Source organism: Diaporthe citri (assembly GCF_014595645.1).
Source record: "Diaporthe citri strain NFHF-8-4 chromosome Unknown scaffold_1, whole genome shotgun sequence".
NCBI lineage: Eukaryota > Fungi > Ascomycota > Sordariomycetes > Diaporthales > Diaporthaceae > Diaporthe > Diaporthe citri.
In genome coordinates this window covers 6617733-6689495 of record NW_025064846.1, presented here as the reverse complement: position 1 = coordinate 6689495, position 71763 = coordinate 6617733, and the positions used below count along the sequence as shown (strand labels likewise).

General features: G+C 40.8%; 12 protein-coding genes across 12 annotated transcripts; 6 read left to right on the top strand and 6 right to left on the bottom strand.

Moving 5' to 3' along the window:
* Positions 1–14062: 14062 nt before the first annotated feature.
* On the top strand, positions 14063–18878 carry INS49_001767 (uncharacterized protein; the record flags this gene model as incomplete). The annotated part of the gene is made up of 4 exons (XM_043162588.1): positions 14063–15342; positions 15394–15437; positions 15656–15730; positions 15811–18878. 4 exons carry the CDS (start codon positions 14063–14065, stop codon positions 18876–18878), a joined length of 4467 nt encoding a protein of 1488 aa, XP_043031094.1.
* Positions 18879–29268: 10390 nt separating this feature from the next.
* Positions 29269–29765, bottom strand: INS49_001766 (uncharacterized protein; the record flags this gene model as incomplete). Its single annotated transcript, XM_043162587.1, has 3 exons — positions 29269–29277; positions 29341–29472; positions 29550–29765. The coding sequence occupies 3 exons, from the start codon at positions 29763–29765 to the stop codon at positions 29269–29271; spliced, it is 357 nt and encodes a 118-aa protein (XP_043031093.1).
* Positions 29766–35238: 5473 nt separating this feature from the next.
* Positions 35239–35578, top strand: INS49_001765 (uncharacterized protein; the record flags this gene model as incomplete). Its single annotated transcript, XM_043162586.1, has 2 exons — positions 35239–35381; positions 35542–35578. The coding sequence occupies 2 exons, from the start codon at positions 35239–35241 to the stop codon at positions 35576–35578; spliced, it is 180 nt and encodes a 59-aa protein (XP_043031092.1).
* Positions 35579–37088: 1510 nt separating this feature from the next.
* On the bottom strand, positions 37089–39423 carry INS49_001764 (uncharacterized protein; the record flags this gene model as incomplete). Its single annotated transcript, XM_043162585.1, has 3 exons — positions 37089–38138; positions 38234–39272; positions 39320–39423. 3 exons carry the CDS (start codon positions 39421–39423, stop codon positions 37089–37091), a joined length of 2193 nt encoding a protein of 730 aa, XP_043031091.1.
* Positions 39424–44964: 5541 nt separating this feature from the next.
* INS49_001763 (uncharacterized protein) lies at positions 44965–46413 on the top strand (the record flags this gene model as incomplete). Its single annotated transcript, XM_043162584.1, has 2 exons — positions 44965–45681; positions 45769–46413. 2 exons carry the CDS (start codon positions 44965–44967, stop codon positions 46411–46413), a joined length of 1362 nt encoding a protein of 453 aa, XP_043031090.1.
* Positions 46414–48825: 2412 nt separating this feature from the next.
* INS49_001762 (uncharacterized protein) lies at positions 48826–49289 on the top strand (the record flags this gene model as incomplete). The annotated part of the gene is made up of 3 exons (XM_043162583.1): positions 48826–48874; positions 48941–49016; positions 49103–49289. The coding sequence occupies 3 exons, from the start codon at positions 48826–48828 to the stop codon at positions 49287–49289; spliced, it is 312 nt and encodes a 103-aa protein (XP_043031089.1).
* A 763-nt stretch (positions 49290–50052) lies between these two features.
* Positions 50053–51393, bottom strand: INS49_001761 (uncharacterized protein; the record flags this gene model as incomplete). Its single annotated transcript, XM_043162582.1, has 1 exon — positions 50053–51393. One exon carries the CDS (start codon positions 51391–51393, stop codon positions 50053–50055), a length of 1341 nt encoding a protein of 446 aa, XP_043031088.1.
* Positions 51394–53551: 2158 nt separating this feature from the next.
* INS49_001760 (uncharacterized protein) lies at positions 53552–54823 on the bottom strand (the record flags this gene model as incomplete). Its single annotated transcript, XM_043162581.1, has 4 exons — positions 53552–53793; positions 53855–54415; positions 54554–54653; positions 54710–54823. 4 exons carry the CDS (start codon positions 54821–54823, stop codon positions 53552–53554), a joined length of 1017 nt encoding a protein of 338 aa, XP_043031087.1.
* A 968-nt stretch (positions 54824–55791) lies between these two features.
* On the top strand, positions 55792–56913 carry INS49_001759 (uncharacterized protein; the record flags this gene model as incomplete). Its single annotated transcript, XM_043162580.1, has 3 exons — positions 55792–55855; positions 55929–56588; positions 56750–56913. 3 exons carry the CDS (start codon positions 55792–55794, stop codon positions 56911–56913), a joined length of 888 nt encoding a protein of 295 aa, XP_043031086.1.
* Positions 56914–60586: 3673 nt separating this feature from the next.
* On the top strand, positions 60587–62606 carry INS49_001758 (uncharacterized protein; the record flags this gene model as incomplete). Its single annotated transcript, XM_043162579.1, has 5 exons — positions 60587–60938; positions 61036–61065; positions 61147–61750; positions 61823–61847; positions 61902–62606. 5 exons carry the CDS (start codon positions 60587–60589, stop codon positions 62604–62606), a joined length of 1716 nt encoding a protein of 571 aa, XP_043031085.1.
* A 2909-nt stretch (positions 62607–65515) lies between these two features.
* On the bottom strand, positions 65516–66616 carry INS49_001757 (uncharacterized protein; the record flags this gene model as incomplete). Its single annotated transcript, XM_043162578.1, has 1 exon — positions 65516–66616. The coding sequence occupies one exon, from the start codon at positions 66614–66616 to the stop codon at positions 65516–65518; it is 1101 nt and encodes a 366-aa protein (XP_043031084.1).
* A 3997-nt stretch (positions 66617–70613) lies between these two features.
* Positions 70614–70955, bottom strand: INS49_001756 (uncharacterized protein; the record flags this gene model as incomplete). Its single annotated transcript, XM_043162577.1, has 1 exon — positions 70614–70955. One exon carries the CDS (start codon positions 70953–70955, stop codon positions 70614–70616), a length of 342 nt encoding a protein of 113 aa, XP_043031083.1.
* Positions 70956–71763: the final 808 nt, after the last annotated feature.

Below are 71763 nucleotides of genomic sequence, written 5' to 3'. Positions count from 1 at the left end.
AAACCCTCGGAATAAAAGAAAGCAAAAGCCAAATATTCCGCGGGGCCAATGGAGGAGGAGAGCACGAGTGTGGTTCGCGATGCGGAAAGATCTTGGGTAGGGCAAAGGTGTTCGGGAACCCTTGGCCGGTTAGACATTAGCCGGGGTCGCATTCTGGTGCCGTTCGATCTTCGACGCGGGGACTTCGGAAGGCCGTTCCCAGAGGGGTGGGACATTCCGGTCCACTACGGTCGAAAGAAGCCTAGGGTGGGCTATGCCCATGTGGGGCCTGGATCTGTGAGATGGCTCGTCGCCCCCAGGGGTGTCACCAGGGGTGTCACCAGGGGTGTTAGGGTGGGAAACTGGCAGCGGCCGGGATTGCCGCAATGTCACCTGGGCACCTGGTATCTAGCGTGTGCTGTACGAGGGCCCGCACAGAGGGAAGGTGAGGTGGCACGCAACACAGCTCCAGCCTCACAGCACACACACACCTTGGGCTGGGTGCCGAACGGTTCGTTGCCCTCCCGAACAGGCCCGGCTTGGGCTGGGAACACCATTCAGAGTCTGGCACGGTCGAGACCTAGTATAGCGGCTGTTCTACCGAGTTTGGGAGTCTCTGGATGAGACGTCGGACTGGAGAAGTGGACCTGCACAGTCCCTAGTACCGGTTCACTGAGCTCTCACTGTCACCGACCAGTCCGACCGTCTTCTCGAATCCGAGGCCTGCTGGAGTGTGCCGGGGAAAGAGAGGGCCGGGGAGGCATGCCAGGCAGTAGCTGGCGCATTGGCAGGTGGATGTGCAGCACATGCATGCACAATGGCCGCGGTAGGGCCAAGCGGGCCTTTTAAGCCAGCGACTCTTCCCAGATCGGAAACCGAGCGCATGGTCAGTCTATGTAGTGAGTGTAGTGCGAAAATGGAGAGACCGGGGGTGTAGACACGGGGCCGGAATGTTGATGGTGATGACCTAAGCATTAGTCCAAAAGGTTCAGACCAAGACGGAGATGGACCTCGACCGAGAGACCCGCAACAGGCTCCTCTTTCTGTCCGGATTGAGCCTGATCGGGTGGCAGACAGGTGGTTGATGACCGGTAGTATGATCAGCGGGGTGTCAGCCTATGCCCAGCCGTTGGGGGCAAGGTTTGTCGACCCGAGGTGCGAAAGCCGCGGGATGTTCTGCCGGGCTGTTAGCTCGGCAAGAATACGCTAAAGCTCGGCCTAGCGTCACCACCTAATTAAGCTTAAACTAATTAAAAGGTTTTTTATAAATACAATTAAATATACATTTCATTAAATACCCTTACATAGCCCTTATATAGCTAATAAAAACCCCTTATTAAGTTAATAAGGTTAGGAATATAAAATATACATTATACATACCTTTAACTTATATAATAAAATTACTTACATTTTACTTACTCTCCCCTTAAATTACCCTTAATATATCATTACATAATTACTTGCCTATTATGCTAATTAGCCACTAGCATATTTAAATTAAGCTTAAACTAAGATTAAGATATTTTGCTTAATAAATTGCAATTTAATAACTTTTAAATTACATTTATATTACATTTATAATATATTTAAAATATAATTATATTATACTTACATTACCTTTAAAAAGCAATTAAAAAATGGCTTGCCTATTATATTAATTAATCACTGCTATATATTTAATTACTTAAACTTATAACTTTTTTATATAATAATTATTAAATAAATACCCCTTTAAGGCCCCTTATTCAACCCCTTAAGTATAATTTAAATAGCATTTAAGTATATATTTATAATTACTGCAATAATAGCTAAAACCATTTTTAATATAAGTTTTAAGTAATAATTAAGAAAAGCCTAAAAGGCATTTACTAACGATTTATATAAATAATTATAAATTGCTTAATACTTAGCTTTTAAGGAAAAACCATATAACTTAAATATTATTTCACTTATTATTGGATTTAATAAATAGGAAATTATTTACATTATTAAAAATATAATTTTCTGCCCTTTTAAGGGATGCGCAACTAAGGTATGGGTTTCCAAGGAATCCCTAAAAGGTAATTAATTAATATTTAATAAACTAAGTTTAAGCAAATTACTTAGCTTTATTGCCAATATATTAAAAAGGCTTATAAAATTAATAATAATAATAATAATAATAATAACCCTTCCTTTATTAAGAAAAAGTTTAATTTTATTAATAAGTATTTAAGGGCATTTTAAGAAGGTAATAAGAGTTAATTAAAAGCAATATAATAATTTTTTATAAGCAAGCTATTAAGACTTATTTCATTATTATAAAAACTGCTAAAAACAAGCTTATAAGCAAAAGAATTACTTTAATTTATATGCTTAAATCCTTTATTACCCCTTATAAATCGCTTATTAAGGTTAATAACACTATAATTACTTTAAAGCTAAGTAAGTAATTAAATAAAAAAGGTTTAAAGAAAGGCTAAAAACTAATTAAGAAATATTTAATAAACCTTTGCAAGCTTTTTTTTAATAAAGTTATAATATAAGAAATAATTAATATTAATAGTAAATAAAACTTTATTTTAAATGAAAAGAATTAGCGCTATGCTTTTAATTAAAAGCATTTTAGCCCTTGCATAATTAAATACCTAATTTAAGTTAAGGACTACTTAAGTTATAAAAAGCAAAATAAGTATATTATTAAATATATTAAAGAACTCCCTTATAAGGTTATTAATATAGCTATAATATATAATAAGTTTTATTAAATTAGCTGTATTAAAAAAGCCTTAATTTATTATAAAAAGTATTTTAATAATATATTTAAGGTATTTAAAGAGTATTTAAGGGTAAATTTATTAATACTTATATATTAGCTAAAAGCTATAATAATATTAACATTTCATGCAAGTTTTATAAAGCTTATAATAATATAAACATTATTATTAATACCTTATATATTATTTTTTAAAAATAAGTAACTAAAGATAAAAAGTAAGATTTTAAAATTAACCCCTATTTAAAGATTATAATTAATAAGTAGCGTAGCATTTTAAAGGCTATTAATAAAAACCTTAATTCCTTTATTAATAACATTAAGAAGGAGTTTAAAAAGGAGTTTAAAAGTAGCAATAAGAATAAGGATAAGTAGTTTTAAGACTTTTATAGGAAGTTTAAGGGGCGTTTAAGGGTCTTTTTAAGGGCAAATTAATAATATATTTGCTATAAAATTCTAATAAGTTAATATTTAAATTAATTAAACTTTTTTTAATATTATTAAGGATATAAGAAAAGTATAATAAATATATAATAAATAATATATTAAAGAATTCTTTTAATAATTTATTTATTATTATTAAAAATTAAATAATATAATTAAAACATTTATTAATTTATATTAATTATTTTATATATAATATAAAATATAACATAAAATATAAATTAATAAATATTTTAATTATATTATTTATAATATATATATATAATTTATTTATTTTTTATTTTTTATTTAATATATAAAATTTATAAAATTTTAAAAATAATCAATTAATTTTATTTATAATAATTATTATTTAATATTAATTAATTTAAATATAAATAAATAAATATAAATTATATTTAAATAATAAATATTATATATTTAATATAAATATATTATAATTATATTTTATTATTTTATTTATATAAAAAAATTAATATTTTATTTTTATTTTAATTATTTTATATTTATTATATATTATTTTATTTATTTTATAATAATAAAATATATATATTTTTATTTAATTAAAATTATTATATTATTTTAAAATATTTATTTTTTTAAATTATATTTTAAAAAATAATTAAAAAAATTTAAATAAAAATATTTTAATATTATTATTATTAATTTATATAAATATAAAAATTATTAAAATTAATAAATTTTATATTAATTTATTTAATATTAAAATAAAATTTTTAATAAAAGAAAATATTATTAAAATATAAAAAAATATAATTATAATTAATTTATAATAAAATATAATAAATTTTTATAATTATATTAAAAATAAAATTTTATATTATTTATTTTAAATATATTTTAAATTATTTTAATAAAAATAAATATATAAATAATTTTAAATATTAAATAATTAAAATAATAATTTTAAAAATTATAATATTATTTTAAAATTATATAAAATATATTATTTTAAATTATATTTAATTTTTATAAATTTTTATTTTTTTAATTATTAAAAATAATTTTAATAAATTTATAAAATTAAATATTTATATTAAATAAAATTTTATATATTTAAAGAATATAAAAAAATTTTAAAATTTTTTAATTAAAATTATTTTTTAATAATAATTATAATTTTTTATTATTTTTATTAATTAATATATATAAATAATAAATAAATATTTTAATTTTATTATTATTATTATTATATTATAAAATAATAATTAATTAATATATAATAAATAATAAAATTTTATATAAATTATAAAATATTTAAAAAATTTTATAAAAATATAATTAAATAATAATTTATTTTTAATAATTATTTATATAATTAAATTATTTTTATTAATATTTATATTATATTTATATAAAAAAAAAAAATATAATTTTTAAATAATTATATTTTAAATATTAAAAAAAATTTTAATTTAATTTTTTTTTATATTTTTAAATAATTAAAAATAAATTTTAAAATTAAATAATTTTAATAAAAAAAATCTTTTTATAATATAAATTTTATTAAAAATTATATTTTAAATATTAAAATTATTATTTTTATTAATATTATTATTAATAAAATTAATATTATTTTAAATATTATTATAAAAATTATTATAAATTTTAATTTTATATTTAATTTATAATTATAAAAATAATTTAATATTTTATTTAATATATAAAAAATTTTATTAAAAAATAAAATATAATTAAAAATAATTTAAATTTTATTTTTTATTATTTTATTTAATATAAATACTTTATAAATATTAATAATATTAATATTATTTTAAAATATTTATTATATATTTAATAATTTATAATTTTATAATATTTAATTAATTTATAATTATATAATTTAATTTTTAAATTTATTATTATTTAAATAAATAATAATAAATAAAATTAATATATTTTTTTAAAAATTAATTTATATTTTTTATTTAATTAAAAATAAATATTATTTATAAATATATATAATTTTAAAATATTTAAATTTTATTATTTTTATTTAATTTAAAAAATTTATAATTTTATATTTTTTTTTTAAATATTTATATTTTTAATTTTATAAAAATAATAATAATATATATAATTATTATATAATAAAGAAAAATTATTTAATTTTTATAATAAAATAAATAATTATATAAAAAATATATAATTTTATAAATATATATTTTTAAATAATATTATTTTATTTTTTAATTATTATATTTAAAAATAAAAAATTATTTTTTTTAATTTTTTATAAAAATTTAATAAAATATTTTTAATATTATAATAAATTTTTATAATTATTTTATTATTATAAATAATATAATTTTAAAATTATGTTAATTTTTAAAAAAATTAATATATTTATAAAGATTTTTAAAAATTATAAAAACTTTTTTAATTAAATTTAATAATTAATTAATATAAAATTAAAATTAAAAAGTTTAAATTAAAAAAAAAGAAAGTATTTAAAAAAAACTTTTAAGAAAATTAAAAAAATTAATAATTTAATAAAATATTAAATTTTATTTATAAATAATTAATAAAATAATTATAATTTAATAAAAATAATTAAAAAATATAATTATAAATTTTTAATAATCTTTATATTTAAAAAAAGAAAAAATAATAATTATAAAAAAAAATAATAAAAATATAATTAAATTAATTATATTTTTAAAAAATATAAAATAATTAATTAAAAATAATTTAATAAAATATTAAATTTTACTTATAAATAATTAATAAAATATTATAATTTAATAAAATAATTAAAAAAAATATAATTATAAATTTTAATAATTTTAATATTTAAAATAAATTAATTTATTTTATAATATAATATAATTTTAAAAATATAAAAAATATTAATAATTTAAATTATAAATATAAAAAAATATAATTATTATTAAAATATATTTAATTTAAAATTATATTATATATATATTTTAATTTATTTTAAATTAATAAAATTATTAAAAATAATTATTAATTAATTATTATATTATTAAATTATTAAATTATTAAATTATTAAATTATTAAATTATTAAATTATTAAATTATTAAATTATTAAATTATTAAATTATTAAATTATTAAATTATTAAATTATTAAATTATTAAATTATTAATTATTATTATTAAATTATTAAATTATTAAATTATTAAATTATTAAATTATTAAATTATTAAATTATTAAATTATTAAATTATTAAATTATTAAATTATTAAATTATTAAATTATTAAATTATTAAATTATTAAATTATTAATTATTAAATTATTAAATTATTAAATTATTAAATTATTAAATTATTAAATTATTAAATTATTAAATTATTAAATTATTAAATTATTAAATTATTAAATTATTAAATTATTAAATTATTAAATTATTAAATTATTAATTATTAAATTAATTTTATTTATTAAATTAATTTAATTTATTTTTCAATGCATTTAAAATATAATTATTATATAATAAAAATGCAATTACTATGTAATAAAAATGCAATTACTATATAATGAAAATGCATAAAGAATATAATAAAGATGCATTAAAAATATATTAAACCATGCTTATTTTTATATACCTTTAAGAATCTTTATATAATGCTATAACTTAATATTTAAAACATTAATGCATAGCTTCTTAAATATGCATACCCTTGCTTAATATATTCCTTATTACTTCTTTTTTTATTCCCTTTATTCCTGCTATAATATTATAAGCTACTTATTATGCCTTAATAAAATATTTAAAATATAATTACTTAATTAATACTTATAAATCCCTTATTTACTTATATTTATTATTTTAATATTTATAAGCTGCTTATTATCATTATATAAGCTTTATATACCAGCTATTCTTATAGCTTATTTAAGATTTTAATATATATTATACTTTATTCTTTATTTTACTTTACTTTAATTTATAATATATAAATTAACAGCCTTATTTAAGTTTAATATAGAAAAATCTTTTATTAATTTAATATTAATCCTTTTAATGCTTTAATTATTTACAGTAAAAAAGCCCCCTTTGCTATAATAATTACCCTACTTGCTTATATATATTGCATATATAAATGCTATATAATGCGCTTAAAAGGCCATTCCTTTTATAATGCATTGCTTAAAGCTTATAATATAAGTATTACTTATACTTCCCTTACACTCCCCTTAAGAATTATTAATAACTTGCTTAAGCAAAATTTTATCTTTATTTCCTTTGTAACCTAAATATATTTAATATTATTTTAATAACCAATATCCTCTCCCTTAATAGGTATAAAGACTCGTTTTTAACTCCCTTAATATACCTCATATTACACCCTTAATAATGCTTATTATAATTAATAGCTTTACCTTAAAAATTAATTAAATTACTTAAAAGCAATCCCATATTAACTTTATAAAAAACTTATAACTTTTTTCTTTTACCTTATAATATATTAAATAACTTAAAAAATAAAAATATAAATATTAAAGAAAGTAATAAAAAAAAGTAAAAGCATATAAATAATAATATTATATAATTATATATTACTGCAAATACTAATGCATTAAAAAATAAAAACTAAAATAAAGCATTAGCTTAATTCATAAAGGAGCTTTTAAAGGAGCTGCTTATAGCCCTTAAGAGCTAAGTAAGTATATTTTAAAAGCAACTTAAAAATAAAATAACATTAAGCCATTAAGTTAAGTTTTATTTATATAAAAAGCTATTATATTTACCCATAACTTTTAAGTATAATTATTATATTTAAAATAAAAAGTATAAGTTAAGATTTATTTTATAAAAGCTATAATTAATATAAATTAAGATATTATTTACTTATAAACTTATAAGCTAAGTATTATATTTAAAAAGTATTAAGGCTTGCTATAAATAAGTTAATAAGTACTTATATAAAATAATTATATATAAAAAAAAAGTAAAAAAGAAGAATAAGGTAATAGCTATATAAAATGCTTATATTTTATCTTTAGGCTTTAAATACATTCCTTATACTATTAATTTACTATATTAAGAAATTTTAAGCACCTTTTAAGTATTATATTAAAAGCGTTATTATTTACTTATATAAAGTTAATAACATTAACATAATTAGCCTCCTTATTATTCGCTAAGGTTGCCCTTAAGTAAAATAAACTTAATATGCTTAAATTATAAGGGCTTATTAAGGGCCTTTTAAAAGCTAACTGTTTATTAAATGTCGCTATTAAGTTTAAGTATTGCTTATTAAAAATGCTAAGAAATTTAATAGCTTAGCCCTTACCTTTATTAATATTTTTTAATAGCAATCTTAATGCTTTCCTTAAGTTTACTTAATATTTATAAAAAACTTAATAAATATAATATAAGTAAATCTTAAGAATATATTTATTATTTAGCTTTACTAACTTATATACTATTTTTAATTAATAATAAGCTAAAAAAAGAGTAATATTTAAACTCTTTAAGAAAAGGATCCTTATTATTTATATTAAGGGCTACCCTTAGGCATTTTTAAGTGTTTTAACTAGTTAGCTAAGTATAATTACTTAATGTTTTATTTATTAAAAAAAGCGTATGCTTTAAGCGTATTAATAATAATTATGTTAACTACCCTCCTTAATATATTAATATTATTAAAAGTATTGCATATTTAATTTATAATCCTTATAAATATTTAATAAAATATTTTAATAATATATAAGGAAAACTTATATTAAAAATCCCTTTAATAATAAAATACATTTATTATAAGTATTCTTTAAGAAATATAAGGACTTAATAGCATTTATATATAAAATAACTATATTTTAAACACTAAGTGAAATATAAAATAAATAATAATTAATACTATATATAATAAGCTTAATATTCTTATGTTTAACTTAATTATAAATAAATAAAGTGTAATTTAAGTAAATTAAAATAAAGTATTAGCATATATAATAAAAGTAATATAAGTATATTTATAATGCAATATAAATGCATAAGTAATAAATTATAAAGGCAAACTTATAAGTAATTAAGTAACATTAATTATAATATAAATCCTTAGTTTTAATTAAAGATAATGCAACCATTTTCTTATAAAAAGGTATATAAGGTTTAATAAGTTTCTTAATACTTTACTTAAAGTAAATTTAATAAAAAATAATAATATATAATATTTATATTTATTATAATCTACCCTAAGGGTTAAGCTTTATAAGATATTTTTTAAAATCTACTTTTAAGTTAATATTAAATAAATAAGGGGTTAATAAATAAAATATATTAATAACTTGCTTTAAATCTATATTTATAATAATTGCTTTTTAAGATTAAAAAGAAATATTATAATAAAAAAACTAATTTAAAGAAAAATTATAAAAACTTTAGGCTTAAAAGATATATTTAAAAAAAAGGTAATAAAAATAAAATATATTAAAATTATTAATATATATATAAGTTATAATAATAATTATATAAAAACATTAATAATATATTAAGGTAAAATAAGGGGAATATATATATCTTTATTAATAATTAAATTAAATAACCTAAATATTAATTCATTTTATTTTATTTTAATAATATATTTAAAAGATAAATTTATCTTAAATATATAATGTTTTTTTAATATATTTAGCTGCTTTAAGAAAAAGGTAATAAAGAGATAATTAGTTTTATTAAAAATAATTTCTTATAAATATTAAAAAAGCCCTTAATTAGCACTTAAGAGGCAGAATAATATAATATAATATATATACTTAACTTAGGGACTTTAAGTTAAAGTACTTATGCTATTATAGCATAACATTAATATTTATTTCCTTTAAAAAGTAAATTTAACGTATTTTATGCATTAAACTATGCAATTTATTTATATTATTCCAGCTCTTATAAATATTTATAAATATTATGCTATTATATTAGCGTAATAATTCCTATATTATAAGATATTAATAAAGCTTTTTTAAAAAAACTCTTAATTAATACTTAAGAAATATTATAAATTTATTAAGGAAGTATATTAAGATTTATTATTAAGTTATTTATTATTAATATAATATTTTATAATTACGTTTCTTTTAACTTAAGTATTTTATTAATAGGGTTAAACTAATGCCTTTAATATATTTTATATATTATTATTACTATTTTAATAATATAATTTTAATCTTTAGGTATAAAGAATTAAAAAAATATGCTTAAATAATTCCTTAAAATTATTTAGCCTTAGCTTTAAGGATAATTAATACTTAGTTATAATTATTAATTATAATGCCCTTAAATTACTCTTAATATTAGCTTACTATACTTAATAATATATCCTTTCTTTTTCTTAACCTAGCTGTAAAAGCTTAATGCAGCATATATATTAACTTTATCTCAACGCCTTAATTATTCTTAAAGAAAGGCAATATTTATATCTTAGCTTGCATTTAAGGTTTTAAAGAAATATTATTTTAGTAAATTTATTCTTTAATTAATATATTAAACGATATTTTGCTTTTATATATGCTATATTTAATTTATAAATAATGTTAATAATATTTTTATATATAATTAAAGGAATTTATATTTACTTTGCTTTTTATAATAATAAGAATTAAATAATATAAGCTATTATAATCTTTATTATAATATTGCTTATATATTTTACCAGCTTTAAATGCTTAATGAATTGCATAATACCAGCTAAATAGCATTAATAAAATATCTTTTATTAAGCCCTTAAATACCATACCTTATAATTACTATATATATTATTAACTTCCTTACTTAATATTAAATTAACTTTTACTTCTCCCTTATTTCCTTTATAATATATATAAAGGTGCCCCTTAAATCTTTATATAAATAAGAATAAATTCTGCTTTTAATATATATAAACTTTTGCATTATATAAATAATCTTTATTAAAAGGCTGTACTTATATTTAACATTATATTTATGCTTAAAGCTAAATTATATTTAATTTATATATTAATACTTAAGTCCTCCTTATATAATAAATAAAACTTATATTATTAAAAAGCTATAATGCTTTATTTTTTATATAATATTATATATTAATAAGCATAGCAATTCCTTACTTATTGTTATTTAAGTAATTAAATATTAATAAAGCATACTTAATTTTACTTATAATAATTAAAATATTATTATTATTATTACCTTTAATAATATAATATATTAGCTTTAATAAAGTAAGATTTAGCCTTAAGCTATTTCTTATATCTTTCTTAAATTATATATATATATTAATTTAAGGCATGCTTAAGAGTTTACTTAAACGTTAAATATATACCTTATTGCTTATCTTTATTATTTCCTACTCTTTATCTTAATTCTTATTTAAGTTTGCATTATTAATTTCTTAAGTTACTTTTTATTAATCTTTATTTTATTAAAATAAACTTTTTATATTAAGTAAAATAAAGTAGTTATTCTTTACTTAAATTAATAATAATAAATAAATAAAAGGCATAGTAAAATAATAATAAAAAGTTAATATAAATAATATATAAGTATATTTATAAAAATATTTTAAAAAGCTAGTTTTTAAATCTTATATAATATAAATAATCTTTAAGGTTTATATTATAATTTCTTTTAAGTAGTTTTAAAAATGCCCTTTATAACTCTTTTAGCCATTTCTTTTTAACCCTTATTTACCTTTTATCTTGCTAATGCATTATTCTTAGCTATTATTATTATAATAACTATTAATTTAAGCAATATTAATATATCTTTATATATTAAGTATTATTTATAATAATATAAATATTACATTATATAATATATTTTACTTTATAATGCTTATTTTATAATATATATATAAAATGCATTAAAAGCATTATTTTAAATATATTATATTATAAATACATTTCCTTATAATCTTTTTAGCTATTTCTTAATAATTTCCTTTTTATATTAAATTTATTTTATATATTTTTTTTAAAACTATTTTTAAATATATTTTATTTAAGTGCTTAATTCTTATTTTATATTACTTAATTCTTAATAAATATCTTTTATTATGCTATAAAGGCTATTTTATAATTTTAAATAATAACTTATAAAACTTTATATAATATTTACTTTAATTATATTTAAAATTTATTTAAGCTGCATTTAAAATGCATTTATAATGCACTTTTATTACCTTTTAAAAGCTTTTAAAACTTATTTTAAATAAATTAATCTTTTATTTAAATACTTACTTAATTCTTATTAACTTATTATAAAATACATTATTAAGCTATAATTTTCATTTCCTAAGTATACTTTTTATATATCTTATTTTATATATAAATCCCTATCTTTTTTACACTTAACCTCTTTAGGCTAATGTCATCCTTATAATTCCTGCCGAGCTTTAGCGCATTCTTGCCGAGCTGCATACCGATGTTCTGCCAAAACACCAGGGGCACGAAGCGACGAGTTAATCGCGACCCTTCGGCGACGAGCAAGGCGACTATGCACCGAGTGGGATGGACTGTTTTATTTCCGCGGGAAGGTTGAGCCCAAGGTCAGATCTTGAAGATGAAGACACCGTGCGAGCGCGGGATGGACATGATGTGCTGCTCTGTGCTGGGTAGCTCAAGTCGCATCCTCGCAAAGTCAGTACCAGGGGCAGGGAGGATTATTGCTCCCCTCGGAACATTGCCATTCCACAAGGACAAGGTTCAGCTGATGAGTGGTGCGGCAAGTCGCTGCCCACGAAGGAAGGAAAAAAAAAAAAAAAAAAAAAAAAAAGGCTCGTGAGGAAGCGAGAGGCAGGTTGGGAGACGCATGTCGTCTTTGGTCTGAGACCTGGCGAATCAGACGGGGTGGGAAAGGAGTCGGCGCTCGCAAGATGGCCCAGACGGACAGGCTGGCTGGCTGAGAGAATGGGTGGCTGATTGGCCGGCGAACCGATAGATTGATTGATTGACAGGCTGACTGCTTGATTGCTTGATTAATTGACTCTATCGTGATGGGGTTTGGACGGCCCTCGACTCATGAGACCGGGGCAATGTTCGGCAATCTCGGACCATTTCTGCTCCTGCATCTGCAATCCGCATCCACCTGACTGCTGCTGACTGCTGGGTGCCGGGCCAGCCAGCCAGCCAGTCAGTCAGTAAGTCATCACTAAGTCAGTCAGTGACCCAGCTGGGACAGCGTCAGTTGCCCAGTCGTCAGTCGCCCAGCGAGAGCCCAGAGGGTGTGTGAGTGGTGGTTCGGGTGAGGTTTGGCAGTGAGATCCGTCCATACGGATACTCCCCCCCCCTCCCCCCCGCGCCCGCGAATCAACAAGATCCCGAGCACCCACCGCCCAGGAGGAGCAGCCCTGGAACACCCCAGCCCCAGCTGGTGCAAGTTACCTTGCCAATCCTGGAACTTTGCAGTCGCCATCCGCCGCCCAGGAGGTCCAAACAGCCAACCAGCGCTGTCCGGTGCCAAGCTTACCCAATTTACCCCCATGTAACCTCAGGCCGACGACGACCTGCCAACCTCAGACGACCGAACGGCCGACTGTCTATCGAACTGACCCTCCTGCTGTCTGCTATCTCGAGCTTCACCCTCCTCGCCACACCCGGACCTTCCATCCTGGGACTGCTGCTTGCGTCTTTTCCACCTTCTTTTAATCCTGCGGCTCTGTGCACCACCTCTCGGGCACCAGACCAGCACCTCGCCTCGTCTCGTCCTCGCGATCGCACGCGGCACTTGGCCCCTGGAAGCCTCCTCGAGCACACCGACCACCAGCCCCGGGCCCTACAGGAGACATCCCCACGGTCGTCGTCGTCGCTCCGGTCTCCTCCTCGGGCCACCCTCCCCGAGCCCCCACCCCACCTGGCCCGTCCTCGCCGACCAGACTCCATCTCGATGGCGCACCTACGTCTCTCATAGCGATGTCCTCACGACCCCCGATGGGCGTGCCCCAGCGACAGCCTCCCTCGAGATCCCTCAGCGGTTCGAGCTCCCTGTCGCAACGGCCTGCCCATCAGCGTACTCTGTCATCCCAGTACATACCTTCCTCCCCCATACGCAATAACAACGCCAGCAGCACTAGCAGCAACAACAACATCTCCGCAGACTTTGCCGCAGATGCGAGCAGTCAGAACAGCAATGCCACCCAAACACAGTACGGAACCCCGCGGAGGGGCGGCTCGCGCCTCAGGCTCGAGTTGTCCAACCAGGGCATAGCACACTCCGGCTTCATCGAATCCCCCACCAGCGCCGGCCCCCTCGACCCATTCAAGTCCTTCGCCTCCTCGCGGCCTGCCGCGCCGAGCATGTCCGGCGATGTATCCGACCTGGGCGATATGAGCAGTCCCCAGACCTCCAGGGGTGCTCCGACCGCAGACAACGACAACAACCCGCTGCCCATGCCGAGGCGGCGCACGCGCTTCGTCGTCCCCGATGCGAGGAAGGACGTTGCCGCCCCGGCCCCCGCTCCGGTGAAAAAGGATATCCGCCCGAAACCATATACTGTTGAGGTCCCACCAGCCGCGCCCCGATACCTTGCGCTCAACGGCTCGGGCAAGACTGACTCTTGCTCGAGAACCGGTGCCACGAACGCGCCTCCAACCGCATACGCAGATTTCAACCCTTGGACCGGCGACGGTCCTGAAGACCACTTTACCCAGACCTTTATACAAACCGGTTTCTTCGACAAGGCGCCTGTGGCACAGGTCGAGACTTCTTCAGCAAAGGGCGCAATATTTCCCAGTCTAAAACACAAGAGCGGACTGTACGCGCTTTCCACCGTCTTTACCGGAATTCTCGGGTCAAGGCGACACAACGGCCAGATCAACTCTGCCTCGACCTTCAAGCCACCTCCGCGAGTGACTGTGACGGATACAAAGAGGGAGGGCTGGCTGCGGGATCTTGCCAACCCGACAACCTCACTTCGACGACTTAGCAGGACAATCCCACACGGCATCAGGGGGAAGGGCCTCCTGGAGCAGTGCCTCAACAAGAACATCCCAACAGACCGTGCTGTCTGGTTGGCCAAGTGTGTCGGGGCGAATGAAGTACGAGCTTTCAAACGCAAAGGTGTCAACGGCGCGGTCGTCATGGGCGGAGAGGCAAAATGGGTCCGAGACTGGACCATGTTTGTCGAACAATTCGTCGATGGTGTTGTGTCTTCATTTGAGGATGCCGAGTGGAAAACCAAAGTCAACTACGCGTAAGTGTCTCCCCCCTTGCTGCGTGCTGCGTGCGTACTGACGCCCTCCAGATTACGACTCGCCACACATCTATACGCCGAGCACCTACTAGACCGTGAGCATTACATGGAATGGCTCGTCTCTGGACTGGAGACTTGTTCTCAGGCGAAATTGCCCATGTGGCTCTTGGTGACACAGATATACTGGAAAGACCTTTTGAGGCTGAGGAAGTATGGCCGGCGCCTTGTAGTCGCCCTGCTCAACCAGAACACGACCGTGAGATTGAACTCCAGAGAGACCTGAGACCTGAGGAGTTGCTGACCACCAGAACAGATTCAAAATCATCCCGACCACGACATCCTGGCTCCACTGTCGTCGAGAATAGCAACTCTGCTCAAGACTCTGATGGTTTCGAGCGCGACCAATTTTATTTCCCCCCTCGGCATGGGCCAAACACCGCGATGCCCTATCTTCGATGTTGCCTGCAGACGACGAGATGGTTCAAGCAGCGTACAGAGCAATACACGCTCGCAACGAGCAGCTTGTGTCTAGCGTACGAGCACCACCCGCAACACGGCACGTCATTGTCAAGATACTTGATGGGTCTCTTCAGACGCCGATGCCAGACGACCTACCTACAAAATGCTGGAATATGTCGAGAGACCAGGGAACCCTGGTCAGAACAATCCTGGAGTGGTCTACCTCGATGTACCGTCCTGGGTTGGCCAGAATCTATGTTGCGTGCCGCCTTCTGTCCACTTGGGCGACTTTCGGCTTGGACACAACGGCCGCAATTCTGGACTTCATGAACACTGACCCACTAGAGGAGCTGGAACGAAAAACTTCCTTGTACCACTTGGTCTCCGAGCTGGCTTCATCTGGCTCTTTTGACCCTCTCATATATGTGCAGTGGCTCATAGCCCGCGGTGGGCTGCACGATTCGGACAGCGTCATGCGAGACGGACCGGCCAGCAGCCGACTGTTGGTGGAGCTACCGCTCCACGCCCTCTCCCCGTCGCTGAGCAGTATGCGTTCCAATATGCTGGGGAGGGCATCTTACAGTGTCGAAGACGAAGCGAAGGATCAAGAAATGGCCATCAATTGCATCAAAGGCAGCCTAGGGCTTCACTGGAGCCCGGCCTCGAAAAACATCGCTATTCCTATTGGCAAACTCTGCAAAAGGGTCAGTCTGAGCAGTCGGTCCTTGAAGGTAGAGATCGGTCAGTTCATCCGACGGACCTTTGTACACGAGGTGACTCAGGGTCAACTGGCTGGAAAAGAGGGCCTCCAGCTTCCTTGTTCAACATTCAATGGTGTAAGATCCATTCTGGAAGCTGCAGAAGATTTCCAAACCCTTGCCGATCTTCTGAAGACAACGACTGGCTTCCATGATGCTGACATACTGTCCTCATCTGCTGATACACTCAACCTGCATCTCCCAGTCTTTGGCGCTCTCAATACTGCGAAGAGTCTATTTGACACCCTTTTGGGGAGGCTTGACAACATCAAGCAGATCCAAGGTCTTGCAGGGATGCGTCCTCTACTGACCTCGATGGCTATGCTCGCGCCTCGGATACCAGGGCAAGAAACCCTCGTCAGCTACCTCAACGAAACCATCCGCAACGATCGGAGCAGTGCGGTCGACGCGTCGTCCCCCGTCAGCGATAACATGGCCGCCCGAATCCAGGATGAGGAAGGTGAGCTCCTGGATGAGATCGAGAAGAGGCTTGCGAACAAGACAAGCATGGACCGTACTACAATGAACAGCTTCTTGAACAAAATCATCCCCAAAGTTCAAGCTTGTTGGGGCATGGTAGATGAGAGGCTACGGGCGTACAGCTCCCTTCTCACAAGGCTACGGCACTTTGACATGCAGCATTTCGACTCTTTCATGGCCAAATGGGTCCTGGGCATCCGAAACCCCCAGACTCGGCCACCCCTCGCCCGCATATTCCCCCTCATGATTAGCGTGGGATGTCTCAACCTCTCGATAATCCTTACTACGACCGGAGACGCTGCATCTGCCACCGGGAGTCCTCACGCCGCTGGCAAAACCGCTGGACCACCGCCGACATACGTCCAGGAGGTGCTGGAGATGCTGACTACGCCGCCAACGTCGAAAGATCTGTTGACGCCAGAGGAGACTTATCGGTTCAAAATCCTGCAAAACCAGGCACCTAAGTCGCACCTCAAGGAACTGGTCGCCCTGGTGCGCAATGCCTTGGCGGAATTTTGTGCTTCACAGGCTCGAGGTGGGCCCGAAACAGCTCCATTGGCTGATGCCCGTGCTCAGAACCGTCTCATCTGCTTCGTTAGGACGCTCATTCTCTCTGATCAAGCTGTTGTGCCTAAGTTATTGTCCATGAAAACAGCGGACCCTGCGGTGATTCAGATGATGGACGATATTGCAACACGACTTCTACTTCCGCACAGTGCCCAAGGAACCCATATTACCTTTGACCAGGTGCTTGGGCTTGCGAATGAGCTCACTTTGCCCTTCTGTCAACTGAAGCTGTCTCAGGGGTTCGGATCCAACGATAATGTCTCCGGAACCACCGCCCAAGACCGGCAAGCCAACCAGCTCGAGATTTTTGCGAAAGCCATGGACAACGCCATCGATGCACGCAACATAACCTGGACGGGGATGCTTCCTACTCTCAGCCCTGAGATCACTCAGCATCTCCTCACCCGCGCACAGACTCGCTTTTTCGACCTACTTCCCTCAAAGGACCGGCCCCAAACCCCTGATGGTGGTGTGGCTGCCGCAGAGAGTCTGCTGTCTGTGATCGATACAATCGGCCGCGGTGGTTTGATGGGTTCTCGGTCTCCGCTGCAGCTTGCTTCAGCTACGGTCGACCGGCTAGCTGAGATGTGGGAACTCCTGGCGTTGCCATCGGAGTCGGATGTCAAAGTCACTGTCCTCCTCAACTGGCTCCCACTCATGTTGTCGTACCTGACACTTCAAGCGCATGTCCACGACGCCGCTAACAAGGCAGCCAATGAAGTTCGCGGGCGCGCGTTGCTTGTCTTGTCCGGGATCATACAGGAGCTTGACGGTCTCATATCGCTTGCTACCTGCGACCCCCGGATACCCTCGAACCAGACCGTCTACCTGATACACCGCGTTTTTGATGTCGCCTTGCTTCTGGTCGACACTCTATCGGATGAGATACGCCAGCAATGCATTCGTATCCTGCGTGAAGCCCTGTCGGACTCCCGGCTCAGGTACATATTCAGCTCCACGCCGGCGCCACTCGACAACCTCATGCTATCCCACAAGGACAAGCCGGCCTCTTCACAGCAGACGCAGAGTCAGGGTAATCAGGGTAGCCAGCAAGGGCAGCAGCAACGGCCGCGTGGCGCTGGGTTCCTCGGTGTCGGCGCTGCTGGTGGCAACATCTGGGGTAATGCTGTCGGCCCAGGTGGGCAGGGGCAGGAGAAACTGAGCGCGTTCACCTTCAAGAGATGGGAGATTCTGAACGAGCCCACGTCCAATGTGGGAGAGAACAACACAAGCTTGAGCTTGACGCTTTTCGAAGCCATCAAGCTGCACTAAGAAACCCCCCGAGGGAAGAGGAGGAGTGGCTCCGCTACATATTAGATGGAAGGCACATAGGGTGTGCCGTACATGTGGGATTTTTGACGTTTGAACCGTATGCGTGCATATATACTGTCGTTCATGAAGTCACGGCGTCATGATGATTACCGATCTTTTTTTCATTTGTTTACTTGGGAGGGAAAGGGGGCAAGTCACGTGTGACGGTGCATAGTAGCATTAAGGGGCGGATGGGATCATCGATAACCTACTTCAATACGTAGGATGCATTCTCCTTTGTACACAGGCCACGCAGGTGGGTACACTTTTCATGTGCCAACATCCCTGCTGATGGACCTCGGCGTTTTGTTATCTTGGTCTGTTTTCTTTTTCGTTTTCTGTCTCCTGCTTCATTGCTGGATTTCAGTCCACCATGGTTATTCATAATCTGACGGAGGAAGATGGAGACTTGAATATCATGATAAGAAATATTCCCTCCTGGCTCTAACATGTGATATAGCCTGCTCATGTACGGGCGGCCGACTACTTGATCCTCCGCTCCGGGTTGCTCAGAACGTACTGACCCGGACAAAGAGCGAGACTTTGGCTCGAGCGGGTGGCCATAAATAGCTCGGTGTGGAAGGAATATGCTGCAGTGGAGCGGCAGTCCATAAAGGGGAATATATATTTCGTCGGATGAGCCTGTTGACCTATTTCCCTGCGGTAAACTCCATTTCCGCCATCTTTTCTCCCACGTGCATGTCATGTTGTGGCAGTGTCCTCTGCATGTAAGATCGTGGGAAAGTTAAAGACACCTCTTGTGTGCTGACAAGGCGAATAGCAGAAGCAAGCATCCTGTGCTCTTTCCGCCTTAATCAAGGATGGTGCTGCCATTCTGTTCCCATCCGATGTGTCACCAAGTCATAGCACATTACCAGAGCAAATACAGCACAGGTCTACTTTACTTCAAGAGAATGGATATTCGCAGAGCAAAAAAACGGATGATACAGAGGTACATACTCACTTACATACTACCCGCCAATTTGCACACCAACTGGCACCCCAATTCACCCCCCCCCCCTCCCCCAACTTACACGCCCACTTCTCAAAGTCACAGCTCGAGGAACCCAACAGCGGCACCCGCTTAGTACGATGTTTACAGAACAGTCTGCACGACTTCTGTTTGTCTTAGCTACCGGAACCCATTTCATGATACCAATCCTTGTCCGCCATGGGGACAGGATCGACCATGTCCAGCGCGCTGCCCAAGGCCTCCATGTAGCCTATAGCCGAGCATCTACACGGTACCAAAGATTTGCCCAGGCGTGTAATTATGCACACACTGAAATGACAGATTATTTTCAAATGGCTGATACCAGTCGTAAATCTACTAGGGACGGCATTCCTCATATCCAGGGATGGAGTCCTTGAAAGTATGTTCTAGCATTTGGTTTCCATATGCCTGGGGCCCAGTACATCCAGAGGGCCAACAAAGTAAGACGCTTTTGACGCTGAGAAGTATAGAAGATCAGGGGAAATCTTCAACACATCAAAACAATAAAGACGCGAATTCCAGTATCGCCAGGATTTGTTTGACGCTCTTTCGCCACAGGCCACCAGGCTGTACAAATGGGAAAGAAAACGAAGAGAAGCCATATTGAGCGCCTTACAGCCAATTTGTTTCATTTGCAGTGAGTGGGGCCAAGCTGGAAGACTTTCTAAACAAGTATGCATTAATGCTAAGGATTGTCTCAACGACTAAATAAAAGAGAGCGTCTGCAAGTAGTCAACCTGCCACGGGTCCGACTATTGTACCTCTATGGGAAACCATTGTCTCTCCAAATCTCGAGCCAAAGCCACCACTCTAACCATCTCCAGAGGGGCCTTCTCTCCTCACTGGCATGTCATGAGCAGGTTGGAGGCGAGGTATCCACAAGCACCGTTGTTGGTGTCCGCAGCAATCTTTGAGCTGCGTCAGCATGCGCCACAAGCAGAGCTCATGGGTGTGAGGTGTCACTTACGTTGATGAATCCGCCATCTCCATTGCCTTTGAACTCGCCTCCACTCTTCAAGTAGAAGCAGTCATAGCTAGGCAGGCAGCCATGGTCAGCATCGCCAATGACAATAGGCGAGTACTCATACTCGCAGGAAGTTAGAGGAGGCTGGAGGAGACTCACTCGGCCTTGAGCTTGCCAGACGTGACTTTAAGGCTTGTAACGAGATACACGAGGGCTTCTAGAACCAGATTAGGGAACTAAATGGGGTTGCTAACAGCCAATTTAATGAAAGTATCTCGCAGAGTATGTATATGTATTAAGAGAAGCTAATGTTAGGCGGGTTATGGAAGGTATGGTGTATTAAAAGAAAGGGGAGTGCTTAGTCATCCCCTAATATACCCAGCCCTTAAAAAATGCATATATCCTTATATGCTTTAATATTATTAAATAATCTTATAATTATTTTTTCTTTAAGAGTTCTTAGTTTTAATCCATTTACCATTTATTTTTATTATCCCACTTATTAAATTTGCCAGCCTAGTTAGTAGACTTATTAAGTTTAGCAGCTTCGTTGGTAAACTTATTAAGTTTACTAGCTTAGTTAATAGATTTATTGAGTTTATTAGCCTACTTAAATTTAGCGGCTTAATTAGATTTAGCGGCTTAATTAAATTTATTAACTTAGTTAATAAAAATTAAATTTAGATTTGCAATAAGTATATTTATAATAGCTAGAGTTAAAGCAGAAGTATTAATAGCCGCGACTTAAGGGTTTTAATTAGCAACTTTATTATTATTTATAGCGTAAATATTAATTTATATACCCTTTTTCTCCTTTTTTAAGCCTTAATAAACCTTTTTAAGCTTAATAATCTTCTTACTTATTAAGAATTCTTTAAAGTTATTTAAGTTTTTAGCTTAATTTTTATTTTTCTTTTTATCCTTATTATTAAATTGCTTAAATTTATTAAGCTTTATATCTTTTATTAATATAATAAAAGGCTGCATATTAAGCATTTTTAGGGCGTTATCTTAAAGCAATTTATTTAATTAAGCCTTTAAGTTTAAATAAAGTTCCTTTATTAGTTTCTTAACTTTATTATAATTAACATTATTATTATTATTTTGCTAATTTATTTAGAAATTCTTTTTAAATTATATAAAAGGATTTATATTAAAGTTATATTTATTATTTTCCTATTAATTAATAATTTCCTTATTACCATAGTTTTACTTAATATTTTATTATAAAAGGTTAATAATATTAGGGTTTATAATTAAATTAAGCAAACCCTTTTCTTAATAATTATAGGTATAATAACCTTTAAACTTATAAAAAAATAAATAAGCTTATTATAATTTTTTTAAATAATCTTTTTAATAATGCAGTAAAGAATGTAGCATTAATGGCAAATACTACCCTAATTATAAAGATTTTTATAATATATATTATAAAGTACTTAAATTGCTATATATTAAGCTATAATTTTTGCATTTTATCTTTTAAGCTTAATAAAAAAGTTCTTATTTAAAATGTTAATTAATAAGTACTTAAAGTGTATTTATATAATATTAATGCAATTAGCCTTAAAAAGGAATTCTATATTATTATCTTAAATAAAGCAAAAAATTATAATATTTTATTTACTACTTATTATAACTATTTAGGTATAAACTTTAATAAGGTTATAATAAACTTCTTTATTAAATAAGGCTTATAAGCAAGTTTTAATCTTATTAACTTAAGCATTATAAGGCATAATAATGTAAATTTGGAGCCTTATTATTATATTAATACCTAGAATATAAGATTAGTAAACATAAGCTGCCATTTCCATTAATAGCTAAGCTTATACTATATTAATAAAGCTAATACCTTTCTTAATTATTTTGAATTAATATATTAAAGAGATATAATTATTAAAAAGCAACTTAATTATCTTATTATTAGCAAGATTAAAATCTATTTTAAAAGCATGTATATTATAAATAAGCTATTAAGTAAATATATATTAAGCATAAGTTAAGTTAAAAAACATGTAAGAATTAAAAATGATTTGCATGTTTTTATTATAAAAGATATTAAACGTAAGATCTTAAAGTTCCTTATATTATTAATAGTTTTTTATAAGAAAGGCAATGCAATTAGGTTTTATAGTTATAACTTAATGGGAAAGGGGTATTAAAAGTTAATTAAGGTAGATATTCTTATATTTATTATTTTTATTATACTATTTATTAATAAATAATTTATTTTAATAATGGTTATTAATAAGTATGAAAAGGTAGCAATTAAATGTAGTTTGCGCCTAGCAAACGTGCAATTTAAATTCTTGTGATTTTGAGAGTTTTAATGGGTTGCAAATTGCCAAAGGGTAAATGTTTAGCTAATTCATAAGCGCCATAAGTTGCATAATCAGCAATATATTTTTATACTTAATAACTTATTTATAAAAAGAAGGTTATATCTTAAAGATAAGCTAGGGTTTGGTTAACTCTTATATATATTTAATTATTATAAGCTAAGCAAAGTAATTACTTAATATATAATGCAAGTATAACTAGCTATATAGCATTTCTTTTAAGATAATAAAGGAGATAACTTTAAGGGTATATAGTGAAATTATAAAGAGTTAAGTTTAGGCCTTTTAAATTATTTTGCATTTAGTTAAGCTAAGATATAAGGTAATTATAGATAAAGCGGAATGTTTTATTTTATTAAAGGGCTTAAATAATATCCTTTTAAAAGGATTTAAATATATAAAGCTGCGCTATAACCCTGCCGGCATTTTAAGCCATGGTTACTTTAGCTAAGGGTATATTATACGCAAATATCTTTGCGATAAGTTTCAATGGAATATTTACTTTATATTTCAGAGAAGTTAATAAAGTTATTATAATCCAAGGAATATTAAAAGCTTATGGCTTAAATTAAATTAATTTTACAATATAGCAAGCCTAGCTTTAGGTAATAATATAAGAGCGTACCAAGGATTTAATTATTATTTTTTTAAGTTTAGCAATAAGCTCCTTATTTTTAAGTAATTGCAATAAGGCATTAACATTAATATAAGTTTTATTGGGATAGTAAATAATTATAATCTTATAAGCGTATTATATAAGAAATAGCTGCTATTTAATAATGCAACAAGCATCTTATAAAAAATATGCAATTACCTTAAAGAAGTGCTTAATGGATTTATAATTTATAATAACTTAAATAATATTATAATTAAAATAATATAAATACCTTTTTAAGGCTTAAATAAGTTTAAGCATTTCTAACTTTAATATAAAGTAATTCTTTTTCACGAAATTTAAGGTGCAAGAAAGAAATAAAATAAGTTAGCTTTTATTATTTGCCTAAATTTAATATAAACTAACTTTAATGCCCTTGCTGCTAATATTTATATAAAGAATAAATAGCTTAATAAAGTTTAAAAAGATTAAATTAACGCAATTAATAAGAGCTATTTTAAACTATTCCTAAGCCTTAATAAAATAAAATTAAAGCTATTAGCAATATTTTTATTTCTTTTTTTAAACCTATAATTTCTTAGGCTTTGCATTTAAGATAAGACGCATTACTTAAAGAGGAAATAAGTAATATTAAGCATAAGTATTTTTTTATAAGTTTGCTTATGAATTATTCCTAAATCCTAAGATCTTAAGTTTATTTAATAAATTAGCAATAATAGCATAATTTAAAATAAAATTATAATAATAACTTATAAAGCCGATATTCTATTTTAATTTTACAAGATTAAATAGCATCTTAAAGTTATAAATAGCCTTTATCTTATTTATAGTTATAGAAAGTTTAAGCTTAAATATATAGTGCTTAAAAGCTTTTAATCTAGCCTAAGTAAAATAATACTTTGGCAAAGATATTATATAGCCGCTATTTTTAATACTATAAAAATAAGCTTAAGATATTAAATATATTTATTAATAAAGCAGGAAAAGATTATAATATTATTAATATAAATTAATATAAATTCCTAAAGATATATATTAAAAAAGCTTTTTATGCGATATTAAAAGAAAGAGAGGGAAATTATAAGATTTATAATAGCTATAGCTATATGCTTAAGGCCTTAATAAGGAGTAATAAAGGTTATCTTTTAGCAATCCTTAAGGGTAATAAGTTGCTAAAAAAAGCTTTTAAGGATGTTTATAATGGTAAATATATTATAACCTTTAAGAAAGTTAAGTATATTATTTTATTAAAATAGTGAATAATTATAAAGAATAAGCTTAATATTAATTTAATAAAGGTTAATAATTACTTAAGGTTTATTATTACGTTAAATAATAAAGGCTAGCATTATAATTATATAGTTTTCTCTTAACTAGATTAATTCTACCATATTTATTTTAATTAGTTTATTAATGATTTTATTAAAGGCTTTGCAATCTTTTTATAATATATTATATAGCTTTTAAACTAAGTTATTAAGATTAATATTTAGTTTTAAGGGAATTTTTATTTCTATATTATTATTAAATTATTTTAGCTTTAATTAAAATAATTAAGCGTATTAAAGGATGGTTTATTTAATCTTATATATCTTATTAAAGCTTTAGCTAAGGTTTATATTTATATTATTAATATTAAATTATAAATTTAGGATTAATATATTAAAGGGATAGCTATTTAAGAATAATAAATATAACTTTTAAGTATTTAAAAAGCTACTCCTTGTAAATTATTATAAGTTAATCTTTAAAATTAAAAAAGAGTAAGATAATAGCGGCGCTATTTATAATGCTATTAATAAGGAAGCTATAAGTTAAGCTATAATAATTTAAAATAACTTTAAGTTTAATAAAATACTTAAAAGCTTAAATTAAAAGTTCTTAAAAATAAATTTAAATATTAAAATCTTTGCTAAGTAAAATAAGATATTTATAAGTTGCTTTAATAGCAGCTATTTTGCATTAAGTAAGAAAATATTTAATATAAGTAGCATAAATCTTTTAACTTATATTTAAAATAGCAATTAACTTATTATTATTTAAAGGGCCTTAATATATATATAGTTAATACTTTTTTAAAAAAGGAAGATTAAAAAGCAAGCCATAAAATAAGCCATTAATAATATAAGCATTTTTCTTAATAAGCTAAGATTGCTTATCTTAATTAAGGATATTAATAAATAACTTAACCTTATAAATAATAATAGGATTAACTTTAACTTTAATCAAAAAAAGAAAAGTTTATAATAATTTATGCTTTAATTTAAAATAATATAATAAAAGTACTTTTTAAGATATAAGCAAAGTATTTAAAGCAGTATTAAGAATATTATTAATAAGCTTTCTATTAAGCATAATAAGCATAATGCAAAAATAATTTAACTTAAATAGGGAATAAAAAGAATAAGATACATTTTATTTCATTAAATATAAAAAAATGATATTAATAATAATTTTTATGATATTTTTATATATTATTAAAATAATAAAATTATTTCATTTTAAGGGAATTTTTAATTTAAATATAAAAATAAATACTAGCATAAGCTTAAGTTTTTTATTATTTTTTTATAAAGATAAGTTATAAAGAAATTATTTTAAAGGGTTAATAATAATATTAACTTTAATAAAGTTAAAAATAAAAGAAATTAAGGACTTCTTATATAGTAAATGCATCCCTAAGGGCGTTTATTAAGTTATTTTTCCTATTTTAATTTTAAATTAAAGTTTAATTTAAAACTATTACCTATATTAAGTAAATCCTATATTAAATTATAAAATTATTAAATATTATTAAAAATTTCTTAAAAAAGGGTTTTAAGTTCTTTATTAATATTTATAATATATGCTTATAAAAAAGGTTATAAAATGCTATTTTAATAATTTTATAAAAGGAAATATTTATAAATAAAGCGATTTGGCTTATTTAACTTATTATAGGCAGTTTAATTAAAATAATTTCCATACCTTTTATTTTTATTAATTATAAAATTATTAGCTATCTTTTTAATTAAAAGTAAAATATTATGCATTGCTTTATATTTATAACTAGGGCTGCATAAATATATTAAATTATATAAATAATTAAAGCTATAATTATAAGTTTGCTTATAAATATTATGATAAAGGTAAAGAACTTATTCTTAGTTATTATATTATAGGAAATAATTAAATTATTTAGGTTTTTTATAATAATTATTATTTTTTTAAAAAGCAATAAACTGCTTTTATAGCTTATAAATTTTATAGCTTTAAGCTTTCTTTGCTTTTTTATTTTTTTGTTATTTTTAATAAATATTATATTTATTTTAATTAATAAGCTACTTAAAATCTTTAAGCTTATTATGCTAAGTTTATAAAGTAATTATTATATATAACTTAAGATTTAGTTTAGCGTAAATTTAATAAATCTAGGCATTTTTATTTAGCTCTTTAGCTTTATTATAAAGGTAAATTTTATTATTAATGTATTTATATAAAGGTAAAGCATCCTCCTTATTAAAAGAGTAGGATATTTTATTTACTTTAGCTATAAGATTATTATAATCCTTATAAAAGCATTAATAAAGCTTAGCTTTTTATAAATCTAAGTTATTAATAAGATCTTCCTGCTTATATTTAGTTAATAATATAAACTAATAAGCATTATTTAAATTTAAATTTAAAATAATTTTAATAAAAAGGTTAATAAGGATTATAGCTTTGCTATAAGTTTTTATAAAATATTAAATATAAGCAATATATATATTTACTTTAAAGCTATAAAACTTAAATATTTTTAACTTTAAATGCAAACTATTTTTATAAGCTAATATAAATATTTAATTTAAATTACCTTATTAAGTATAATGATTTTAATTATAATAAAAGCGGTTTTAAGGGTAAGAAGCTTTTTATTAAGGAAAGCATTTTTAGCAAGGGTATTAATAATAATTATTAATCTTATCCTTTATATTCAATTTAAAGGGAATATTATAAATAAGGTATTAATTAAAAAAGCTACAATCTTTAGTTAATAAATAAAGGGAGCTATAGCAATACTTATAATAAGGAGAGTAAATAGGTTAGCTGCTTATATTTTATTTATTTTTATAATTCTTTAGCTTAAGGAAGGTTTATTAAGGATTAAGGATAAAATGGTTAATTAATATAAAAAAGGCTTTTAAAGAGAAAGTGGTACTTATAGGTTTTGCAAAGAAATAGTAAGCTATTATTACTTAATTTTAGCGTTTTACTTTATTAAAGTTCTTTATAGCTTATTAAACTTAAGCAAAGAGTTAATTTAATATAATAGGATGAAGTTTTAAATATATTCTTAAAGCTATGCTTTGCTTAATAATATAAATAATAGCCACGTTAAAGAAATAGTTGCCTTAAGTATATAGGGGTGTTTATATAAGAGGAGTTAAGGGCTGAATATATATAAAGCGCTTAGTAGGTTTAAAACGAAATTCCTTAAAGTAATCCTTAAGTTTTAATAAATAGGCATGGTTTTAAAATAATTCTGCCTTAGCTATTTCGCTAACCTATTTTAATAAGAGGGTTTTATATTCTTTATTTCAGCTAACTTTAATTAAAGGGGATAAGTTAATATTAGATTTATTTTAATTAGGAAATTAGCTATAGGGAATGATTAACTCTTAAAACTAAGGAATCCTTAAAAAATCTTAAGGTAAAAAATTAAAGAAAGGTTATTAAATTAAGTTAAGGAAGTTAATAAAGCTTAATAAGGCTTAATTAATGCTTTATACCTTTTTAAGTTATATTTTACTAAAGAGAAAGTTATAATTTAATGCCTTAATTACCATAAGTTATACTTAAAGTTCTTTTTAAATAAAAGCAGGAGCTAATATTAATTATATAAGAATAAAAAAAGCTTTCTAAGCCGGTTTTAATATACTAGCAGGTTTAAGAGGTTGGTTTAATTTTGATTAAGGTAATTTAATAATAATGAAATATCTTTTTATATCTTAAAAAGGCTTGTTTTTTACCTTACCTATAAAGTTATTTATAAAAAGGTTTTAAATTAAAGTTAAAAGTTATTTAATTAAGGGGTTTTAATAGTTAAAAGTTTATTAAAGCTGCTAGGCTAATAAATATTATAGCTTAATAAATATAAGGCTTATTAATAATTATTTAAAGCATTATTAATAATATTTAAGGCCTTTAGCTAATTAAGTTAAGGTTAATAAGGTTATTAAATTAATTATGTGCTAAGAAAATACGGTTATTTAAATAATTGTAAGCAGTTGGTATTAAATTAATAGTTAAATTTCAATGTAAAAGTAATGAAAAGTTAAACTAAATTATAGTTATTATATAATAAGATATATAAGGGCTTTTAAAACTAAATTAAGGAACTAAATAAGGTTGCTAATAGCTAATTTAATTAAAGTATTTTGCAGAGTATGTATATGTATTAAGAGAAGCTAATGCTAGGCGGGCTATGGAAGGTGTGGTGTATTAGAAGAGAGGGGAGTGCTTAGTCATCCCCCAACAAGGCTGACGATGTTACTCCTTAGGGCGGGATCGTTGACCATGTAGCCCATGTTGTAGCAGACGGCGCCCTTGAAGGACGGGTCGGCCTTGTAGTTGGCGGCCATCCGGGCCACAGCGTCCTGGGTGAACTGCTCGCGGACCTGTTGTGCCGTTAGAAGATAACTCATGACCGGATCTTGACAAGGCTGGGCGCAGGGGAGAGGCAGCAAACACTCACCTTGTCCCAGGACGAGGTATCCCTGATCAGGCCTTTGAGGGTGTTCAAGCCTTCAGTGGTTGCCCAACCAGCGGCGGCAGAGGTGACACCGGTGATGATGGAGATTGTGATGGGGTCTAGACGCTTCTCGATCTGGCCGGATGCTGAAGTCTCGCTCTGGTCGACTGGTGCGGCAGCGGCAGTGAGGACGAAGGTGGCGGCGGTGAAGAAACGCATCTTGAGGTTGAAGTGGGTTATGTTTGGGTGAAGAGGTGCTGTGATGGCGAGAGTTCTTGAGTGAGTGCCTGGTAAAGAGGCAAAAGAGAAGCTGTGCTTGGTGCTGAAGGCTGGAGAAGATGATGGTGCTGATGATGTTCAAGACCGAGAGGATAGAATCAGGCCGGCGACGGTCTTTATATATGCATTCAGACATGGCCGGTGAAGAGGCCTCTTTGGTGTCGATACATGTCTTGGACTGGCAAGTTCATGATGATCTGCCGTCGAATTGCCTTGGGAACATTGTTCTACCGTTGGCAAACACCGATCGCAGGCTCAAGACTTATTCTACAGATTCTCAACGACCAATCGCAGACTGTAGAATAAATTGACAGCTAGAAAGTCCAGATGAGAATGTCTCCCGGCAGTTGGTTTGCCCATGGTCCGACTCGACTGTAGTACTGGATCTCACCGAGGCCTAGAAACATTGGACTATTCACCGTTGACTCCATAGCCCGAGAGCATGCAGGTCAAGCCTCTCTCGACGTATTTTTATCAGACAACGGTTCAGGCCGCCCACTTGGCTGAAGCTTAATCGGCCTCCCCCTGTGCGCAGCACCCCAGGAAATTTGGACGATCTACGTTTACATAGATGCATGGTTCACGGGAGGCCTTTTAGCTTCCGTTGCCGTCTCCTAGGGAGCCAATCGCTCTGTCGCGCTTCACCCCAACACACCAAACACCCGCATACATCGATCGCTCCATGTTGCAACCCTTTCCCAACCTCAATTCCTCAGCCCGCTTTCCCCTTCCTGCCTCGAGTGCCTGGAGAAACATGCAACTGTCGCATATTGGCTCAGGGTCTGGACCACTTCATAGCATGATGATCGAGTCAGTCTATGCTGCATGTCGGCACCGGGAAACTCTTCTGCCTCAATCGCTCGCCACAAATTACAGGAATGCTTTTGTTCTGGCCATACGTAGATGTTTTGTGAGCTTACGATACTCATCATAGTAACGATTTGTGGAAGAAACACACCAAGTGTCGTTGCATTCATAGTGCGCCCACATGAAACCCCGAGGCACTATTGTTGCAGAAAACAGCAGATGGTGACTTGAGCAGGAGACAAATCATAGGGACGGCTACCTCCTGACGAGGTGTCTTCATGTCTGTTGACACAACAGCGGACCACGGTACACAGCCCAGTGGCTCTAAGACTTAATCCTAAACAGCGGCAGACAGAGGGCAGATCAGACTGTGCAGTCTGCAGCGGCGCAATTGTCAACCAAGGCTTATTAAGTGGAGACAGCCTTATATAAATCTTACCTCATTGCGAAGATCTGGCAGCCTCCATGTCATGATGTCCGTGCTCGCGCTCAAGTAGCCGGAAACCGTTTTAATGCAGGTGCTTGTGTTGTTTCTGCGTCGGCCTAGCCGGGGCCAAGAACATAAACGAGGCTTAGTTAGATAGCTAGACATCATCGGACGAAACGCATTCGCCCGAGATACTTCTGCGGACAACAGCGAGAAGCTGATTAAACATTACTGAAAACAATGGGAAAATGAGTAGGTAAGGTTCAGCGCCTTACAGGAGAGGAGATGGGGGAAACCCCGGAGGGAGCAACCGTTTGCACAGAAAAGAGCCCTGGGAGACTTTATCGAGAAGCAAAAACTCACATCCATCAGTCCTTAATGCATAGAGTCAAAAGTTGAGATCAACAAAGCCACAGGGTTATGTATTGGTTTGTCTTACGTATGTAAAGCTTCTCCAGTTATGAATGCTGCCTACCTGTGCTAATTATGTCAAGGTACCTTCATAAATAGTGTCAATTTACTCATCACGGTCCAGGCTGAGTCTTTGCTTTCAAGACCTCTGGGCAATAAACTGTTGGCATAAATGCAAGGATCAGACATTCCCAGTCATCTAGGGGCCAACGGACATGTCGAGATACCTGAACTGCTTGTTAACTTCTGTGCTTCCTGATGCCCAGCAGAGATACTTGATCGAAGAGTGCCTGCACCTGACAAAGTATTTTACTTGTTCTCTAAATCATCATGGTAAAAACTTAAAAATAGAAAGACAGAGATATAAAGTTGAAATCTATTCTACAAGCTCGCATGATTCCGGCAGAGACCTTAGTGCAAATGAACAGCCACCAGTCTCTGAAACAACCCGATGAGTTTATACGTAATATACTTTCATTTCGTTTTCTTCTCATCCGTTCCCCTGAGTCACTTAGTATTTTGGTTCTGCCTGGCGTTACCCACACACGGAAATGGGTTTCCTAGTCCTCTTGTTGCCATAGTTTCGGGCGCTCTCTTGATAACTATCAGGAACCACAATACCATGACGCCGCCTACCCAGTATTATGACTTCAATTGCCACCCGATTACGGAGGACGCTGCGCTTACGTAGCGGGGAAGCCGCGAGGGCGCGGAATTGTCTATAAAGAAGGGAGAACTCTTCAACGGGGAAAGGAGGAGGAAGGAGAGGCTAAGTTCAGTTGTACTTTACTCTGCGAATCTATTGCTCCCGCGCTGCTTATACGCAGCGTGTACACTACGTATCCCTAGTCACTCTGCTTGTATTCAACAACCCTTACAATAACCCTGCTACACAAATGCACTACAATTCGGAAATTTTCAGGGCGGTTTTGCCCTACAGAACGGTTCGCAGGTGATGACCGTCTCCCAAGAAGATGGCTTTGATTTAAGTGAGTGCCTTCTATTCCCAGATGAATAGTCCCATTAAGTAGTTTCCACATAAAAGCTCTCACGCGAGATAATCTGTCGCAATTGTATTTACCGGTTCCAAATCCATGACGCTGTCGAGCTCCGTCCACTCTATTGTCCTGCCCGAAATACGGTGACCGAGAATTCGAGCACATTGAAAATCCCCAGAATACTCTCTGTCCTTCTTGCACGAAGTTGTACACAAGTCCTGTGTTGCGAATTTCCCAAGTCTTGTGTGGCATTAGTCCACAACAGCCATGCTGGATTTAGGTCGATAACCACAACGGTTGTCTCGTAAAGATACGGCACTGTCGAATCTCATTTTAGGTACAACGATAATACACTATTGCAATCAACTACCTGTGAACACGCCCACACCACCTTAAGACGGAAGAAATTTGCTTTTGCGAATGCTGAAAGAGAATTCACCAATATTTCAAGTTGTAGACCTCGAAAACAAGCAATTCACGTTTTGGGAATGTGCGAAGACTTGCTAATCTAGAAGTATTGATGAAGCACCCTTTTCATAGCTACTCATCTCCTCTCATGTGCAGCTGTTGCCCAAAATCAACTTTATTCTGTAATGCTGGTGAGACGACCTGCATACAGGTCTGTCAGACTCAAAGACAGTCATGAAGCCTCATAAACCCACTAAAATAAGAACAAGACAGTGCATTCGCCGGTTTGTACCAACGATGCAATGTCATCGCGACTGAGACTCGTTCCCATGCGTTCGCTTGACCCGTGAGTAACCGATGGGAGAAGTCAATTGATCCGGGATTGGGTCAAACTTCAGGATTTGCTGAACATGTCTTGGCCTGTACTATTGCGGAGACCCAGCAGAGCGGCAGTTGTGCATATCCTATTTAATAAAGAAGCTATGTCCCAATAGAGAAGCGGTGGCAGTGTCATGGGCAAGAAGAACAGGTCGGGCCCTCACAAGCCCGGAACATCTCCAGGCACGTCATGATAAAATCATGCATCAGTCCATAGCACGCCTTGAGGTATAATCTACCTAAGATCTAATTAATGAGGGAAATTCTGACTCTCCAACCACCAGCTACCAACATTCGAGCCGACTTTGGTCTTCCCGGCACCATCCGCAGGAGGCTACTTAGGTACTAATAGTTTCTCATTCCACCACGGTCAGGAAACACTTATGTTCAGTACAGCCATCATTTTTCAACTTTTTCCTCTGGACCCTGTGATCTCGATGTTCCAACTATTAGTGATATCACCACTTCTCCGGCACAAGACCTGGCTCCTCAAGATCGCATCACGGAACCGTTGTCTGTCATTTATCAGTCACGAGATTCTATATAAAAGCAGCTGCACCTGATATAAATTTAAGACCAAGACAAGTCATAGGAGAATGCGTTTTCTGCAAAATCGCGTTGTCCTCAATCTGACTATTATTGGTGAAGAGATCTATGCTATGGCGGCCGGAAACCTGCCACACACTGCAATCTGCACAGGCTCTATTTTGACCATACCGTCTCACTCAATGCAGACACTCAAAATTTGAGACCAAAAAAACTTGAACAATGCACACCAGAGAAATTCCCAGATTTCTGCTGGCCAATTCTACCGTTTTCTACACGGAGACTTCATCGAGGCCGAGATGTTTTGAGCAGTTGGCACTTGGCCAAGGGCCAGCAAGGGTCGAAATGACCGACTTTTCGATACTTCGAAGTGCCGATTGTTCATTCAAATCACTAAACGGAAAGATCATGGACATATTATATTACCAGACGAAAATCTGCATGTTGAAGTAGTAAGTCAGAATAGGACACCTAATGCTCTGAGATCGGCCGTAAGTCGAGGTGCTTGTGCCGTACAAGCCAATGCAGTTTATCCCTGAAGTCTTCGGCCGAAAATGTGCCTGTGATTGATCCTTGCGAGAATAATAAGCTCCAGGGGCACAAAAGGTTGTGGGAAAGAACTGTTCATGGTTGCTCACCCCTCCCACGTCAATCCGGGCCTGGGCAGATGCTGAGCAGTTACCAACAGTTGACTTACACGGGGCCTCCCATTGCTGACACAGGGGGTGGCTGGTGGAGGGTTAGGAGAGGAACATCAGCCACAGTGAGTGCGTGGACTGGTGGGTTGCTGTGGCTGATGATTCGGGTGGTGAGACTTGTCCGACTTCTGTGACAAGCCAAGTCCGGCCGCCCTCTTCAACCTTGGGCCTTTTAGTGGGGAAGCGCTTAGACGGCCTCGATGCACACGCAGAGCCAGCCAGACCAGACCGAGTTGGGTCTCTCTACAGAACCTCAATTGAGCAAGACGCCGACTCATTCAGGCAGGACGGTGACGGTAAGGTCTCCTTTTCGTCTCAATTATTGACTCCTCATCTCGTGCACCACGCACCTTGTCTCTCCCGCGCAAGGCCTCCGGTCCCGAAGGTCTCATAGGCTGGTGGTTTGGTTTCCCCCCAAAGTCTGAAACCACCTCTAACCGACCGCCCCCTGGGCGATTCCGCGACCAGTCTTGTCACAGGATGGCGTCGTCGAACCATCTCGCACTTCTCCTCCGCGCTGCTTCTCCCTTTGCTTTTTTTTAACCTCTGAACACTGCATTCCTTACTTTCTTGGCAGCGCCTCCATTCACTACTTTCAATTAATCACGTTGCTGTGCAATCGGTCTTTTCTTCTTGCTGCCCTTCTATCGACGACGACGACCACGACGAATATTTCGACTCAGCTGGTCTGTTCACGCTATCTCACTTACTTTCCGCGGCTCACCAGCAAGAACGGAAAAATGAAGGTTGCAGCGTTCCTTGTCGCGCTGTGCGCTTCTCTCGCCAGCGCTGCTGTCGTCAAGACGCCCGTGTTCGACAACCAAATCGTCCCAAACCAGGGCGATGACTGTGCTTTGGGTGTGACCACGCCTCAGGGCTGCGCGTAAGGATCTTCTCATTTGTCTTTGGCGACTCGGTTGGTCAGGGCGGCTCGGAGAAGGCATCCAAAGGGAACGGGTGCATGGGATGGCGCCATGCACTATGGCGTCCGGAAAGCAGGCCGATATTTGGGCGGCAGTCGTGCTAACGGTTTGTCGCGATAGGCCCCGTCGTGGAGGTGCACCTCGGAACACTGCATAGACGACAGATCTGATCACTTTGCGGCGTCCGGCCCAGCATGTTGAGCTGATGCGATGAGGATTTGGGACAACTGACGCCCCCCGGCTCCGAGATGGCTGAACCAAAGGGAGACATCCGGAACGACGGTCGACCCCATAATGAGTAATGTGCACAGGTGCTTGGACCCCTCGACCGCAGTCTCCGAAATCCTGCTTGATTCCCCGAGATATCAGAACAGTGTCGGCCTCATCGCGATGTGACCCCGATCGATTCGACAGGCTTTCATTTTCTGTGGACATAGCTTCAGAAGGTCTCCTCAGCCGTTGGGAGATACCGACCAGCGTTAGAAGGCGGCTACTCATACGATAAATAGAATGGGCGTTCAATTGACTGGGATTTCTGTGATTTAATGGTTGCCTTGCGGGTTGATCTCTTGTTTGGCACGACGACCCCAGTGATGAACACACCAAGATGACCACTGTGGCTTCGCGTACGCCGCAATGACCACTTCACGAATCCCTGCTACATGTCAACGCGACGCACTTCTGGAACAAGTGCTGCAACAGCACCCATCGCGTCACAAGGCCAGCTCGATAGCATTCGCTGCAACCGACCCCCACCTGGAAAGGGAAGGCCTAGGCTGTGTCACGTAGCCATCGACACGATCGCTCTATACCGTCACTCGAGCCAAGCAAACACACACTGTAAGACATGTCAGCTTCGAGAGCGAGTGATTGCCTTGATGTTACCCGGCAACGAGCAGTAAAAGACGTGCCTGTATGTAACATATTTGGCTCGCCACGGTGAGTGGATGACGCAACACACCATCAAGACCGTGGCTACACCTCCAGACATGCTTTCTCGTTTTATGCCCTCACGTTCACTTGGTCGCATCAGGGTCCTGCAATCTTGAAGCAGCCACTCACACCTCCAGCATGACGCCGCAGCGGCGGACGGATGACTACAGCCAGGCGGCTTATCAACGTCCAGGACTTTGGATTATGCGAGTTCCTTAACTTTGTTTGTTACTAAATTAGGTGGGCATCCGCAGGTGCAACCCCTTTGTATTATCGGCCGCAGTTACCAGGCTCAGGCCACACCCGACAGGCTCGTGGCTGAGCATCGGCGCACAGGGAGTCACTTATGGACTCTACGCACCCAATCGAAAAGGATCATATTTCGGGGCAAGCTCGAGGCCGAAACCAGACTATACATCCGTTAGTATAGGCCAGCGGTGAACACGAATGGACCGATCTAGCATTAGATAGAAGAGCCGATGGCTCATGGTTCGGCCGAGACCGGGTCCGACGAGGGATACCAGCCCGACGTCTTGCGGAAGTCGGCCCTTTCAACTAGACGTGCATACAAGGCAAGAAAGGAACGCATCGATCAATGCGAGGATTCCACGAGAGATGCGTTCTTTTCATCAAAGGCTCACTAATATATATTTGCTGCTTATTTGCATTTACGTGCTGAAAAGCACTTCTCACTAACCGCCACAACTCTATCTTGAGTTGTGAAGAATTGAACCTCAGCCTTGAGTCCTCAAAACCCTCACCGCGCTGCCACCCTCCGCCTCGCCCAGGGACACGGTCGGCAGCTCGCTCATGTGCACCTTGGCCCTGCCGTACGGCACCAGGTTGTAATCCCCGACCGTGCCCTCGATACACTCCCCGCCGGAGGGGACCACGTCAGGCGTCGAGTTCTGGAAAAGGCCCCACGCGACCTGGCACCCCCTCGCCGTGACGACGCCGCCGCCCTCGGAGCCGCCGAAGCCGACCGCGCCCCCGTCGGCCGGAGGGGTGTACCTGAGCGTCGCCGTGTCGATGGCGACGTTCCACGGCCGCGCGTTGCTGATGTAGTAGTCGCGCGGCTGCGGGAACGGGATCCAGTCCATGCCCGGGCCGCCGGGCACGCGGTAGTCGTGCGGCAGGGAGCTGTGCTCGACGGCGCCGAGGTCGAGCGAGTACAGGAGGTTGCCGACGTAGACGGACACCGCGGCGCCGCTGGCCCCGCGCGGCTCGGTGCGCACGCCCGCGCTCAGGGTGTAGGTCACGGAGGAGCGGCCCGCGGGCAGGTCGATGCGGTGGAGCCTGGAGGCTAGGTCGGGCGACAGGGTGGAGGAGGGCGCGGCGGTGCCGCTGGTGTCGGATTCGATGACGACCTCGGACGTCTGCGTGTCGGCCCATGTTGGCATGCGCAGGTACAGCGCGAACGGGCCCGAGGACTCGATGGTGTATGCTGACGAGTTGGTGAACGGGTAGCCCGTATCGACGCTGATCTTGACGCTGGTGCCGTCGGATGGGAGCGTTGTTGAGACTGAGGATGGAGACAGGAGCGCATGTGCGACACCACTTCCGTTCACAAGAGCCCAGCTGTTGGACAGGAATTTTGGCCAGCCCTGCGGGTGGTTGACGGTGCAGCATGGGTAGATGGGTTCCAGTCCAAACCGGGTTGCGACATTGGTGGAAGAAGTGGTGAATACGGGCGGTCCAATGGGGTTGTCAAGGTCATCGGTGTTGTTGGTCCAGGGTTGGTTGGGCTGAGCCATGTACTGGTGGCCCCAGCCATCGGGGTGCATCTGGAATGAGGAGCCGTCAATATTTGGAGCCTTGATTCTCAAGGGGGTTTGGGGATTTGGCACATGAAGAATGGGAATGCCGAGAATAGGCTTACCATGACGGGGAGCGCATTGAGGAAGACGAGCTCTGCCCGATCAGCATAGTTGGAGGACCCCAAGGCGTGGTAGAGATAAGCCAGCGAGTAGCCTGTCTCGACAGCCGTGCAGAGCTCACTCCCCGAGTACGGGGCGAGATCGCGCTGGACTTCGTCGGCCAGGATGCTCCCCGAGGGCGAGCCATGGTACGCAAAGGTCCAGTCGACGCCTCTGTAGGCCGTGTCCACAAGCGAGTCGTTCTTGTTGAAGCGCCGTACCACCGCGGCCTGCTTCAGCCCCTGGCCCACGTTGACCCCGTGGAGGTAGGGAAACATCGGATTGTCGGGAGTCGCGTCCGTCACGACCTTGAGGTACGTTCCCGGGGTGAAGTAAGCGTCCCACTTGAAGTTTGTCTGGTTGTAGAACAGCTCCATGTTCTGCCACAGAAGGTCGTCCTGGGTCTGGTCCGGGTGTTTCTCGAGGAGCCACTGGATCGTGATGATCATGTCGTGGACTCGAACCTGGCCCCATCTGCAATCGATGGCCGACGCGCAGTTGACGAATCCCTGGCTGTCGTTCCGCAGCATTGTGTTCGCCAAAGTCATGAAGCTGCGCAATGCCGTGACGACCTTGTCCTCGTAGCCGGACGCATCGGCCTCAGCCAGCCCGGTCAGACCCAGGAAGAAGGGCATGCGGGCCCAGAAGTTCCTGTCGCCTACCGACTCTGGGCCGATCCAGCCGTCTTCAGACTGCAGGCCGAGCACGGTATCCGCGACGGCGTGCACTTGACCTATGAGGCGCTCATCCTCAAGTGCATAGGCCAGCGGCACGAGGCCGTTGAACCAGTAGGGCAAGGCCTCGTTCAGGTTGCTGTACTCGGTTCCTTGGCCGTCAGGGCTGAGCCACGATGACTCGTTGACAAACACGTAGAAGTCATGCTCGTGGCCAGCCAGGCCGCTGGCGAGCGCCTTCAACTCTTCAAGAAGCCAACCATTGGGCTTGATGGAGCCCAACGGCAACGGTTCAAGGGCCCATGGCAGGAGCTCTGATGCACCGTAACTAATGTCAGTGACGGTCAAGTATAAGACTTGGCTGGGGAGGAGTACTTGCGTTGGGATGCAGCGGCCAAAGAGGGCAGGATGGCCAGAGGCAGTGCAATAAGCATGGCCAAGACCTGAAGAGCGGGGGCGAGGTTCTCGAGAGCTCTCATGATGTCTGGTATTGCTCTGCTCTTGTCTTTCTGTTCTTGCTACCTGCGATATCCTTTTCCAATCTTGCGCAGGCCGGTGAGAATTACTAGACATGGGGTCAGAACTCATTCGCACTGCTTTGCTCCCCTTTTGTAGATAGATGTTGTGGTCAACAGTAGTTAGGAAGGAAATCATTCCCACCCACTCACCACCTTGCCCCAAGGTCCCCAATTCACTGCTGCCCCTTGTGACGGCAGGAACCCCCGTGATGCAGGGCGAAGACGTCCCAATTTGATATTCCATTAACATGGGACGGACGAGCGCGTCTGAGACAAACACAGAGGTTATGTAATCCACACCTCTGTGTGGATTGTGTGTGGGCCGTGGCACAAGGCACAAATCTCGTCCAGCTGCAGAAAGAAGTCTGGTGTCACCGGCACACGCGCATGGGGGTGGGCAGAAAGAGGAAAGGCGTGTGGCACCCGGTACGCTTATCCGAGGCAGACTAGTCTCAAATTGCTGGTGAACCGGTCTGCGCGAGGTGCTTTTGGGCATGGGCTGCTGTTTGCCAAGTGGCTAACCTGCTGCCTGTAGGGTCTTGTCACATTAAAATCTCACCTACACGAGATGCCGGTACCAACAGGGTTGAAATTAGTTTAGTTTAGTTTAGTTAATGGGCTTAACTTAAAACTAAAAACTAAATTCTTTTTAATTTAGTTAATAAAGTTAATTAAAAACTAAAAATTAAAAAAAAATTAGTTTTTAATTTTAAGTTTTTTAATTAATTAAATTTAATTAAAAAAATTAATTAATTAATTAAATAAATAAAACTTTTTTAATAAAATTAAAATTATATTTATTATTTAATTAATAAATATTATAATAATAACTTTTAGTTTTATATTTAATTTATTTAATATAATTATTATTTAATTAATATAAATAACTTTTTTTAAATATATATATTAATTTTTTTTAAAAAAATTAATAACTTAAACCCTTATTATAACTTAATAATATAAAACGTTAATTTATTTTTAAAAAAATAAAACGTAATATTTTTAAAATAAATTATTATTAAGGGGTATAATATTTATTATTAGCTTATTATATTTTATATAATAAAAAAATAAACCTTTTTTTAAAGGATTTTAAGTTTTTTTTTATCTTTTTATTTATAAACTTTATATTTATTTTATTAAATTATATAAAATTTAATATTTCTTATAATATACTTTTCTTTTATATAATTAATTCTTTAAAATACTTATAGCTTTTTAAAAAATAAAGATTTTAATATATTTATGTTAAATTTATTAAATAATAATTACTTATTTAAAACATAACCACCCCCCTTTATGCCCCTTACCCTTAACATTATTACTTAAATATAACCTTTAATATTTCTTTATATAATAAGCTTAAAATTATATAAAAATACTTTTTAATATATTTTATTTTTAACTTAATAAATAAAATATTTTTTAAGATAATTTACTTTTTAAAAATATATATATATAAGAATATATTAGTTTTATCTTAAATATAAAAATTAAATAATACTTTATATAATTATTTAATAATAATAAAACTTTTCTTAATATAATAATATTATTTTTATTTATTAAAACTTATATATCCTTATAAATATTTTATTTTAAAATTAAATATAAAGCCTATTAAAGCTTATTTACCGTTATAAATACTTTATTTTAAAATTAAATATAAAGCTTATTAAGGCTTATTTACCCTTATAAATGCTTTATTTTAAAATTAAATATAAAGCTTATTAAAACTTATTTACTTTATATAATTATTTTAATATTCTTAAATAATAAATTATTAATCTTAATATTATATTAAGTTAATATAATTATTTATTATATATAAGTTATTATATTTAAAAAGAATATTAATATATAAAAATATAAAGAAATTAAGAAATACTTATTATTTTTAATAATATTATTTAATAATATAATTTTATTAAGATTTTAAGAATATTTATTTAAATAATTTATAACTTATAAATTTAAAGTAAAATCCTTTAAAATATTTTATATTATTAAATTAATAATATATATTATATATTAAATATTATTTTTAAAATCTTTATTTAAAGGTAAATTAAATTCCTCTTTAAATAAAATAAAAAAAGAATTATTATTTAATATATTATTAAATATTATATTAAGATAACTTTTAATAAACTTTTAAAATTCTTTAAAAAAAAATAAGGTTAATATAGTTTTCTTTTAACTTAAAATATTTAATTAATTTATATAATAAATAAAATTTTAAATTAATATAAGAAATTATTACTTATAAATAAGCTATATTAATTTTAAAAGTTTAATAATTAAAAATAAAAAAAATTTATTATAAAAAATAATGTTTTCTTTTAATTTTAAATTAAGCTTTATTAAATTTATTTTAAAAGTATTATTAAAAATAATTTTAATTTTTTAATAATTTATTATAAGGATAAATTTAAAATTTTATTAATTTTTATTTAAAAAAATAAAAAAAAAGAAAAATTACTTATAAATTAAAATAAGATAATAAGTTTTAAAAAAACTTTAAATTTAATATATTAAAAGATAAATTATTTTTAATAATAAAATTTAAAATCTTTTTAAAAGTATCATTATTTATAAAATCTTCTTTTAATTTTTTTATTAAAATAATAAAGAAATTAAAAGGAAAAGCCTTTAAATATAATATTAATATATATTTTAATATTTAAAATAAAAAAAATATTTACTTTTTAATTAAATCTTTTTACTTTTCTTATTATAAAAAATAATAAAGTATTTTATTTTATAATAATATTAATAATTTAAAGCTTAAAAAAGCTTTAAATTATTTTTATATTTATAGAAATATTTAAATAAATATTAATTTAATAAAAAAAACTTTAAATAATATCTTTTTTAAATTATTTTATATATTAATTATATAATTAAATGCTTTTAAAGAATATTATTAAATATATTTTTATTCTTAATATTTTTTAAAATAATAGCTTTTCATTATATTTACTTAATTATAATTTAATATAAATATAATTAAATATAAATAAAATTTATTTAAAAAACTTTTTTTATTTATTATAAGAAGGAATATAAAGACAAGGCAGCTATCCTTAATACATTAATTTAGATTAAGACGGCGCTACCTTTTATGTAAGGAAGAAGTTTTATAGAAATTACAAGGCAGGGGTTTTATGCCTAAGGTATATAAGGCTTAAAGCCTTAATAAATACCTGTAATTAATAAGGTCCTTTATTTATATACTTATTTATATTATTTATATTAAGTTATATACTTTTAAAATTAAATAAATAACTTATTAAATATAAAATATTATTATTTATTAACTTTTTTCCTCTTTAATAAAAGGAAATATACAAATAAAAAGATTATTTTAAAAAATATAAATATTTATTTTCTTAAAAAAAAGGAGTTTATAATTTAAAGAAATAAATTTATCTTTTATAATAAAAGTTATTTAAGAATTTATTTTAAAAAAGAAATATTATAAATTTTAATAAAAATTATTAAAGAATTAATAAGAAATAAAAAAGTAAAAGATAATATTTTATTTATTTATAATAAATAAATTAAGAATATATAAATAATTAAGTAAATAGTAAATAGGTAAAATAAGCTTTTTAAAAAGGGAGTAATAAAGAAAGAAGAAAAAAAGAAAGAAAGAAAGATTTATATTTAAAAAAAATAAAAAAAAAATTTATTTTTTTAAATTAATTAATTTAATTATTTAAATCAGCTAAATATTTACTTAAATAAATATATAATATTTTAATTTTTAAAATATTAATAAGCTTTTAAAATAATATAAATATTTATATAAATAAAAGTTAATTTAAAGAAAATCCTTTTATATTTTTATATAATTATTTAAATATATTTAATTTAAATTTAAATAAGATATATTTTTATTATAATAAAATCTTAGGTTTTAAAACTATTTAATTTAAATAATTAATTACCTTAAACTTTTTAAGCTAAAATAAACTTTATAGCTGCTTTTAAAGTTAAAGTATTTATAAGGGTAAATATGTTTTAATAAACTTTATAATTACTTTTAAAGTTAAAATATTTATAAAAATATATAAGTTTTAATAAATATATTTAAATAAGTTTATTTATTATTTTTAAATAAATTTATATATATATAAAGATAAATTATTTTTATTTAAAAAAATTAATATTATTATATAATTTAATTAAAAAATATTTAAAGTTTTCATTTAAAGTAAAACTTAATTATATTTAAATATTTTTTTTAAAAGTAAATATATTTTTTAAGTTTTTTATATATAAAGGTTAAAACATTAGCTTTTAAGAGGTATTTTACTTATATTTATAACGTTATAAACTATTAAAATATTAAACGTTATATATAAGTAATTACGCTAAGAATAAGGGGAAAAAAAAGGGATAAGGTATATATATTATATATTATATTTATATATTATACATACTTATAAAAAAGCTAAATTATATATATTTTTTAATTTTATAACATATATAATATAATTATATATAATATTAATAAAATTTATAATAATTACTTATAATAATTATAATAATATTTATTAATTTTATAATATATAAATATAATATAAATTCCTTGCTTATAATTATATATTATATAATATATTAATAGCTAAGGGTTTAAATTACCTTAAAATAAATTTTATTTTATTTTTAATTCTTTTAATTCTTTTAATTCTTTTAATTCTTTTAATTCTTTTAATTCTTTTAATTCTTTTAATTCTTTTAATTCTTTTAATTCTTTTAATTCTTTTAATTCTTTTAATTCTTTTAATTCTTTTAATTCTTTTAATTCTTTTAATTCTTTTAATTCTTTTAATTCTTTTAATTCTTTTAATTTTTAATTAAACTTAATTTAATTTTTAGTTTTAATTTTAAGTTAACACTTTTTTAAAAACTTAATATAGTTTTAAGTTTTTAATTAAGCTTATTAACTAAAATTAAAAAACTATAAATTAAATTAAGTTTTTAAAAAAGTGTTAACTTAAAACTAAAACTAAAAACTACATTTAGTTTAACTAAAACTCAAGACTAAATTTACAACCCTGGGTATCGACAGCCATGCCGGCGAATGACAATGTTTGCGCTCGTAAAACATGACCTATCCTGGCAAGCGGATCCTGCGGGCTCCTTCGAAGCGAGGCGCCACCACGCCATCTCGCTATTTCGCCGTCTGGCTCATTGCTGATGGCTGATGGCTCACGCAGATATAGATAGTCTCCCGTAGCCGCCCGCCTTTTCTGCTGCCTGCATGTCCTTCTGATCTTCTGCTTCCCCTTTGCTTGGCTGTCTCTGTACCACTGGGCCCAAGGCACGCTTCAGAGCACAACGGTCAGAAGATGAGCTAACACCTGGTCCGCCGTTGTCGTCGTCGAGGTCATTCGACCCACACCCGCTCCCGCGCTCCAAGGCGCCAAATTTTCCATCCGATATTTAGTCTACTTGGCCTGTGTGCGCATGCCCGCAAGCCGGACCCGAATGATGAGTGTCGGACACAAGAGATTGGCTTCTGCCGGGGATCGAGGTGCTGCATTTTTCAATATCGCACGGCGTCCACAGACCCTCGTGATCCTCCTTGTCTCATTCATACTCATCCTTGTCACTTTCGGAACCGTCTACCTGACCGACATTGAGATCCTCTCGCCATCCACGTGGACTCTGAGTCCAAGCTACCAGTCGAACCCCACAAAACCTCAGCCACCACTGCAGTTCGAGGACGGCTACGGAAAGGTTTACGATGAGGTGTTGGAGTTGGACACAGACAATTCTGCAAAGGTCATCGGCTTGGTCTTCTTCGGCCGCCGCGAGCTCGTCGAGGTGCTCGACTGTTATCTCCAGCGAAACCTGAAGGCCAACGGTGGCCTGCTGGACGAGATTATCTTCGTCGTGCACACCGACATCCAAGAGGACTTAGATTACCTTGAGACACTGGTGCCAAGGCGGCCAGAGTATTCAAAGTATGAAGTCAAGGGCACCTACAGGTGGCTCGCGGGCAGCTGGGAGCCAGTGACCGATCCCGACGCAATATATGTCAAGATAGACGACGACGTCATATACTTCAGCGATAATGCCATCTCGAGTGTCGTCAAGAGGATCACGGACAACCCTCACTTCTTTGCCGTGTCTGCCAATGTGGTGAACAACCCGGCCTTGAGCTGGGTGCATTCTCATATGGGCGTTGACTATCCTTACTGGCCGGTAGGTTCCGTTCACTAATATCCCTGTCTTTGACTGTCCCTGAAGTCCCGCCCAGGATGAGGCATAGGAGCTGATCAAACAAACCAGGAAATGAAAAAGCCTTGGAGAAGCCCACCCGCCTCCTCCTGGCGGGCCTCAGAGCTGCCTCCCTACTCTGGGCCGAAGTCAGGCCCCAAGGGCTTCGCCATCGACGGGTCTACCCCGGCACCCTTCAAGGACCACCGCTGGCTGCCCGTCCCGCTTCCCGCGGGCGAGTCCACCTACGACTTCTCCGACTACCCAGTCTCCACGGCGACCTACGACGCCCACGGCCCCTCGCTGAACAACTGGGCGCTGGCGGCGCAGGTCCACTACTCGTTCCTGCAGCACCTCGAGCAGAACGACACCCGCCGCTACAAGTTTGACATGTGGGACTACGCCTACGACCGCCTGTCCATCAACTTCATTGCTATTCGCGGCCGCGACGTCATGGACTGCTTCCCCTTCCCCCAGCACGACGACGAGGACTACCTCACCGTCAAGCGGCCCAAGGAGCTGGGTCGGAGGGTGGTCATGGACGGCACGGGCATCGCCGTCCACTTCGCCTTTGGCCCGCAGTACAAGGCGCATGACCACCATGGGCTGGCGGACACGGATCTCTTGATGCGGTACAAGGCGTATGCGGAGGAGATGGTGTGTGGCAAGCCCAGAGAGGGTGTCTTGACTGCACCGGGTGGGCTGGGGGGTGTATAACTGACTGCTTGGTATGTTCAAAGCCAGGCTGATATTTGATCATGCTGCGGCGCTGTATACAAGAAGAAACCCGATAAACATTGCATAATACCACAACTAGAACTTCATAGCGAATCATGATAAGATAATGAAAACAATGGCATCAAGTATCTTGATAAAGTGTTTGAAAGCAATGAAAGTTCGAGCCTAGTGAGTATTGTAGTTGTTACAGAAAAGTATAATTGAACTTGTGACATTAGTACCTCGTTGCACACAAGGACTCGGAGACTGAGGTGTGAGAGAGATTATAGAACTATTCATACGAGACTGCCTAAGCACGGGAATCTGGCCCCTGGCAAACTAATGAGACTAGTATGGCAAGTCTAGGGGGAGGGGTATATTGTGATAACCCAACCTTTAGCGGATAACAAGAGGGCATAGGAGATGCGGAGCTAGTGATCGTTCGGAGGTGATATATTCTACACAACACCTACGTATGAGTGGTCTGAAAGAGGACGAGAACGTGGCCACGACATTACTTGGGAGACTCACAGTATTCCTTGCTCAGGAAAACGCGCTGTCGCTTTTGTCATTAGGATAAATTGATGGACTGCATAGTGGCATGTGGGAAATTCTGGCGCGCATAGACTGGTTGGCAGATTTGGGGGCTACATACATTGGGCATGGGTAAAGTAGGCCGCGGTCATTGCTCCACAACTTCCGTGCACTTGGTTCCCTGCTTTCAAGGGACGATTTCCCAGTAGGAATATATGCTGCATCAAGATGACCTGGAACTATCCGCATGCAACGATCTGAAAGGTGTCTGTATTTGAGCATACACGGTAGAGAGTAAAGATTAGGTCGAAAATGGGATACCAAGCAGACGACGACTCTCAGGTTCGACTTATCGCATGGCGAGACTTGGTGTTCATGGTAGAAGCTGGTCTGTTGGCCAATGTGCCAAATTATACGAATACTCAAGAAGACGGATATTCGCATCCACCAAAACGGATGGTATATCCATAATGTACCTGCTAACTAAGCATTATCACGTAACTACAACCTTACCACACCACCCCATAGTGCCCTTTACAGCTATAACCACCAGTGCCCCTGCGTAGCCTTCATCGTTACCAAACTCAACACAACCACCCTACATTAACGCCACGTTAAATACAGCGCATTAACTTAGCATTTAAGTGGAATGACTTAACCTTTAAGTCACTGGATGAAGAGGACACTCTTAGCAGCAATGCTTAGCAGAATGCCGTCCATTGAGACCAGCAGTTGGCGGGAAGGCTCACGAAGCAGTCAACTCAATGGCCCCCGAAGCGAAAAGCACCCTTGGGCATCACGAGATCCTTTGGCCCGACTTCATCGACATCTACAGCCTTAACCATAAGGGCAATAGCTAAAAAGCAGCGTATAGGGGCTACGGAAAGCATTAACCAGTTGCCACGGGTATATCTAGCTATTAAGAATATCGTTAGTGATGACGACGGCATGGAGGGTATTCAAGACGAGATCACGGTCTGTATAGATTAAATAGGCACGAGAACACCATATAATTAAGCAATTGGCGCCCTAGAAAGTATAAAAAAAGCTGCACTCGTAACGAGAAATGGCGATGAGTATGCTTTTTAATATGTCACAGCGTTGCCAAGGGCAACTTAATGTTGCCCTATACTAATTTAGTAGTGGGGAATTGACCGTGCACTGGCTGCAGCATGTATGGATGTACCATCTGTTTTTGTGGATGCGAATATCCGTCTTCATACTCAAAGTCGCTGTACGGCATCGCTGTTGGGCGTGAAGGTTTTGGATGCAGACCTGAGGAGGCGCTCTTGATTAGCCCAGTAGTAAATGTGGGGTCATTGCTGCAATTGCTGTGATCGATTCTACTACAGTATGGGAGGAGTCGCAGAAATAATCAAAACAGGTATTGGCTAAACATGAGTATATCCCAAAACCTGCATTGAGGTTACAAAGGGCGAGCTTGACGGGCTATGCAGGAGGCACATGCCTGCCAAGGTGTCAACTTATCCGCTAAGGCCTAGCCTGCAGCAGCAAGCTGCAGACCGGGATCTAGCAGGAACGATTCTCGGCCAAGCATTCCCTGGTGGAGTGACGTATGGGCCATTACGACCCCCGGGAGGCTGATTCACAGGCAGCGATTCGCCTACAGGTTGCCTTGAGAGGGGCGACCAGGCTCCGTCACTCGACTGCGCCTCCAACGCCGACTTGTAGACTCGCAAACTACAAATACAACCCCAGGATACTGTCCCTGCCCATCCCGCCATTGTGCCAAGATTGGTTTTAAATCAAGGCTGCACAGAGAGACCACCAAACTTCAAACCCAATCTCGAGACGCAGATCCAGTTCCAGATCTAGACCAGCACACCACTTACACCAACCGACGAGCCCATCGCAAACATGGCCAGCGCCGTCAGCATCGTCCTTCTCATCCTCATCACCCTCTTCTGTGAGCAACCCCCCTCGTGCAGCCCTGACAAGACCTCAAAGGAAGCTCTGCTAATCCAAACTCCAGTCCCTCCCGTGGGCGTCGTCATCGTCGCCGGCTGCGGTGCCGATGTCCTGATCAACATCTGCCTTACGCTGCTCGGGTATGTCCATCCCATCACACATCCCCTTCCTTCCCAACCAAACGAATCCCACAAGCACCACAGCTAACACCGAACCCAACAAACAGATACATCCCAGGCCACATCCACGCGTTCTATATCCTCTACGTCTACTACAGCCGCGCCGACCGCCCGACCGGGGAGCGCGCGCCCGGAATCTACTCAGAGCGCGTGCAGAACGGCGGCCACGGCCACGGCCACCCGGCGGGCGGCTATGGCACCATCAACAACCCGCCCCCACCCCATGCCGCCTAGAAGGTCTCGGCCAGCATTCTGCCCCGGCTGCCTGCGGGGGGGGGGGGGGGGATCTATACGCGGCCGCCGGGCCTGGCGCGGACTCCAGCGACGCATTGCAGCAGGAAGCCGATGGCGGCACTGTGATGTGTGCGTATACCCGCCGCGCCCGGGCGTTGTAGCAGAATGGTGTTGTCACGCTTGCAGGAGGCGGCAGCAGGGCGGAGGGGCTGTTGGGGCTGTTGGGGCTGGGCAGGATGGGCAGGATGGGCAGGTTTTGTGAGAGGGAATGGTTGTTGGGCAGGTGGCTTGCGGGAGGGTCGTGTTTCTGCTGTATGTGTATAAATGGGTGATGAACTTTTAATGAATGATACCTTGAGATGAAAACTCGCCCTGATCAGATTTCTTTCCGCTTCTGATGCGAGGAGCCATGCCCCAGGTTGTCAGGCCTACTAGAACATCGTCTAGTAATTACAGGTTCAGTAGTTGCAGATAATAGTAATGCGTCATGTACATGAGGGAATGTGTCGTCGTGCCAACAGGCCCGTTGCGAAGTACCATCACTTTGACCGGGAGAAGACGAGCCAGGCTCACAGAGCGCCGTTGAATAAGCGCGGATATCACTTAGTTCTATGCCCATCTACTAGTAGAACCCGTTTTTCAAGTATGCAAAAGGTATTAATCTCGAACGTGCGCGCGCTCGTATTCTCATGAGACATTTGCAAAATGCTACCCCAAAAACGACCAAGCACAAGGTATTACCGATCAAAGGAACGCTTGAGATCTAGAAAAGGAACATCAACGCGGCAACACCCGCCACGAACCCAACAATAGACGTCGAGGCCGCCGGCCTGTTCAGCTCGCCGGCGGACTTGGACGCGTTCGAGGTGGTGCCGCTGCACTCGCCGGTGAACTTGGAGGCGCCGTCGCTGCCGGTGGCGATAGCCTGCTCGTTGGTGCCGCACTCGACGTACTGCGCCATGGAGATCTTCATGTTGGTCTGGTCGAAGACGACGTACGCGGAGCGCAGGAAGGTGTCGCCGAGGAGGGCGGTGATGCCCGAGTTGGACTCGACCGCCTGCACGCCGAGGATGCACGAGTTGGCGCCCGCGCTCAGGATGAACTGGCTGAAGGGCACGCTGATGGTGACGCCGTCGAACTCGAAGTCCAAGGACCCGTCCTGGTTCTGCAGGCTGCAGTCCACCTCCAGCAGGCCCGACGAGTCCTGCTGCGCGTTGAAGTCCTCCGCCATGCTGCTGACGACCGAGGTCGGCAGCAGGGACAGGCTGGAGCCCGTGTCCAGGACGACGCTCAGGTCGCTGCCCGAGTACTTGTTTGACGTGCTCCCGCTCTTGAAGGTCAGGCTGTTCATCTGGGTCGAGTACCGCTGGATGTCGCCGCTGGCCGGGCTCTGGATGGTGCTCGTGGCGAGGGAGCCCGAGAACTTCTTAGTGTCGACGCCGCCGAAGATGATGTTCCCGCCCGCGGTGTCGCTCGTGCCCAGCGCGACGGAGAAGGCCCTTGTGTTTGTCACGCCCTGCGCGGCCAGCTGGTCCACAAAGTTGGAGTAGTTCAGGTTGACACCCTTGCCGAAGCCCAGACCCAGGATGCCCTCGTTCAGGTCCTGCGACGCAGTCGCCACACCGAACTGCACATCCGTCATGTTCGTGCCTGCGCCCGGTATCCCGATGCTGTCGACGACATATTGTATGTTGACGGCGCCCGAGCCGTACACGATCTGCGAGGTCTCCTGCGTCACGTTGGACGTTGACGAGGTGCTGGGGTTGTATTTGCCGTCCTCGGTGCAGTCTTGTTGCTGTGATTGGGTGAAGTCGCGGTCGTTGCAGTTGGGGTTCACGAACAGCTCATCGGACCCCGTGTCGATTGCGATCTTGACTGCCTGGGCGTTGGAGCCAAAGGTGAGCTCCATCAGGTAGCTGGTATCCTGCTCATTGATCAGGGATGCCGTGGCGTCACGGGCTGCGAGTGTCTTTGATCCTCGTTTTATGGGAAAGGAGACGAAGCCGGGATTTGTGGTGGAGGTGACGTCGCGAGTTGGGATGTGAGTTGTGGCGGCGACCGCCGGTAGGGCCAAAGCCAGGAGCGCAGGTAATCGAGACGCCATTGCCGTTGTTATTTCAGGCTGTTTCTCTTAAGACTAAACCCGGCAAGCAAGACAAGTGCCACGATCGAGGTGAAACGTTGCGAGAGGAACCGTTAAGTTAAAAGAGAGAGAAGAGTGAACCGGTAGAAATGGTGTCGGAATTCGTGACTGGTAACCAGATCAAGACGGCAAGCGGTTGTAATGTGTCCGTTTCTCGAAAACCTGAGTACCACAAGCAAAGCCACACACAGCAGGCAGTAGAGGTACACAGCAGGCAATGAAGGAGGGGATTGTCTGACTGTGTGTAGGCTGTGTGGGCGGGGCGAGCGAGTGGTTTTGTCTGTCTGAGGCTGAGCAAGGCGCGAGGGACCTGGAAGAGTTCAGACGTAGCAGGTCTGGACTCGGAGACTGGGGTGGCGCCGATGATGCGTTGCCTGCAGCAGGAAGGCAGGCAGGCGTGTGCAGGGAACTGGGCACGGACACAGTGACACCATCCCTCGCCTTCCCAGCTTGTCCGGCACCAGCGGCGAATGAGACGGTCTGTCTTCACGATGCTAGTGGAGTGGCGGGTGGAGAGGCAACCCAGGGCCATGTCAAGGCCAATCCACTCCCGCTAGCCGCGTGTCCCAGGCATCCGGTACCCGAAGCCTTGCTCGTCATGCAAACATGCAAAAACCAGCTGAATCCAAACTACTGCTGTTCTGGATTTGGAATGGCCTTGGCCTCGATTGCTGCCAGTTTGCTAACTACAATTCCTCGGTATCCGTACGTTCTTCTCGTTGAAACGCCCAGCGATATCGTCCCAGCATCAGCAGGATCTTCATCCTCATAGATGGCATCCCATCTTCGCTGCAAGATCTCCTCAGAATGCGGCCATGGCAGCCTGGGCAGTGCAGCCCGCCAAAGCTTCGCCCCGTTCAAGCTTCATTAAGCAATGCCAAGCTTTCTCGGCTCGGCCTGGGAGGGGAATTTCCCGGGCTTCGTCCTCCTTTCGACTAGCGGCATCAAATTTGCACTTTTTGGCTGACGCAGTATTTTCCCTCATCTCGCCACGCGGACTCCGACTGCATTGAGCAACAGAAACAGGACTACCGTTACCGTGAGCACGATACTTGCGCACTTGGAGACGTCCGAGGAACTCGTTGCGACCGGCACTTACGCGTCGGTCTGGCTGGATAAGCGGGCAGTGGTACCCTCCTTCCTACCGACAGAGTTTCAGGACGCAGCGTCGCACAGCCACCCTTGCCCACCTGGAGGGCCGGCTGATCGGCGCTGAAGGCGCGAGCCTTCTCCAGCGGCAGCTAAACTCCAGCAGCCGGCAGTGCTGATCTTCACGCCTTCCCTACGGCTGTCACGCTATTCATGTCTTGCAATTATCCTTCGATGTGTCGTTTGCCGCCCGCGGTGTGTCTCACAGCGGCCAATCGCACGGAAGGGAGCGGGTGAGGTCAGTCTCATGAGGCGCGGCGTGGGTGGCACATGGCAGACGATCGATTCCATGGGGCTAGTCTCACCAGCAAATACGCGGAAAAAACTGTCAGCGCCGTCAAGGCTCATACCTCAGCAGCCGCTCCGGGAATCGGCATCTTTTTTGGACCAGTTACAAATCGAGCATTTACCTAATTCGGACCTGACACCAGACACAACGCTCAATGGCAAATGCATTACCTTGTCACCGCAACGTTGATTGCACTCTGGAGTGCCACGGACCTGCGACAACGATCAACTCCGCTCGCAGAGTCGAAACTTGAACATCGTACATGATCGTCACACAGTGGACCAGTATCCTAGCAAACCGAACACTGCCTTTGATCTCTGTCGACGACGCTCTGCGACTCCTGAATGGGCGTTACAGCTGCCTCATCAGTCTCAGCTGCCTCGGAGTTACCGCTGATGTAACCATTATGAATGAATAGGACCACGATGATGCCGATTGGTTGGCTGTATTCAGCATTGCTGGATATATTCAGCCACTGACATATACCAAAAGAAGACCTGTCTGAATGCAACCCCCCCAAGAGCGCCGTGGAGTGACTGACAGCGACTGAGTCGCACAAACCTGCGGACGCCGTAAGCACTTTACCGTTCCCAACTCCAGACAATGCGAGTGTAACCATACATTAACGTCCAATTTGAGCATCGCATCATGTTGTCACTAGCACACCCTCCATCAAGCCTTCTAAGCTGGGTATGATGGCGCGCCACCGTTCTCCTCGACTGCGTCTTCCTTGGCCTGGCCTGTCTTGGAGTATAACTTGAACTGCACAAAGATGATCGCGTCCTCGGCGATCGTGCCCAGCGAGCCCAGCAGCCAGGGCAGAGCCTTGAGAATGTAGGCGCCGTCCTGGGAATATGCGACGAGGCTGGCGCCGTAGGTGAGGTTTCCGGTGAGGGAAAGAAGGAAGAAGAGCAGCGCAAGGCCTGTGACACGCAAGTCAGCTCGTGGAACAACATCACGGGTCTCCTGTCGCTCGCTACATACCCTCGGTGGACTTTTCCCGCCAGTTCTTGATAATCTGCGGGATGCGCGCGCACAGATAACACAGTGCGCTGATATACCCCAGGGCCATACCCACCACCACGACCGGGTCTTTGCCCGCGCCCGCCGGTTCAGATCCGGCAGGGTCCTGCGCGCCGCCACCGTCTGACGAAAGCACCTCCCGGCTCACGAACCAGGCCGCGACGCCGAGCGCGTACACCGCAAAGAGACTCAGTGTGTTAGTCAACCACGGGCTCCGCAGCGGGGTCTCGTCCTCCCCCGTCACGATCCTCGTCAGCGGGTCCAGGCTTGACGAGCCCCGCCGCACAGAGTGGCGCCGGTGGCTTCCCGGCAGCCCCCCGGCACCGGAGCTCGACCGCCTGCGGGAGAGGAGGGGCTCCTCCTCGGTGGCCTGTGCCTGCAACGAGGCGAGGCGCTCACGGTTCCTCCGTCGGGCGTTGACAGCGTTGTAGTATAGGGACTGGGAGATGAGAATCACGTCGGCTACACAGAAGTAGATTCCTATCGCGACGGCGGAGGGGGCGAGGTTCGTAACGAGGGCGCCTGTTACACAGAGACAGTCGGTCAGCTTGGCGGTGATCCGGGCACGTGCGCCTGCGCCTGGCAGGACAGGTGGCGCGATAAGAGATTTTGACGACCGGCACTGGCCGTGAAAGCCATGATGGGCCGGGGCATACATACCAGCAAGGTTTGTGATGTCGCCGAGGAGCCAGATGAAGAGGAAGCCCATTGAGAGCCCATCTGCGCTCTGGGCCTTGTAATTGGTGACAAGCTGAGGAAGCTTTGCGGCATGTTAGAATCTGTAGAGGCCATTGGCATTGGCAAGAGGAGGCTCACGAGCAAACATATCCAGGCGACTAAGCTGATGCAGCCAAATATGCCGGATAAGGATTCACCGACTTCCGAGGAAGTGGTCACGGCCGAGGCCATCTCGACGATGATTGCGGCCATGACAGTGGATTGAGCGTAGGATTCTTAGGGCTGTTCTGCTGTGCCAGACGAATTGAGCGGCATGCAAAAAATAGGGATTGGAACAGAGATGGGTCAGGCATGAGTGTTGAGAGAGGAGTTGAAGGATTTGCTCTCCAAAGAGTCAGGTGGTGATGGATCTGGATCAGGGTCAAGGTCAAGTGGCTTGGATGGTCCCGCGACTCGAATGACTGAAAGGCCTTATCGCATCCAAAGTTACCAAGTTGGCGCAAAAGATAAGCCCATGCCGGGATTGGTTACTGGGGTCTACCGCTAGATTGACTTTAGGGCGGTCCAAAAGCCTGCAGCTGTTCCGCGATGGACGACTGCACGGATCGCCCAGCTGCTACGGCTCACAGGGTGTGGTGCAGCGGCAGATGGACCTGTGACCTAGGGCTTTGAAAAGGGCATCTGCTCATTGGGCGCCTGGCGGCCTTGGGGGGTTGGGCGAGGGTTCTCAGCGGAGATGGCGGCTAAGACCGGGGCAATTACCTCAGAGACGCGACCCTGACGTAAGGTGCTGGGTCGCCGTCCCCCGAACCCGGCGCCATCCAACGCTCGGAGCATTTACAATGATCTGAGCAGGCAACTTCACATCATAACAGCGCTGAAACAGCGTCGGGATCGTTTGTTTCTCGGATCACCATTTTCGAGTCAGCGGAAACGAGCAATATGTCTTACTAGACCCTAGGTGAGCATCACGGTAGGTTGTCTTGCTTTCCGCGTGGGGGCCATGAGTCGCAGTCTATTCGCTGTCGTTGGCCGTCGGTAACGCGCCTGTCCAGGTTGCCGGATCAACTGACACCTCCCGGCGTGGACGATCGGCACCTATCCCAACGCGTACCCCTATCAACCAGCTGAGGGCAACCATCTCTGCTGCTTCAATTAATTCTCTTCCATCTTTGCTGTTCGGTTGTCTCTTTCAAATTGTTAGCACTCACTGCGCAGAAATGAAGCTGTCAGGTGTTGCCGCGTTAGGCCTTGTAGCTGTCCCGGAAGTGCTGGCATGGGGAGGTGAGCAGCAGTCCAGCGCTGTGCCCTGACAGTCAGCCAGCCAGATGCACTTCGCACGTACTAACGCCCCCAGGCTTCGGGCATATCACGATCGCATATGTTGCTAGCAACTTTGTCCAGCCGCAGACGACAACCTACTTCCAAACCCTCCTCCGGAACGACACCACCGACTACCTCGCCAACGTGGCTACGTGGGCCGACTCGATCCGGTATACGAAATGGGGCCACTACACAGGCGTGTTCCACTTCATCGACGCCAAAGACGAGCCTCCATATAACTGCTCCGTCGAGCTCGACCGCGACTGCAAGGACGAGGGCTGCGTCGTGACGGCGATCCAAAACTACACCTCGCAGATCCTCGACCCCTCCGTCCCAACCTGGCTTCGCGCGCAGGCCGCCAAGTTCGTCGTGCACTTTGTCGGAGACATCCACCAACCCCTGCACGACGAAGACGTATCCAGGGGCGGAAACGGGATCCACGTGCTGTGGGAGGGGCGCGAGCTGAATCTCCACCACGTCTGGGATAGTTCTATCGCGGAGAAGTGGGTGGGCGGCATCAGGAGGAAGCCGTATCATGAGGCGCAGGAGTGGGCGGATGAGCTCACTAGCAAGATCAGGAACGGCGAGTTGAAGGAGCAGAGCAAGACGTGGCTGGACGGCGTGGACTTTGCTGAGCCCATCAAGACCGCCCTGGGTTGGGCGAGGGAGGGAAATGCATATGTCTGTTCGCACGGTAAGCATCTGTTGTTTCCTCTTGTTCTTCTCTATTTTGTGGCTGGATCTCGGGCCGTGACTTGTCTGGTGATCCAGCACGGGCCCTCCATTTATCTGCCCCCAGGCTTCGTTTCGTGGCGTTCTGTCGACCCTTCAAGCAATTTGCTAACGCTTGTCTAGTACTTCCCGAGGGGCCGGCGGCCATCGTGGGACAGGAACTAGGCGGGGAGTATTATGAGAAGGCTGCGCCGGTGATTGAGTTGCAGGTCGCCCGTGCGGGTTTTCGTCTTGCGGCGTGGCTCGACTTGATAGTCGCGGCGCTCAGGGTCGAGGCCGAATTATGATCTGGACATATGTGGACAAGCCCTGGAGGCATTTCCAGGCTCATGCGTAGTCGATGCTGTAGCAAAACCCCGTACTTGAGAACCATGGCTATGCACTACTCGTGATGAACCAAGAGCACAACCCCAGTGCTCGTGTCTGGACTCATCTGTGTCAAGTGGGTTATGTGTGATATCTGACGATGCAAAACGGCTCGCATTCCTTCAGTCTGGTTGCAGATACGCAGCAAGAACAACTTGGCACCCCGATTCGTAGCTGTCACATCATCTTGTTCAAACAAACTGTCGTGTCGTGTCGTGTCGTGTCGTGTCGTCTCTTGTCAAGTCCTGCCATCCTGGCATTGGAGCTAGCATAGGGCCCAGGCCCAGTACCGCGACTCGTGAGATTATTCAGGCAGGGGTTGGCAGCTGGTGATGGTGGCTTGTGAACAGACAAGCAAAACTGACAAATTGCGCCAAAGTCAGTTCCGTGAGGGAGACCGCGCGCACCCACAGACCTTCGACGACGTCGGTTGATGATTGTCAAAGCAAGAGCTGCCGAGTCGACTCGGGTTGAGGAGTAGAAGCTGTCTAGGCATGTGGCATATGCAAAGCAGTGCGCGTTCCTGCATACCCGGGTGGGCAGAAAGTTACCTGACTGAAGCTTAACTCCGGGGACTTGACGTCGAGTCGACGTCCAAAGCCTATCGGCGAAGCTTGGCGGGCCGTGTCGACGCAGGTCCGGCCTCGATCTGTGGGTTGGGCGGGCTTGCGACCGAGGGAGGGCCTGGGAACCAACCCGCTCCCCGGAATGAGGTCATGGTAATACCTGGGCTGGGCTATAGCCCATCTGGGTGCATTTTACCTGGTAGCAGAGGCCAGGCCAGGGATGCCCGGGCTATACCCGAACTCGGTTTCGCCGAGTGGCCGACCAATCCTACTCTGCGTCCTCGCAGCAGGGGCAGTCAAACAGCCAAGGTGTTTTGGGTCTCGAGAAGGGCGACTCTTCGCGACTCGACGCCTTGGGCGCCCTCCTCTAGAGAAGGTTCCTCGTCTCGTCTGGCTCGTCTACAGGGCTCGTCCGACATCGAGCTCATCAGCGCAGTCTCGACTATTGCCACAGAAACAGTTGGCGAGATGCGCGTGTTGGGTTTTACCACGGAATGAAGATGTTTTTTTGACATTGCGATCATCGGCTCCACCTGGTTGAGACTCGACCGTCGAAGAACGGCGGAGAGGGTGGGTTGTTCGCTTGTTTTGTTCCCGGCATGTGGAGTGGCTTGTCCCGCTGCCTAAAGCGAGGCCAAGGCGAAGGTGCTTAACCGATCAAACTGTTGAAGCTGGAGATTTGGTGCCGAGATGCAACGAGGTCGGCCGAACGCTGGGTGGACGAGACAAAGACAAGATGACAGATTGTCCGATGGTATTGGCGCTGCCGCTGGAGGGTAAAATTCGGGATCTGGCCGACACACCCACACACCCACACACACTCACACACTTGCACACAAACGCCGGTATAACCATGCACGAGAGGGACTTGGGATGTTCTTGGTGGATGATTAGTGAGCAGGCACGCGCCGTGGTCGTGGTTTGACGCTATCGTCGACTCCTCTCCATTGCAAACCGTATTCAGCCACCACCCCGTAATTTACGGTCCCGACACAAACATGATCTCCTCTGTCAGGCGCTGCACCCTTGGGGGAATCATCTCTGGACTAAACGGCGACGCTTCTATAGCGCTGGTGCCAGAGAGTCAGTAAACTTCGATCGTCGCAGGGGCGGCGAGGTAGCGACAAAGTACCCAGTGGGCCAACTTGCTCGCGATGGTAGGGACACACCATGTCCCACGGGATGCTTACCACAGTAATACTACCTTCTGGCGGTGGTTGGATACGAAGCCACAATCCCAAAAACAATGGTGGTACACGTAGCGCCGCACACAAGCGCTGTGGAGGGGTGGTACCTGTTGTACTCTGAGCTGTAGTCGCCGGGCAGGCTGGCGGGCATTTACTGCGTCGACAGTCGGACAGTCAGACAGACCGAGGGACAGAGATAGCGACAGAGAGGAGGGGTGGGCCCCGTACCGGCCAGGCGCAGAACGAGGTTCGGCGCGGCGGCATCTCCCCCTTCTGTGCCCCCTGCGGCTCACGGCTGCGGTGCCAAGCCGAGGTGCGAACTGCGCAGGCAAGAGCGCAGGCAGAGCGCTTGGTCGGCGGGAACATCTGAGGCGTGGTTTCGCCTCATCGGCCCCTGGGATGAAAGACATCCGAAACCCAGCGCGCCTGATCGCCGGCCGTGGGCCAATCACCACCGCCCGTGGCGCCCTGGCCCCGCTGCCACAGCCCGCTAGCCAGGGGCCCAGTTAATAACCTCTGACAATTTGAGCCGCATCAACGTCGAGGGCACCTCCTCGACGAACTCCACCCCAACCTGCGCCGTCGTCCGTAGTCTCTTCGTCCTGAACCAGCCTCCGCGAGTTCAGACACGCTGCCTTGCATCCAGTCCCCAAATTATCAGACACGTCCAGGCTGGGCTTAACGCCTCGCTGCAGCCTATCAGGCTGCGCCGTCGAGATCGTCCGGACTGGCCGTGCCTGAGATGCTCTGGGGGCAATCCCGGCTGCTCGCTACCCTCTCCGAACAGCTCCCCGCCCAGCAAAACAGACGAGATGGCTGCCATCCGTATCAGGGCCCCTCGTGCCGGGGTCCAGCCCGGCTGGCTCGCTGGCTCGCTGGCTGCGCTGGTACTTGAGACGGTACAACGGCCCGTGCCAAGATCGACTTAAGATGGGCATCATTGTGCTCATCATTGCTGCTCTGCCCCTTCAGCCCTGTCCATCATCTCCACCCCGTCTCGCATCCTCTGCCACCGTGCCTAGTGCCTGGGTCTGTTCCCTGCCGTCGCATTTCCTCTCGTCATGGGACAGGGGGGGCGACTGCGGTCATGCCCTTGCCTCTGCGGCGCTCCTTGATCCCCTTGATGCACTCCTATCCCAAGGGGACCCAAGGGGAACATCATGTACCCACTGCCCTGTGTCCTGGCGCGCCCAGGGTGGGACTGTATACACACGGGAAGCGCAGAAGCCTGATTTAACCTTAAAAAGTTGCGGCAGGGATGCAGCCCTGTTGGAACAAAATACCCGGCTAGTCCTCGACCCCTGCGTCTCGCTCCCTGACCGTGGGGCTCTCCTCCTGCAAGGCGGCTCGCCTCCTTTCCCAATGTGCGCCCTCCCACGGCCGCCATCGCGAGCGAGCAAGACAGAGAGGCCCGCGAGGGTGTCCACCTGCCCACTTAAACACACCCCGGCAGCGCGACTTCTTGGCGATGGGGACAAGCGAAACCAGTCAAGCATCTGAATATAAAGCGGCCGGTCTTGGCTCGCCCACAGCTATATCTGAATTCCCCCCTCGCTTCCTCGCCCACAGTCTTCTACGCTCTTTATCTGTTCGACCTGTCGTCTCATCTACTTCGTGTCGTCGCGCGCTGGTTGTGTATTTTTTACATTCGTTCGCTCTCTTCGTCGGATGTAACGAGGTTTTCTGTTGTAAACCTCGTCGTCATTCCTTTCACCCACGCGCACGCGTCAACCCCCACATTACTTTTTGGTCTGGTACCAACCATCGTCTAGGACGACGGCTTCATTTCTTCAGCCTCACAGATACCGACTAACGAGCACACCTTAATTCTCTCACCCAACATGCAACTCAACACCCTCGTCTTCGCCCTCATGGGCTTCTCTGCCGCCGTCGAGGCGTCTGCCATCCACCGGCACCAGGACGGCCTCCTGGTCTCGAGGCAATTTGGTGGCGGTGGTTTCGGAGGTGGCGGCTTCGGCGGTGGCGGCTTCGGCGGTGGCGGCGGCGGCTTCGGCGGCGGACAGGGCCAAGGCCAGGGTCAGGGTCAAGGACAACAAGGAGGGCAGGGACAACAGGGCCAGCAGGGCCAGCAAGGTCAACAGGGACAGCAAGGCCAGAATGGACAACAAGACCAGAATGGACAGCAGGGTCAGAACGGCCAGGATGACCAGAACGGTCAGAACGGCGGCAACAGTAAGTGTCTTCATATTTCCTCCTCTTTGGGTTGAGAAGAGAGATATTAGGCCTTGGACTGGGCTCCAACATCAACAATCGCTAACACTCAAGCCAGACAACAACAACAACAACAACGGTGGAAACAGTATGTGATGACTACGATTTATTCCCTGTTACGAGCGGTATCTCTTTGCTCCAGGAATATGTTTAACTGACTTTCCCACAGACGGTGCTCAGTGTCTGCAGGCCGATGCCGTCCAAGATGGCTCGGCATCAGATGGACAGGAAGCAGGTGCCGAAGAGGGCCAGGCCGCCTCCATCACGGATGACAACAACTTCATCAACTTCTGCTCCGGCAAGACCCTGACCAATGGTCTTCAGAACAAGCAGGGATCCTGCAACGGTATTCCCATGGGAGAGATCCCAGCGCAGAACAACATGGCCTCGACCATCATCACAAGCCCTGTGCCTGGCAAGGAGCCGCAGCCCAACGAGGACTTCGATGTCAATGTCCAGATCGCAAACATGGACCTGGGTACCTTCACCAACCCCGACAACACCTACTACTCTGCTCCCCAGCAGCTCGGAAACGGAGGCAACGTTATTGGCCACACTCACGTCACCATCCAGGACATGGGTAACTCCATCACCCCGAACCAGCCTCTGGATGCCTCTCAGTTCGCCTTCTTCAAGGGTATTAACGACGCGGGCAACGGCAACGGAGGTCTGAGCGCCACGGTTACTGGTGGTCTCCCAGCCGGTAACTACCGTGTCTGCACCATGGCCGGTGCTTCCAACCACCAGCCTATCCTCATGCCTGTTGCTCAGCGGTAAGCATTCCATGCCTAACATCTCTCCGTGGGGCCCACCAAGAGAGTCTTGCTGACATAATTCGTTCTTAGTGGTGCCCAAGATGACTGTGTGAGAGTGAGTACAACCGCGATTCAAAGTGATGCAGAGCTCAAGAACTAACTGTTTCAGATTACCATCGGCGGTGGCAACAACGGAGGCGGCAACAACAATGGAGGCAACAACAACGGCGGCCAGGGCCAGAATGGTCAACAGGGCCAGAACGGTCAGCAGGGCCAGAACGGTCAACAAGGCCAGAATGGACAACAGGGCCAAGGCGGTCAACAAGGCCAAGGTGGTCGCGGTCAAGGAGGCCAACAAGGACAAGGTAATTCCCAATCCTCCCAGGGCGCTTCATCCAGTTCCAACACCGACTCCAATGCCTCCGAACAAGCTGGTGCCACTCCTTCATCTGCCACTGCACCCTCCAAAACATCAGGCTCCTCTTCCTCCGCTGGTAAAGCAAACAAAGGTCAAAAGGGACAGAATGGTAACGCCCAACAGGCCGCGGAAGGCAATAACTCAACCGCATCCGCGAACGAGTCCGAAGGCAACGCTAAGAGCGGGTCCTCTTCCTCCTCCTCCTCCTCCTCCTCCTCGAGCGGAGGTGCCATCGGTGGCATCTCGGCCCCCGCGGTGACGGATTCCGGCAACCCGGACCGGCCCTTCTCAGTCAACGGCAACACTTTCGTTAATGAAGGCGCCGCTATCCAGCGTGCCTGCGCTATTCAAAACAACGCGTGCGCAGACGCCGTCAATTCAGGAAAGGTCTCTGGCCAGACAGTCGGCGACTGCAACGCGCAGGAGCAGACGTGCAATTCGAAAGGCGCAGCATAGAGAGCTTATGGCAGATCTTGAGTACCTTTTCCTCCAGACGCAATGGTGGCCCACTGTTTGTGATACCCCTAACTGGACTGGTTGGCCACCGACCGATCGTTACCGTCTAACTCACTACGCCACTCTCTATGCTCTTGCTTGCCGTCGGATTTTGCACGCCAGGTTGCCTGCCATCTTGATGATGATGGATATGATGGGTCTACGAAAGTCTTTTCTTGTACTGCTGCTCCTGCTGCTCCGATGTCACAATATCTCTCTTTTTTCACGTTACGCTCTACGTTTTTCTCTGGAGGAAAAAACACAACACAGATATGCTTGTAATTTAGATTGGTGGGACGAGAACGCGTTGACGCTCACAGTCGTCCGGCGTCAGAAGGTTCAATGAGATGAGATGGTGATCCAAATGAGATGAACTCGTCCACACGCGACTGGACTGACTTCCAAAAAGGACAGTGGACAGAGTCCTGCATTACACTCCTTACACGCACACTTTCTTTTGCAACCATGCCACGATTTCTGCATCATACTCGCAACTTCGTGGCCAGGCCCCAAACCCCAGAAACGTGGTTCTGTGGCCCAGTGCGGCAGACAGGTACGAGGGGAAAAAAGCAGATGTCGTCAAACCTCGCCAAAACCTGCCGAGGATTTGCCAAGGAGAACCTGGGTCAGAAGCGAGGCAAGAAGATCTTGATCGACGGCGCATTGTCTCAGGTTCGCAAGTCCAACCCTGCATTTACCCGAGCCATCCCCACGCGAACCTCCTGCGACTTCTCAGCCACGCCCGGGGCCCTTGCACGTTCCTGCGCGACTGCTTTGCGAAAGTCGTGCCCACGGGTCTGTTCAGCCCATGTTAAGGTTTGTAATAAATACTCCGGCGAGGCTTCTGCTTTCTTCTTTGCCCGCGGGGGTCCTCCCGGCGTGTTCTTGCAGGCCGGCGGCACCACCCACTTGAACTCGCTTGCCCCCTCCGCCCAGGGAGAGAGACTCGGCCGAGACGTAGGAAGCGGGAGCATCTTGGCTTCTGTGATGACGTTTCAAATCATTTTCTCCTCTTATCATGTCCCATTTCTTTTGCGCTGCCTTTTGCAAGGAGAGCTCCAACGTAGTCGGTCCTTCCATGGACTCAGTCAACCCCGGCCTCGCAGTGTGCTGACAGCAATTGGATCGCCAAGATCGCCGAAACAGATCCGCGGGACACTCTGCGAAGCCCCCAGGGAGCAACTGTAGGGAGGTCACTGTGATCGCTCGCTGGCATTACGGTACAGGCGTATGCTTGCAGCCCTGAGTCAGCCAATTGTTTGTGATGTGCCCAAACAACCCCGCTTTCCTCTTGAGCATGAGACAGTTGAAGAAGGCTGAGGCATGTTGTGAATTGCTGAAGGGGACACGAGCTCGGTGTGCTTCGTCTGGAGCACGGGCGCCTACTGAGTAGCGACTTATTAATAAGTTATATGTAACCGTGGCTCAGCAAGGCAAGACCGAGGTGCAATGGCCTGTCATGCCTCACTCAAGTGGAGCTCTGTTCTTATTTCGCGCAGGGCATTGGAATGCCAAATGTTGGTTGGTGTCCACTTCATCAACTCGACAGAGAATCTGTGTAATCACCTCACTGTGGGACAGCACCGTTCAGGATGGCTGGGTAAATTGTAACAGGAGCTCTAACATCGTCACTGAATTCCACACCTATTGAACCTATCGCTATGTGATGAGTCTCAGTCCGCACTACTGTCTGCGACTTCTTGGACATGCACCTGTTGGTCCAGCAAGTCTGTGGGCAGAGACAACAGTGCGACGCACGACATCGGAGACTTGATCCTATTGGAACCCGATTCTGATAAGGGTCGGGAACATGCAGCGAGATGATCGACACACACTAGCTTGGAGCACTGAATTGCCCGAAACCAGCCCTGTTTGGGTGCAGTATGTACACAGTCCTCAACGTTCCTCGCGCGCGCGCGCCGCACGGTGATCACACTGAAGGCCTTCTTACTCCCTCGATCCTCTTCTGTTGTCATCCTTGTCTCACCGACCAATGTGAGCCCAGCCTGTTGCTGATCATTCACTTTCATTTTGACAAGACTCTCAAGACTGACATCAGACGCCATGCCAGCCTTGCCTTCCCGTGATCTACGTTGGCACATGGCCTTGGGTCCCGGGTCGAGTGACGAATGTCACTGGTGATCATACACTACAAGACCCTCTCAACGTTTAACTTGATTGATTTGGCCGCTGTCTCATGTCTTGGCTGATCGAACTGTCTTTATTCCCCGAGCTGTCAAAAAGACAGTGTCTGCTTGGCACGGCGAGGATCAAACTCATCTACCTTCTGACACTGACGGAGCGCGTTAGGTATCATGGGAGCTTTTAGACCTGATTTCAAGGCAAAGGAAGACTCAAACATAGTTTCACACACGGTACGCAAAACCCATCTAGCTTTATGGTCTGCTTCTACAAACCATACCAATCCGTACCAAAACCGTTTCGAGGCATCCAACCAGTCCGTCTTATTCGAGCTTGTGCCAGTTTTTGTGACCAGTCCCAGAATAGTGTCCTTTCTATATATTCAGAAAATCTGTAAGAAGCATCTCAAACTTCCTGGACATTCATTTTGTAATGCTGTGAGAGACAGTGGGGAGCATTCTCAATGACCTATGTACAATGTGGTAAACTGTCAAGAGGCTCCAGTGTTACAAATTCACTTCGAACAAAACGAATTCGGAGAAGTTTCTTTGAAATTACTTTGTATTTGTTCATGGACCGTGTTCTTCATTTATCGCAACTGAGGTCGAGATCAAAAATTGCGCAGCTGTTGCTGGTAGGGGAGTCGTACATAAAGTAGTATACAGTAGTCCGCCTGCCACGACTTGAATATACAGCAGATTTGATATTGGCCAGACGATGATAATACGTTAATCGTTAGGTATGCTTGAGATTAAATCCAATATTCTCCCCAGCCCCTGCAAATCTCCCTCTTTTGTCCCAGCCTTGTCCTTATCAACCCAACTTCTAGTATACCCGCCCTCGAAATCAATGACCCACGCATCGCTATTCTTGTCAATGAGCACATTGTCAGCTTTGGCGTCTCCCCAAACGGCTCCCGCCTTGTGAAGCTCCTCGACCGTGTGGCTGACCTGCCTCGCCCAACGCTCTCTCAGATGCCGAGGAGGATCGTCGTAGAGGGCAGATTGCAGCGTCATTCCGTCTTCATGGTCTACCAGAGAGAGAAGCAAGCCCAACGTAGCATCCTCATCCTGAAGATGAACAATCCCCTGCAGCCGGCTCACCCGCACGTCTGGGCCCAGCTTTGCGTCGTGCACTTTCTGATGCACGGCAAGCTCATGCGTCATTGGGTTTTCCGACGCGAGCCCGAAGTGCTTGAAGAAGCACAACGTCTTGTGCCCGGATTTGTCTAGGTCTGCGAGTACCAACTCCGGAATCATATAAAGCGCCTGCTCAGGGCGCTGGAAAACGACCTCAAGCTCTAAAGGGTCATAGAAGCGCGTCCAAGTCTCAAGTTCATCCAGAAGGTCGCCATCGAGGAACGATCGCGGTTTGACAAGGCTACCTTCATTGTCGACGTGGACTGGGATGAATTTGTTGTCTTGGGCATCCAGTCTGCAGCCAAAAGTTTCTGGAAATAGGTATTCGGAGAGGAGCGGCCTGGATATGCCGCCAGAAATCTTGCGGGGGTCAAAAGAAGGTGGTAAGTCGGGTGCAAGCTGTGAGAAAATGGGCTCGAATATGTTTGCCAGCCATTCGAACGCCTCTGTGTCAGCAATGCCATCAACCTCCCCATCACTGTCTGGAAGAATTGAAGCAATGTACTTCAAATACTGGTTGAGAGCGGCTGGAGAGTTGCGAAAGTGGGAAACCGACAATTCAATAACAAAGAGTCTGCCATGATACCTCATTGAGACAGTGACATCCTCAGAAACGTCGTCGCCTGTGATGGTGCTGACAGGATTGGCAGAACATGCCGTCCATTCAATCATCGATGATGTGGAACTCATGGCGAGCTGATCGTTGGTGCGAAAAGGGGACGGCGTGGAAAATGGTGACTGCCTATTTTTGGTGACTAGGTCCAGGGCTTCTGACCCAAACCCTTGAGTGTTGTGCTTCCGTGATGTCTCTAACTAGGCAACCATGTCTTGGCTGACCTCTTCTTGATAGCTAAAAGACCCACAAAGCTTTCACTGAGCATATTCAGGTCCAGTTCGGCTACCGTAATTATATCTAAGACAGCAAGTGGTAAAGTTTTGTTTGCCTCCCTAGAGCCTTTTGTCTCCTCTTACTTGGCACCTAACATCTTAGCCTGCTGAACTGTGGATACGTCCTCATACATCAACATACTACACACCTTTCCACCCTTTAGCTATCTGACAATGCCACACCAAAATAAGCTGAGAATACTCTACTATCACTATCATCCGGATCCTCATGGTGCAAGTTTCAGTGGTCTGGGGACATCTGCTGCACCTGCAGCTGAGGGGTCTAGGGCACCTGCCAAGCAGCCAGCTAGTGTGGGCTCTGCTCTTGTCCAAAGGCAACAACACCATTACCACCGATAGAATGAAGAATTTTGCTGTGGATGATGGAGCTGAGATCAGATTATCTTGCCCACGCCTGTGTCGGCTGGTAGACTGCTGTGACAATGGATGGGGCCTATGAGATGGGCTACACCAGCGTTGGGGAATGGAGTTCCTGGCCATGGGCATACTCATGACTCCTTGCGCTGTTTGTGCCGTTGATTCCATCTGCCACTCCGTAAACCATGATAGTGTCACTGGAAGGTTTGGCCTTGATCTTAGTTTTGGTGTCAGTCTAAGTCTCTAATATAAGCTTCATTCCAAGCTCCGCTTGCCCACTAAGGTAAAACTAACTGTTATACTATGAGCAGCTGCTTTCTCATTGCACTGATTATCTTCTAATTTAACCTCCACCTTTTGCCTCTTAACACAGCCACCTCTAGTGTGAGTAGATTGCTTACGCACACTTGCCTTTACAGCTCTGCAGCTGGGATTATAAGAGGGATCACTATTGTTACCAGAGGGCTCAGAGACATGGCAGCTGGCTTCAAATACTTTAATTTAATCTGAGTGGGACCTGTCTCTCTACGCAAATAGGAGGACTTTCAAAAGGCCCTGGGCGCTATAGAAGAAGATGCCCAGAGGGCGTATTGTGGTGGCTGAGTTGGCCGTTTATGTAAGCAAACTGCATCCCACATCCCATTGATACTGCATCCGGCAACACCATGTAGTTGCCCAAGAACAAACTTGGGTTCTTTAATCTATATTCTTTATTTCTAAAACCTAGACATTTTTCATTCACTCATGTGAAACTCTTCTCCTCAGGCAACATAATACATCACACTACGAAAACAGCTATTTCTCTCTCTATTATTCAATAGCCCTACTAAAAGTTTCGCTGTATCTGAGTATGACTATACTTCGGCAGAACCTAGCTCAAATGGGCAATGATAAGTGGTCCCTATTCCTTCGCCAACGTCGACTCAAGGACCAACTTCGGCGGCTTAGGAATGACTTCAAGGGCTGCTACTGCCCGCCTGCTTGCCGAGGTGGCCTGCAAAACCATGTCACTGCTGATGCTACATTGCTACCACCACAAGACCTACATGGCCCATATGTGTCTGTAGATGGTGGTTTTCCCAGGACATCTGGCAGGCCACCGATTCGGACGGATCACAGGTGCACAGTCCTCGCTGAGGCACGAGGAACATCAGATATACTACTCCATCGGAATAAGACTAGGGCCACTCTGCGCATGTCGCTACAAGTCCATACAGATGCAGACCAGCGGGGCCGGTTTGGATACTATGGGGAGATGTTCCTAACACAAACAGGGGGGCGGGAGGAGTTCGTTGGCTTTATCCACTCCTGGCGTGTGGACCGAACGACAAAAGAGTGGGAGACGCTCTACTTGAACGAAGAGGTGTTGGATGATACTGAGTTTGGTTACATGCGCGAGTTTATCCGGGACATCTACGGGACCAAGAAAACAGATGATTATGATCGTGATCAGAACGGAAGTGTGCTCCCTGAAGCCCCAGTCCGAAGGAACTTTGGAGCACCTTGGGCAGGGCTTAATCGAAACACTGATTTGATCTTCATACCTATGATATGGTTGCACGAGAATGTTTGTACTAGCATAAATAATATGCATCTCTATTAGCCCCCACCCCATGCCTCCCTTACTTATGCTTATATTATATTAATACGAGTGTTCTGACTAATCTTGGGTTGAAGGTGTCAGGAAACCGAGTTATTGACCAGGGCCTTGAGTTATTCTATAGGTTGATAATAGGTGGGACATTACCAGCGCGTAAGTTGCATGTCCAACTCGAGTTAAAATATCATATATCTACATATCAGTTTGGGTAAGGCTGACTACTTGCATGGAAGAATATAACATCACTTGCCCATTGACAATCCTTTTAGAGCCGGGTGAAATGGGTCCGCCATATGATAATATATTTCGGGACCCTACAGGCAAACTCACTATGGACCCGACAGAAGTGGAAAAGATACTGTCGAGTATGTACGCAAGGAATGGATTCATTCCCCTCTGGGGCGAGCTACTTGATGAACGAAACAAAATAATGGGCCGTAGGGTGGAACCTTGGGACCACCCTGCTGCCCCTACGGACATAGCCATTATGCCCCCAGATCCGCCAATTCCATTTAAAAAGATCCAAAAGTTGGAGGACTGGGGGTATGGTGTTTACGATGATGATACGGATCAGGAGATACGTCGTGCTATTGTGGGAGACATATACCCAGACGTCGAGGTATCCCAGCTTCATGCCATCCGCATTACTGCGCCGCCTCCAGGTCGACTAGTGATCGATAAGCTTATCTACTTCGACGTTAGAACAACTGCCGGCAACACCTTAGCTGTTACACAAGCCTGCAATAAGAAAAATGATGAAAGCCCCTGGCACGAGAAGCTATCGCTACGCGACATCATACTCGCGCTCTGGGTTTTCCATCTAAGGAGGGCAGCCCACGATCTCAGTGCTATCATATACTATATTGTGATAGAAAAGGAGCTTCGCGACAGACTGTTCCAGTTTGTTTACACATTAGTGGATAAAGATATACTTACTAATCTAGTTCTCAACAGGGAGACTAAGTCTCCACAAGAGAAAGAGGCATTCAGTCTGTTGTTAAGGGAGGCACCATTCTGCATTGGAGTTAGTAAGATGTTGGGGGAGTTCGAAGAGTTTACAGGAGTTTATATCAAGTCACTTGAGTTCCTTCCTGTAGATACGGAATACCCTGATCAAGCGAGTATGCCACCGTTCCATTTTCGCATCAATTTTCACAAGGCCGGGAGAGAATGAGGATAGAATGGGCCCTTCTAAGCTGTTGAGGAGACATGGGAGAGCAAATATGTGTCGGCCAGCTTTTATGCCGAAGACCGAGTAATAGAACATGGATCAATGATAGACGCAACCCACTCGCAGATAACAATTGACGTGGATGACTACAAGCAGCTTTGGACGTGGGTGTTGCAGGGCTTCGGGCTAGTATCGCACAGTGTTGCAGAACTACTCTACAGCACTACTGTCTGGCGACCGGGATCTCCATTCTCTTCAGAATTGAGATGAAACGCAGAGGTCCTATACACCTAGATAGTTCTCCACACAATATATGAGATATCATATCGTATTGCGAGTGTGAGGCTACAAGTCTGCAGTAAATCAGTTTGGCATATGCGAAGTTGAAAGCATCAAAGCGAAGCTCGACTCAAATTTTGTAAACCGAGTCAATGTCGGACGACGCATACTTAAATAGTTCTCTCGATCGCAAGAGTTTAAATGATTGTCCTAGGGTGCTCCCCCAAATTATCAGGACTTTCAGCTTTGGTAGATTTCATCATTGCAATGATGAGCAAGCCACTTATTGGCTAAATCGCAGGACATGTCTGGATCTATGTTGATGGTCGACACATGCAAGCAAAATTATCTTGCCCCTAGAAATATCATGATCACCTCAGAAGAACCTCCTTGCTATCTCTGCTAAGCTGCTGCGAGGTGATCGGATTCGAGTAAGAGCGAGAGTGAGACGAGTTGTGAGGGTTGAAAAGCCTCACGGTGTTCACCCGCTTGTTGCTATAGCTGCGGCGCATTTCTTGCAGCGCAATCGTCTCGGAGGCATTCGTAGAAGATTGACTCTTTGCTTGGTTCTCCCAGGGCAGGATGGTAGCGGGATCGCAGGTGTACCCATCGTTGGCGCGGCTCCGCTTCCCGTCTTTGCCACCCTCGTCTTCGATCTGAGTGAAAGCCCGCGGTTCGTGCGTCACTTTCACTTCCACTTCGCGAGTGATCATGATTTTGTCGATGTTACGTCGCAAGTGCGGCCAAAATACAGGAAGAGAAGCCACAATTGTCGCGAGGTCGACTTCCAGAATCGACAGAATGCAAGTAGATGCACCGTACCATGAGGGATCGAATGTAGGGGACGTCGTCGCGCGGGTGTGTACAATAATTATGAATCGGATAACGGAGCAGATGACAGAGCTAGACAGAGGTATCAGCAATGGCATTACCTTCTATATCAAGGGGACAGATGGGTTAGGCAGGTAGTCAACTCACAGGCCACCCAGAATGTAGAGACCGATCATAGCTATTCGTGATTTCAGCTGCTCATCGGCTGTCACCCACATCGATCTCGAAAAGACGGGAATGGCAAGTACGGCGATGTCAATAAGCATGTTGCAAGCACCGTGGATGATATCTTGGTATGTTAGCCATCTGTCGCGAAACCAGATTCCACAGGTCTGCAGGATATAACAAGAAGCCTAAAGTTAGGCACAGACATAAACGTACATGTGGCAACAAAGGGGCCGACTTCGTCGCTCCCATATCCATACCGCGTCGCAGTTTCGTCGAAATGCCAGTGACCTTCCACGGGGATGCAAGGAACCCAGGCTAGGATTGAATAGACGACGCCCCAGATCGAGGTGACTACAATAAGGAAGATTATAGCGATTCTGGTTTTCGGTTGCTTCGTTTCTGGATTTTCGTCGAGGAGGCGAAGATACTGGAAGAGTAGTGAAAGCTTGACCAAAGCCAAAGCCATGTTGTAGCAACCATTGCACCACCAGAACGTCTGTAAGTGAAGCATAATAAAGAAGT